The sequence below is a fragment of the Amia ocellicauda genome, unplaced genomic scaffold (genome assembly GCF_036373705.1).
Source record: "Amia ocellicauda isolate fAmiCal2 unplaced genomic scaffold, fAmiCal2.hap1 HAP1_SCAFFOLD_56, whole genome shotgun sequence".
NCBI classification, from domain to species: domain Eukaryota; kingdom Metazoa; phylum Chordata; class Actinopteri; order Amiiformes; family Amiidae; genus Amia; species Amia ocellicauda.
In genome coordinates this window covers 599,160-662,459 of record NW_027102986.1, presented here as the reverse complement: position 1 = coordinate 662,459, position 63,300 = coordinate 599,160, and the positions used below count along the sequence as shown (strand labels likewise).

General features: G+C 43.7%; 6 non-coding genes and 45 pseudogenes across 6 annotated transcripts; all 51 read left to right on the top strand.

Moving 5' to 3' along the window:
• Nucleotides 1-19,814: 19,814 nt before the first annotated feature.
• On the top strand, nucleotides 19,815-19,933 carry LOC136738529 (uncharacterized; annotated as a pseudogene).
• Nucleotides 19,934-20,147: 214 nt separating this feature from the next.
• Nucleotides 20,148-20,266, top strand: LOC136738389 (uncharacterized; annotated as a pseudogene).
• Nucleotides 20,267-20,482: 216 nt separating this feature from the next.
• Nucleotides 20,483-20,601, top strand: LOC136738407 (uncharacterized; annotated as a pseudogene).
• A 219-nt stretch (nucleotides 20,602-20,820) lies between these two features.
• LOC136738461 (uncharacterized) lies at nucleotides 20,821-20,938 on the top strand (annotated as a pseudogene).
• Nucleotides 20,939-21,154: 216 nt separating this feature from the next.
• On the top strand, nucleotides 21,155-21,273 carry LOC136738301 (5S ribosomal RNA). The gene has a single exon (XR_010812603.1). It is a non-coding gene; the product is annotated as a 5S ribosomal RNA (ribosomal RNA).
• Nucleotides 21,274-21,483: 210 nt separating this feature from the next.
• Nucleotides 21,484-21,602, top strand: LOC136738400 (uncharacterized; annotated as a pseudogene).
• A 545-nt stretch (nucleotides 21,603-22,147) lies between these two features.
• Nucleotides 22,148-22,266, top strand: LOC136738402 (uncharacterized; annotated as a pseudogene).
• A 221-nt stretch (nucleotides 22,267-22,487) lies between these two features.
• On the top strand, nucleotides 22,488-22,606 carry LOC136738312 (5S ribosomal RNA). The gene has a single exon (XR_010812614.1). It is a non-coding gene; the product is annotated as a 5S ribosomal RNA (ribosomal RNA).
• A 209-nt stretch (nucleotides 22,607-22,815) lies between these two features.
• On the top strand, nucleotides 22,816-22,934 carry LOC136738359 (uncharacterized; annotated as a pseudogene).
• A 212-nt stretch (nucleotides 22,935-23,146) lies between these two features.
• LOC136738411 (uncharacterized) lies at nucleotides 23,147-23,266 on the top strand (annotated as a pseudogene).
• Nucleotides 23,267-23,475: 209 nt separating this feature from the next.
• On the top strand, nucleotides 23,476-23,594 carry LOC136738325 (uncharacterized; annotated as a pseudogene).
• A 213-nt stretch (nucleotides 23,595-23,807) lies between these two features.
• Nucleotides 23,808-23,926, top strand: LOC136738519 (5S ribosomal RNA). The gene has a single exon (XR_010812641.1). It is a non-coding gene; the product is annotated as a 5S ribosomal RNA (ribosomal RNA).
• A 216-nt stretch (nucleotides 23,927-24,142) lies between these two features.
• Nucleotides 24,143-24,261, top strand: LOC136738447 (uncharacterized; annotated as a pseudogene).
• A 218-nt stretch (nucleotides 24,262-24,479) lies between these two features.
• LOC136738458 (uncharacterized) lies at nucleotides 24,480-24,598 on the top strand (annotated as a pseudogene).
• Nucleotides 24,599-24,806: 208 nt separating this feature from the next.
• On the top strand, nucleotides 24,807-24,925 carry LOC136738413 (uncharacterized; annotated as a pseudogene).
• A 216-nt stretch (nucleotides 24,926-25,141) lies between these two features.
• On the top strand, nucleotides 25,142-25,260 carry LOC136738561 (uncharacterized; annotated as a pseudogene).
• A 210-nt stretch (nucleotides 25,261-25,470) lies between these two features.
• Nucleotides 25,471-25,589, top strand: LOC136738456 (uncharacterized; annotated as a pseudogene).
• A 555-nt stretch (nucleotides 25,590-26,144) lies between these two features.
• Nucleotides 26,145-26,263, top strand: LOC136738419 (uncharacterized; annotated as a pseudogene).
• A 216-nt stretch (nucleotides 26,264-26,479) lies between these two features.
• Nucleotides 26,480-26,598, top strand: LOC136738446 (uncharacterized; annotated as a pseudogene).
• A 219-nt stretch (nucleotides 26,599-26,817) lies between these two features.
• LOC136738353 (uncharacterized) lies at nucleotides 26,818-26,936 on the top strand (annotated as a pseudogene).
• Nucleotides 26,937-27,146: 210 nt separating this feature from the next.
• Nucleotides 27,147-27,265, top strand: LOC136738336 (uncharacterized; annotated as a pseudogene).
• Nucleotides 27,266-27,473: 208 nt separating this feature from the next.
• On the top strand, nucleotides 27,474-27,592 carry LOC136738418 (uncharacterized; annotated as a pseudogene).
• Nucleotides 27,593-27,812: 220 nt separating this feature from the next.
• LOC136738391 (uncharacterized) lies at nucleotides 27,813-27,931 on the top strand (annotated as a pseudogene).
• A 224-nt stretch (nucleotides 27,932-28,155) lies between these two features.
• LOC136738441 (uncharacterized) lies at nucleotides 28,156-28,274 on the top strand (annotated as a pseudogene).
• A 218-nt stretch (nucleotides 28,275-28,492) lies between these two features.
• On the top strand, nucleotides 28,493-28,611 carry LOC136738543 (uncharacterized; annotated as a pseudogene).
• A 216-nt stretch (nucleotides 28,612-28,827) lies between these two features.
• LOC136738541 (uncharacterized) lies at nucleotides 28,828-28,946 on the top strand (annotated as a pseudogene).
• A 216-nt stretch (nucleotides 28,947-29,162) lies between these two features.
• On the top strand, nucleotides 29,163-29,281 carry LOC136738303 (5S ribosomal RNA). The gene has a single exon (XR_010812605.1). It is a non-coding gene; the product is annotated as a 5S ribosomal RNA (ribosomal RNA).
• A 216-nt stretch (nucleotides 29,282-29,497) lies between these two features.
• On the top strand, nucleotides 29,498-29,616 carry LOC136738552 (uncharacterized; annotated as a pseudogene).
• A 218-nt stretch (nucleotides 29,617-29,834) lies between these two features.
• Nucleotides 29,835-29,953, top strand: LOC136738363 (uncharacterized; annotated as a pseudogene).
• A 216-nt stretch (nucleotides 29,954-30,169) lies between these two features.
• Nucleotides 30,170-30,288, top strand: LOC136738444 (uncharacterized; annotated as a pseudogene).
• A 219-nt stretch (nucleotides 30,289-30,507) lies between these two features.
• On the top strand, nucleotides 30,508-30,626 carry LOC136738352 (uncharacterized; annotated as a pseudogene).
• A 210-nt stretch (nucleotides 30,627-30,836) lies between these two features.
• LOC136738334 (uncharacterized) lies at nucleotides 30,837-30,955 on the top strand (annotated as a pseudogene).
• A 208-nt stretch (nucleotides 30,956-31,163) lies between these two features.
• LOC136738417 (uncharacterized) lies at nucleotides 31,164-31,282 on the top strand (annotated as a pseudogene).
• Nucleotides 31,283-31,502: 220 nt separating this feature from the next.
• LOC136738386 (uncharacterized) lies at nucleotides 31,503-31,621 on the top strand (annotated as a pseudogene).
• Nucleotides 31,622-31,845: 224 nt separating this feature from the next.
• On the top strand, nucleotides 31,846-31,964 carry LOC136738440 (uncharacterized; annotated as a pseudogene).
• Nucleotides 31,965-32,182: 218 nt separating this feature from the next.
• Nucleotides 32,183-32,301, top strand: LOC136738540 (uncharacterized; annotated as a pseudogene).
• Nucleotides 32,302-32,517: 216 nt separating this feature from the next.
• On the top strand, nucleotides 32,518-32,636 carry LOC136738539 (uncharacterized; annotated as a pseudogene).
• A 216-nt stretch (nucleotides 32,637-32,852) lies between these two features.
• Nucleotides 32,853-32,971, top strand: LOC136738428 (uncharacterized; annotated as a pseudogene).
• Nucleotides 32,972-33,181: 210 nt separating this feature from the next.
• LOC136738333 (uncharacterized) lies at nucleotides 33,182-33,300 on the top strand (annotated as a pseudogene).
• Nucleotides 33,301-33,508: 208 nt separating this feature from the next.
• On the top strand, nucleotides 33,509-33,627 carry LOC136738416 (uncharacterized; annotated as a pseudogene).
• A 220-nt stretch (nucleotides 33,628-33,847) lies between these two features.
• Nucleotides 33,848-33,966, top strand: LOC136738385 (uncharacterized; annotated as a pseudogene).
• Nucleotides 33,967-34,190: 224 nt separating this feature from the next.
• Nucleotides 34,191-34,309, top strand: LOC136738439 (uncharacterized; annotated as a pseudogene).
• Nucleotides 34,310-34,527: 218 nt separating this feature from the next.
• LOC136738538 (uncharacterized) lies at nucleotides 34,528-34,646 on the top strand (annotated as a pseudogene).
• A 216-nt stretch (nucleotides 34,647-34,862) lies between these two features.
• LOC136738537 (uncharacterized) lies at nucleotides 34,863-34,981 on the top strand (annotated as a pseudogene).
• Nucleotides 34,982-35,197: 216 nt separating this feature from the next.
• On the top strand, nucleotides 35,198-35,316 carry LOC136738302 (5S ribosomal RNA). The gene has a single exon (XR_010812604.1). It is a non-coding gene; the product is annotated as a 5S ribosomal RNA (ribosomal RNA).
• A 216-nt stretch (nucleotides 35,317-35,532) lies between these two features.
• LOC136738551 (uncharacterized) lies at nucleotides 35,533-35,651 on the top strand (annotated as a pseudogene).
• Nucleotides 35,652-36,198: 547 nt separating this feature from the next.
• On the top strand, nucleotides 36,199-36,317 carry LOC136738462 (uncharacterized; annotated as a pseudogene).
• A 216-nt stretch (nucleotides 36,318-36,533) lies between these two features.
• LOC136738331 (uncharacterized) lies at nucleotides 36,534-36,652 on the top strand (annotated as a pseudogene).
• A 209-nt stretch (nucleotides 36,653-36,861) lies between these two features.
• Nucleotides 36,862-36,980, top strand: LOC136738498 (uncharacterized; annotated as a pseudogene).
• Nucleotides 36,981-37,201: 221 nt separating this feature from the next.
• Nucleotides 37,202-37,320, top strand: LOC136738376 (uncharacterized; annotated as a pseudogene).
• Nucleotides 37,321-43,507: 6,187 nt separating this feature from the next.
• Nucleotides 43,508-43,622, top strand: LOC136738577 (U5 spliceosomal RNA). The gene has a single exon (XR_010812657.1). It is a non-coding gene; the product is annotated as a U5 spliceosomal RNA (small nuclear RNA).
• Nucleotides 43,623-63,300: the final 19,678 nt, after the last annotated feature.

Sequence of the window (63,300 nt, the reverse complement as noted above, 5' to 3'; positions counted from 1 at the left end):
CTGCTCTAGCAGCGCCAGGTTCTGCTGAAGCCCCTGCTCTGTGGGCGACAGCAGCACCAGGTCGTCTGCGTAGAGCAGGAACTTGATCTCTGTGTCATGGAGAGTTAGGCTGCGGGCGTCAGACTGCTCCAACACTGTGGCCAACTCGATGATGTAGATGTTGAACAGTGTTGGACTCAGACTGCAGCCCTGTCTCACTCCCCGCCCCTGAGTGAAGAACTCTGTTCTTGAGTTGCCAATTTGAACTCCGCATTTGTTTTCAGAATACATTGATTTAATGATGTCATAAACTTTACCCCCTACACCACTCTGTAGAAGTTTATAAAATAATCCCTTGTGCCAGATTGAGTCAAATGCCTTTCTAAAGTCTACAAAACAGGCAAATATTTTTCCTTTATTGTTTTGGGTATATTTATTTATGAGGGTGTGTAGAGTGTAAATATGATCGGTTGTGCTGTGTTTTGGTAGGAAGCCAATCTGACTCTTATTCAGGACACTGTGCTTGGTAAGGAAGGCCAGTATCTGGGCGTTGATGATACTGCAGAACACCTTCCCCAGGTTACTGCTCACACAGCTGCCCCAGTAGTTATTGGGGTCTAATTTGTCTCCACTTTTAAAAATCGGGGTGATCAATCCTTGATTCCCGACCTCAGGGAAACACCCGGCTCTCAGCACCAGGTTAAAGAGTTTGAGCAGAGCCTCCTGCAGCTGCGGGCTGCTGTGCTTCAGCATCTCAGGGCTGATGCTGTCGGGGCCGCTGGCTTTCCTGGGTTTGAGGATTTTGAGTTGATGTTTTAGTTCCTGTATTGTAAATGGGTTATCTAAGGGATTTTGGTTATTCTTAATGATTTCTTCCAATTTATTTAGGTTTTTTAATATTTTAACCTGTTCTGGCTTTGGATTGTTTTCAACATTTTGGTAAAGTTTTTCCAAGTGTGTTTTCCAGATTTCTCCATTTTGAATTGGTATTTCATTTTTTGTTTTTGGGGTATTTATTCTGCCCATATAGTGGTCTTTTTTCTTACTGAGGAGTTGCTTGTAGTGCCGCAGGGCCTGGCAGTAGCTGAGGCGAGCCTCCTGGTTGTCGGGCTCTCTGTGTTTAGTGTTGGAGAGATGTCTCAGGTGTTTCCTAGAAGTTTCACACTCCTGGTCACACCACTGTTCTTTTTTTCTTTTAGACGATTTCATATTTTGGTTTTTAATTGTTTTAATGTTTGATTTTAAAGCCAGTCTCTCAAATATTTCATTCAGTGTTTTGGTGGCTGAGTTTATTCCGTTTTGGTTTATTTGATAGTGTGAGGATTGATATCTGTCTAACATGTTTTCAATCTCATCACTATTCAGGGATCTTGTGTAGTTCTCTGTGCTGGGCTCTGACCATCTCTAACTGGGTGGCAGGGAGACCAGTTTTGTGGGAAGTTTGGCTCTGACTTGTGGCTGCGCTGATCTTTTTAGGTAAAGTGTTATTTGGCTGTGGTCTGATAGTGGAGATTGTTGTCTGACTATAAACGCATTGTTGGCTTGTGGGTCCAGGTCAGTTATGGCGTAGTCCACCACACTGCTGCCCAGAGCCGAGCAGTATGTGAATCTCCCCAGAGAGTACCCCCTGGTCCTGCCATTGATGATATATAGACCCAGGCTTTTACATAGGCGCACTACCTGCTTCCTGCTCTTGTTTACCACGCTGTCGTGGCTGTGTCAGTGTGGAGGTGTGTGTGTGGCACAGCGGGGAGTCTCCGAACAGGTGTGTGTTCCCCTCTGTATTGATGTAGTCCATCTCTCTGCCAGTCCTGGCATTGAGATCGCCACACAGCAGTACAGAGCCCAGGGTCTGGAAGTGGCAGATTTCGTTTTGAAGCTCATGAAAGCCTTCCTCATTATAGTAGGGGGAGTCTGCGGGTGGCATATAAATTGCACATAGGTATATATCTGTGTTATTTTGTAGGGTGTCTTTTCTGATTTTCATCCACAGGTGTGTGTCTCCTCTCTGTACTGGGCATAGGGCTGCTCGGAGCTCCTCCCTGTACCACACGATAATCCCCCACGAGGCCCTGCCACACCTGACTTTGGGTTTTTTATAGGAGGGCACAATCAGCTCCCTGTATCCATTGTATCCATCCAGTGTATAGACATATCTGCACAGCACCAAGTCTCTACAAGAATGAAAACATCTGAACTATTTACAGTGTTGATCAGTTCAGGGCCTGTGCTCTTCATTCCAAAAGTTGAGGAGCGTAAACCCTGCATATTCCAACTGCTTATTTTAAAGGACATGTTAATATATTTTATTATACTTGTCTCTTCTACATAAGAAAGTTTAATTTGTGGTCTACAACTGAAATTATATTACTATTAATAATTATATATGGATATACATAATAATCACTCAAAGATTTTATCTTTGCATCAAAATATCAGAATAATTAAATCACATTTTTTCTTACTCTCCATCTCCACAACCATATATATGTGTGTTGAGGCTCAGTTAACTCAGCAGTGTGGAACAGATGACACTGAGGAGTTGCCTTATCTGGGCCAGCTGGGCAGCATCGGGCCTCCAGGCTCTGGAAGCCGCTGCTGCGTGGCTGTGTGGCTGTGCTGGTCCCCGGCTGTCCGCTCTGCTGTGCTGGACGGGCCCTCTGGGGATGGGGGGGTGGGGAATGGGGCCGCGGGGTCTCAGGGGCTGGGGCTGGGGTGGAGCCGGTGGCTGGGGATGTGGCCGGGGGCTGGGGGGTTTGCTCCTGGTCTCGAGGTGGGGGTGTGTGGGGTTTCGGCCCAGGGTTGTGTCCTTGAGGACCTTTGAGATGATCCTCACACCCGTCTTGTTGAGGTGGACGTGGTCATACAGGTGATGTGGCTGGATGTCTCAGTGGTGTGCCAGGTGGACGTTGGGGAGGAGGGCACATCTTCGGGACACTTCTGCGTTGATGGCCTGGATGATGTGCAGGGGCACGTCTGTGCGGGGCAGCAGTGTGGAGATGGAAATTTTGGCAGTTGGGAATTCCTCTGTGGCTTTCGTTGCTACCTGTCTCAGGGCTGAGGCCACATCGCCCCTGCGGGCACTCAGGTCGTTAGTGCCGGTGTGGATGAGGATGTGTTTGACTTGGCAAAGCCTCCTCTTGGAGAGCAGCTCCAGGGTTCTCTGTGCTGTGGAGCACCAAAGCTTTTTCACTTTTCGCCCAGGGAAGAGGCGCCTCTCAACCAGGAACTTCCCATTGGATTCGCTCAGAATGACCACCTCTGCGTTGACCTGCCACTCCGGGTTTGCGTCGGGAGTGGTGGGGGCAGCGGGTGTGTTTTGGGGGAGTGGCGTTTCAGGGGGTTGTGTATTAGTGGCAGGTCTGGTGATAGTGGGTGTGTCAGGAGTGGTGGGGAGTGTGGGTGGATCAGTGGGTGCGTCAGGGGTTGGAGGTGTTGTGGGGTCAGTGCAGTGCAGTCTCTGTGCTCCAGTGATGTGTAGCTCCTCTCTTAGCTCCTCCAGCTGGCTCTGCAGGCTCCTCAGCTAGCTGTGCTGGGGTGTCCAGGTCAGCTCCTCCCTCGCTCTGCGCAGCTCCGTCCTCAGGGTTTGGCTCTGCTCCTCCAGGTCTCTCACTGCTGCTCTCAGCTCATGCATCTCATCCCGGAGCTGATCACACAAGGAGGTCTGGGCCAGGGTGCTCAAGGTCTGCTCCCTGAACTCCGCAAACTCCAGCTCCAGCACTGATAGGCATTCCTTTAGTGTTTTAATGTTGCTGGAGAGTTTTGGGGAGACAGGGGGGCAGTCTGTGGGAGATGGGGCACTGTCTGGCTCCGTGTGGCTGGGGGCAGACTGCAGGGTGGCCGGCTCTGGCTCTTGTTTCTCTACCTCAGTCTGCTGCTTTGAGGTGTGGAAGCCGAGAGCTAATTGGTCCAAGCTGCTCTCGCTGCCCTGCACCATGATGGTCCCGTTGTGGTATACATTAAAAGTGAGCATCACACTGTCTGTGTCTTTCTCTACCAGCACTGAGATCTGCCTGCCTCTGCTAATGCCCCTCTTGTTGTTATTGGGGTATGTCTGGCACAGGGTTTTGTGAAAGGCGGTGTAGAACAGTAGATTGTTCTTGACCCTGTTTTCTCCTTTACCGGTGTAGTCTAGGATGAGGGTCTCAGGAGATGCTCTCATCACAGCTTGTTTGTAGTCCTTCTTAGCCTGTGCAGAGCGAATGTCTTCAGGGTATCGGATTTCAAAAGGCAGCTCTGCAGTCAGACTGCTGTTCGATAGATTTCTATCAGTCTCAGTGGCAGTTGGGCTCTCTCCTACTGTCACTCTATTCAAATCGGAGCTCTGCATTTTCATTGGCTGAGTCAACTACTGAGAATGCTTATTTATTTTATTAATACATATTTTTATGTTTAATTATTTGTCTCTTACCTCCAATTCTTGTCTTCAGCTTTTCTTTTCTGACTTTTCTTCCTGAACTGTCTCTCTGCTTTCTTCTTTTTGTGTTTCTCTTAAAATTATTATTTTTTGAATACTTTTTCTTCTGAATTTCTATTCCATGTCTTCTGTGTATGTTTATAGTGCTATATATTCATTTGTAAATGACAAATTAAATCCGCTTATGTATAAAAACAAATGTTTTTTAGGAGCTCATATTCCTCTCTCTCTCTCTCTCTCTCTCTCTCTCTCTCTCTCTTTCTCTCTCTCCCTCTCAATTCAATTCATTTGTATTGTCAAAGCAATTGGACATACATACATATACATACATACATACATACATACATACATCTACACGGAAAATAAATAATAGAATTATGAATCACAATAAGATGTAATGAAGTACAGAAAATGAAAATGTAAAAAAATGTGATCTTTAATACATACAAATAAAGAAAATAGGATTACTATTTCCAGATTCCTTTTTTGAAATACAATGACATGCATAACAAACAAGTATTTACATTATATTTACAGCCGGTGCTCGTGTGTCACTGTGTCCCTCAGGCTGTGGTAGGCGCTGACATATTGGGCAGCCAGGGTGGCTGTGTGTCCCTCCCCCAGGAGGACTGGCGTTTTTCTTTTTTCTCAGTTTTGTCACAGGTTGGGTGGGCATCCATTATGTTGTTACAGAATTTGTCCCTTATTTTGGGCTAAAGCTTTCCGTGGAGGGGAACGTGGATCAGTTTGTACCATTTTTGGGAGAATCTGCCTTGTTGGGGCGGAGCTGTGACCAGGTGAACAGTAGATCGGGCATAGGTGGGCATGTGGGCAGAGGAGTTGGAAGGCCGGTCAAGCAAATAAGCTTGCTAAGCTACGCAGCAGCAGCAAGCATCCCCCACATCCAGCCAGCCAGCCAGTCTGGCTGGCAGTGACTGAGTGGTTGTAAGACGGCAAGCAACGGAATGTACGTGCTCTGTGATGTCATAGCAGTCAGCTGAGAGAGGCTCGTGATGTCATCGCTGAGCTGGCTGGCTGGCTGGCTCTGTGTGTGTGTGTGTATGTCTGTGTGTGTGTGTGTGTGTGTCTGTTTGTCTGTTTTTCAGTCTGTCTGTCTCTCTCTCTCTCTCTCTCTCTCTCTCTCTCTCTCTCTCTCTCTCTCTCAATTCAATTCATTTGTATTGTCAAAGCAATTGGACATACATACATTCATACATATATATATATATATATATATATATATATATATACATACATACATACATGCATACATGCTAGAAAGTCATTACTATGTTATCTTAAAGGCTAACTAAGCAGAACATATATCATTATAGAACAGAGTCCATAGGTCTACACATGGTTTTAGGGAACAGGCACGTAGGTCATACCGTTTGACATTGTTTCCAAGGTTCTCATCGTAAATAACAAACAGAAATCAAACTAGCTTCTGGCCTGACCTTCTAGCTTGACTCTATCTTTCCGCCTTATATACTTGGTGAATAATTGAGGAAGTAGCACCAAGTGACCACATTAGGCTGCCTGAGGGTTTCTGGGGAGTGTAGTTGTCTAGGGTCGGTTTTCTTCCCTAGAGTGCAGACCTTGCAGCAGACCTGGCCTGACATGTCTGCCATGTATGACCCTGCCCCTTGGTTTGTCCCACATCCTCCCCCCCAGCTGCGACCCCATAGGTCGAGCGACAGCCGCAAAAAAGCATGCACCCGGGACAGCCCATCAACATTCCCCATGGCCTTCCCTGGCCTGTGCTGCAGGGTGAAATGAAAATGTTGGAGACTCAAAAACCACCTCATCACACGGGCATTCCTGTCTTTCGAACGATGCATCCAAGTGAGGGGGGCATGGTCAGTGATCAGGGTGAAGTGCCTGCCCAACAAATAGTATCGAAGACTGTCCAAAGCCCACTTCACTGCCAAACATTCTTCTTCAACTACCAAATAATTTATTTCATTGGATTCCAACTTTCTGCTAAGGAACAACACCGGGTGTTCGTGATCACCCATTCTTTGGGACAAAACCACTCCGATCCCCACCTCAGAGGCGTCCGTCTGGACTATAAATTCTTTCTGAAAGTCTGGTACCATTAAAACGGGGTTGCGGCAGAGCGCCTCCTGTAGGCTCCGGAAAGCCGGTTTGCTGTATCACCCCATCTAACCATATTGGGTTCTGTAGCCTTAGTCATATCAGTCAGAGGTGCCGCTAAGGTAGCATAGTTGGGAATAAACCTCCGGTAATACCCAGTTAACCCTAAAAATGCCCTAACCTGCTTTTTATTGACAGGCCTAGGCCAAGAGTTTATGGCTTCAACCTTGGATATTTGGGGTTTCACCATACCCCTCCCTACTGTATAGCCCAAGTATTTGGCCTCTTCCAACCCCAAATTGCATTTGGTTGGATTAGTCATCAGGCCTGCTGCATGTATTGAATCCAATACCGCTTGGAGCTGAGACAAATGTGATTCCCAATCTGGACTGTGAATGACCACATCATCTAAATATGCTGCCGCATACGTCCTGTGTGGTCTAAGTATGTGGTCCATCAACCTTTGAAAGGTGGCAGGAGCACCATGCAGGCCAAAGGGCATCACTGTGTAGTGAAACAGACCATCTGGGGTTGCAAAGGCTGTTTTTTCTTTGGCACCCGGGGTCAAGGGAATCTGCCAGTAGCCCTTGGCTAAGTCAATAGTTGAAATATAGTGAGCATTCCCAATATTCTCTAACAATTCATCTACTCGGGGCATTGGGTATGCATCAAACTTTGAAATTTCATTAACCTTTCTAAAATCATTACAGAATCTCCAGGAGCCATCAGGTTTGGAAACCATGACTATAGGGCTGGACCACTCACTGTGGGATTCTTCAATAACCCCTGCCTCCAGCATTTCCTTAACCTCATTTCTAATAGTGTTCCTGCGAGCTTCTGGTACCCTGTAAGGCCTCATATTTACCTTCTTTCCTGGGAGAGACACAATGTTGTGAGAGACTAAATGGGTACGCCCCGGTATGCCTGAGAAAACTTCCCTATTACGTATTATCAAGTCGTTCACCTCCTTCAACTGGTCAGGTGACAAGGCAGCTGCAATATTCGCCTTCGGTGTCCCTAGTGGCTGAGGGGGGTAAGTCAACATCAACACTTCCCTGTCCTTCCAGGCTTTTATTAAGTTGACATGATATATTTGTTCTGGGGGTCGGCGGCCGGGTTGCTGAACCTTATAGTTCACTTCCCGTATTCGCTCTATAATCTCATAAGGTCCCATCCACGTAGCCAGAAATTTACATTCTACAGTGGGAACCAACACCAACACCCTATCACCAGGCTGGAACACCCTCAGTGTAGCCTGACGATTATAGGCGAATTGTTGGTGTTCCTGTGCCTGCCTTAGGTGCTCTCTCACAATGGGAGTGACTGTGGCTATTCTCTCTTGCATAGCATTGATGTGCTCGACTACACTCCGGAAAGGAGTGGACTCGTGTTCCCACATTTCACGGGCTATGTCTAATATCCCCCTGGGGTGCCTCCCATATAACAGTTCAAAAGGCGAAAAGCCCAGGGAAGCCTGTGGGACTTCCCTAATGGCAGACATCAAGTAGGGCAGCATGAATTCCCAATTTTTCCCATCCTTATCGATTACCTTTCTTAGCATGGACTTCAGGGTCCTATTAAATCCCTCAACCAACCCATCTGTTTGTGGGTGGTAGACTGATGTTCTCAACTGCTTAACCTGCAACAATTTACACAGATCGGTCATAACCTTAGACATAAAGGGTGTGCCCTGATCTGTTAATATCTCCCTCGGTATCCCCACCCTACTACACATCAACATTAGCTCTTTTGCAATACCTTTTGAAGCCATGGTCCGCAGTGGAATGGCTTCTGGGTACCTGGTGGCATAATCCAAAATAACCAGTATATACTGATGCCCTCTGGCTGATTTCGGGAGAGGTCCCACCACATCCATAGCTATCCTAGCAAAGGGGGTCTCTATGATGGGCAAAGCTGTTGGCGGGTCTGCAGTAGTCATAGGGGTCCCATTTACTACCTTCACATTTTCTTTAGCATAGTGTAGAGTGAGATCTCGCACCTGTGCGCTGCCAAAATCAGTGGGGAGTCCCTCTAACACTGACACTTCTACATTGTCAGCTTCAGGGGTCTCTATGAATGGATTCTCACCCACCCTGCTAGTGCTGGGTTCCTCACCCTCCATAGGGTCATCTACGTCACTACATTCCACCCCTATGTTTTCAGTTTAATTTTCCCCAACCAAAACCTTCACTGTCGACTCAACTGGAACCAGGTCTACTTTTAGCTCTAGTTGTGGGATCGAGGCAACTTCTGGCTTACAGTTTTCAGTGTGCATTTCCAATTTACTATGTTTTCTATCTAGTTTTCCAAAATTAGGAAAATATCGTCCCAGTATCACATCATATGGCATGTTGGGTACCACACCGACTTCGTAATCTAGTTTCCCGGCCTCTGTTGTATGTTTACAAGGGCTGTGGGATAGGGGCGTGTGTCACCATGTGTGCATGTGATACTGAGCTCCTGATGTCTATCCAGCTTGTTGGTCGCTACTAATTTTTCTGTGACCAGTGTAACCATACTGCCAGAGTCGAGTAGAGCAGCCACTTCTTTCTCATCGACTATCACTGTACACATGTGTTTTGGATTAGGTACTCCGCCTATGAAAACATCCGTCCCAACAGGGCAGGCATAAAATACCGGTTTCTCTTTCCCCATATCACACACATTACATTGCATTGGTTCCTCTCTACTTGGGCAGTGGGCCGCAATATGTCCTACTTTGTCACAATTGTAGCAGACAATTGGTTGTGATGGTGACCCCCTATAACCCTTAGTCTCGGCTTTAGGCCCCACCTTTGCCCCCCCCAGTCTTGCTCTTTTCTTCCAATCCAGCGCGTCATGTTTCCCAGAGTACTTTGGAACCATCTTACCCGGTCCGCTGGTTCGTCATGGCCTGGGGAACGAGTTTTTAACCTCCGGTACATGCTCTGCTGCTCCGGCTGTATAGAACCGCTCTACAATGGCCACCAAGGTGTCAGCGGACAGCACCTCATTCTGGCCAACCCAGCGTCGAACGTCCTTGGGCAAACAGCGTTGGTAGTTGTCAAGGACTATGGCCTCCACCACCTCGGCTGATGAATGGACCTCTGGCTGTAGCCATTTCCTGGCCAGATGGATCAGATCAAACATCTGCGTTCGGATTGGTTGTCCTGGTTGGTAGGCCCACTGCTGAAACCGATGTGCCCTCACTGCGGTGGTCACGCCCAATCGGGTCATTATCTCCGCTTTCAATTTATCATAGTCCTGGGCGTCCTTCAGCTCCAGATCAAAGTACGCTTTCTGTGCATCCCCTGCCAGATAAGGTGCCACAAGCCCTGCCCAGGAATCTTTTGGCCATCCCTCTCTCCGCTGTCCTCTCAAAGGTCATAAGGAAGGCCTCAACATCGTCCTGTTTTGTCATTTTCTGCAGAAAGTGATTGGTGCGGGGAGTGGAATGGGTTGCAGCCCCCTGTGGCCCAATCCTGGTTGCAAGTGCTTCAACACTCTCTTTCAGCTCTTTAGTCACCTTTTCCTGCTCTTCTCTAAACATTTTATTTGTATCATGCTGGACCTGCAGTGCTTCCTGATGCATCCGCATAGCATCCTGGTGAGCCACCTGCTGCACCCTGGTCGCTTCCTGTTGGGCTATTACAGCCTGTAGTTTTTTTTTTTTTGGATAAAAAAATTCACTCAGCCAGTCTGGGTTTCATGAGGTGCTGCCCGCATTCTACACCAAATGTGACAAAACGCCTTGGCTGTACACATGTGTGGGTCTTCTCTGTGATCTTCTTAGGAGTAAAAACCAGTCATGACCCAGGGAGGAGGTTGCAAATACAGGGCTGTGCCTGTATGTTTACTTCAAACAAAACAAATCTGAAAACAAAACCTAACTCACACTGGAGTTGTAACTAATCTTACATAATCATTCTATTTTAAACAAAGTCTGGAATAAATAAGTCTTGGCTTTCTCCTTATGAGCTACCTCTGTTTTCCAGATAACTCACCCTATTGTCTCTCACTTCTCTCTCTCTCAGGCCCGCCTTATATACCTGGTGAATAATTGAGGAAGTAACACCAAGTGACCACATTAGGTGCTAGAATGGCTGCCTGAGGGTTTCTGGGGAGTGTAGTTGCCTAGGGTCGGTATTCTACCCTAGAGTACACACCTTGCAGCAGACCTGGCCTGACATATCTGCCATGTATGACCCTGCCCCTTGGTTTGTCACAATACATACATACATACATATACACGGAAAATAAATAATAGAATTATGAATCACAATAAGATGTAATGAAGTACAGAAAAAGAAAATGTAATAAAATGTGATCTTTAATACATACAAATAAAGAAAATAGGTATACCATTTCCAGATTCCTTTTTTGAAATACAATGACATGCATTACAAACGAGTATTTACATTATATTTACAGCCGGTGCTCGTGTGTCACTGTGTCCCTCAGGCTGTGGTTGGCGCTGACATATTGGGCAGAATGTGTCCCTTATTTTGGGCTAAAGCTTTCTGTGGAGGGGAACGTGGATCAGTTTGTACCATTTTTGGGAGGATCTGCCTTGTTGGGGCGGAGCTGTGATCCAGGTGAACAGCAGATCGGGCATAGGTGGGCATGTGGGCAGAGGAGTAGGAAGGCCGGTCAAGCAAATAAGCTTGCTAAGGTACACAGCAGCAGCAAGCAGCCCCCCCATCCAGCCAGCCAGCCAGTCTGGCTGGCAGTGACTGAGTGGTTGACAGACGGCAAGCAACGGAATGTTCATGCTCTGTGATGTCATAGCAGTCAGCTGAGAGAGGCTTGTGATGTAATCGCTGAGCTGGCTGGCTGGCTGGCTGGCTGGCTGTGTGTGTGTCTGTGTGTGTGTGTCTGTTTGTGTTTGTCAGTCTGTCTGTCTGTCTGTCTCTCTCTCTCTCTCTCTCTCTCTCTCTCTCTCTCTCTCTCTCTCCCTCTCAATTCAATTCATTTGTATTGTCAAAGCAATTGGACATACATACATACATACATACATGCTAGAAAATCATTACTATGTTATCTTAAAGGCTAGCTAAGCAGAACATATTTCATTATAGAACAGAGTTCATAGATCTACACATGGTTTTAAGGAACAGGCACGTAGGTCATACCGTTTGACATTGTCTCCAAGGTTCTCATCGTAAATAACAAACAGAAATCAAACTACCTTATGGCCTCCTGACCTTCTAGCTTGACCTTATCTTTCTTAAGTATACAAGAGAGAAAAACAGGTTTGAGAAAATAATTTCTAACTTTCCTTCCATACAATAATACATACATACATACAAACGGAAAATAGATAATAGAATTATGAATCTCAATATAATGTAATGAAGTACAGAAAAAGAAAATGTAATAAAATGTGATCTTTAATACATTCAAATAAAGAAAATAGGTTTACTATTTCCAGATTCCTTTTTGAAATACAATGACATGCATTACAAACGAGTATTTACATTATATTTACAGCCGGTGCTCGTGTGTCACTGTGTCCCTCAGGCTGTTGTAGGCGCTGACATATTGGGCAGCCAGGGTGGCTGTGTGTCCCTCCCCCAGGAGGACTGAGCGTTTTTCTTTTTTCTCAGTTTTGTCACAGGTTGGGTGGGCATTCGTTATGTTGTTACAGAATGTGTCCCTTATTTTGGGCTAAAGCTTTCCGTGGAGGGGAACGTGGATCAGTTTGTACCATTTTTGGGAGGATCTGCCTTGTTGGGGCGGAGCTGTGATCCAGGTGCACAGCAGATCGGGCTTAGGTGGGCATTTGGGCATAGGAGTAGGAAGGCCGGTCAGGCAAATTAGCTTGCTAAGATACGCAGCAGCAGCAAGCAGCCCCCCCATCCAGCCAGCCAGCCAGTCTGGCTGGCAGTGACTGAGTGGTTGACAGACGGCAAGCAACGGAATGTACGTGCTCTGTGATGTCATAGCAGTCAGCTGAGAGAGGCTCGTGATGTCATGGCTGAGCTGGCTGGCTGTCTGGCTGGCTGGCTCTGTGTGTGTGTGTGTGTGTGTGCGTGTGTCTGTCTGTCTGTCAATTCATTTCAATTCAATTCAAAGGTGCTTTATTGGCATGATCTATCACAATATTGCCAAAGCAGATACAAATGTTCTATCAATCAAGACAAAACATTGCAATACAAGATTCAGTGGAACAAATATAGTACACATTGAAATAAAATTAAGTAGGATATAAACCATATTTGTTGTTTGTATCAAAATTTGTGTCATGACATCAGAAAAATCACTGTTTTTATTTTGTTTTGCAAATGGAGTGCCACAGGCTGGTGTCTACACACTGTCTCGCAGGCTGTGGCAGGTGGATACATATTGCGCTGCTAAGAAGGCAGTGCGCTCCTCCTCTCCCAGCAGGACGGGGAGTTTGCAGCAATCGGGGATCATGCTGAACTCAGGGATATGCATTTTTAATATTTTAAAGTATGTCTCCCTGATTTTTGTGTATTTAGGGCAGGACAGCAGGAAATGCGCCTGTGTTTCGACCTCCCCTAGGTCACACTGGCTGCACAGCCGCTCTTCTCTGGCAACCCAGAATTTTCTGTAGCGGCCTTTTTCAATGGCGAGGCTGTGGTCACTGAGCCTGTATTTAGTTAGATTTTGTCTCTCTTTTATATTTTGGATTTTTAAGTATTCAGCCAATGTAATGTTTCTATTCAGGGCCCGGTAGCATTCCAATTTGTTTTGTAATTCTAATTCGTGTCTCTAATCTTTTGTGTATTTGCTTTTCAGGTACATGTCAATTTTCCCAATTGTTGTTGTTTTGGTCATTGTGTGTTCGGGCTCTGTGAGCCTCAGAGCCGTGGGGGCGTTTCTGTGTACGTGTAAGATGTTTTTATTAAATTCTAGGTGGAATATTTCCATGGGGCTTTTGTCCCAATTGTTGTTATTGAGGTTCATGAGGGGACCCCACACTTCGCTCCCATATAGCAGGATTGGTTGGATGATGGAGTTTAATATTTTAATCCAAATAGTTATTGGTATTGTTGTTTTCCCAAATTGTGTCTTTATGGCATAAAATGCCCGGCGTGCCTTGTCTTTTAATGCGTTTATAGCCAGGCTGAAGCTCCCTGACGCACTGATGGTCAGGCCAAGGTAGTTGTATCTGGTGCAGTGCTCTAATCCAGTGCTGCCCAGAGTGAAGCGGTACCTGTTTCCCTGAGATGGGGCTTTTTTCTGGAAAACCATAACTCTGGTCTTGTCCAGATTGACTGCCAGGGCCCATTTCTGACAGTACTGCTCTAGCAGCGCCAGGTTCTGCTGAAGCCCCTGCTCTGTGGGCGACAGCAGCACCAGGTCGTCTGCGTAGAGCAGGAACTTGATCTCTGTGTCATGGAGAGTTAGGCTGCGGGCGTCAGACTGCTCCAACACTGTGGCCAACTCGATGATGTAGATGTTGAACAGTGTTGGACTCAGACTGCAGCCCTGTCTCACTCCCCGCCCCTGAGTGAAGAACTCTGTTCTTGAGTTGCCAATTTGAACTCCGCATTTGTTTTCAGAATACATTGATTTAATGATGTCATAAACTTTACCCCCTACACCACTCTGTAGAAGTTTATAAAATAATCCCTTGTGCCAGATTGAGTCAAATGCCTTTCTAAAGTCTACAAAACAGGCAAATATTTTTCCTTTATTGTTTTGGGTATATTTATTTATGAGGGTGTGTAGAGTGTAAATATGATCGGTTGTGCGGTGTTTTGGTAGGAAGCCAATCTGACTCTTATTCAGGACACTGTGCTTGGTAAGGAAGGCCAGTATCTGGGCGTTGATGATACTGCAGAACACCTTCCCCAGGTTACTGCTCACACAGCTGCCCCAGTAGTTATTGGGGTCTAATTTGTCTCCACTTTTAAAAATCGGGGTGATCAATCCTTGATTCCCGACCTCAGGGAAACACCCGGCTCTCAGCACCAGGTTAAAGAGTTTGAGCAGAGCCTCCTGCAGCTGCGGGCTGCTGTGCTTCAGCATCTCAGGGCTGATGCTGTCGGGGCCGCTGGCTTTCCTGGGTTTGAGGATTTTGAGTTGATGTTTTAGTTCCTGTATTGTAAATGGGTTATCTAAGGGATTTTGGTTATTCTTAATGATTTCTTCCAATTTATTTAGGTTTTTTAATATTTTAACCTGTTCTGGCTTTGGATTGTTTTCAACATTTTGGTAAAGTTTTTCAAAGTGTGTTTTCCAGATTTCTCCATTTTGAATTGGTATTTCATTTTTTGTTTTTGGGGTATTTATTCTGCCCATATAGTGGTCTTTTTTCTTACTGAGGAGTTGCTTGTAGTGCCGCAGGGCCTGGCAGTAGCTGAGGCGAGCCTCCTGGTTGTCGGGCTCTCTGTGTTTAGTGTTGGAGAGATGTCTCAGGTGTTTCCTAGAAGTTTCACACTCCTGGTCACACCACTGTTCTTTTTTTCTTTTAGACGATTTCATATTTTGGTTTTTAATTGTTTTAATGTTTGATTTTAAAGCCAGTCTCTCAAATATTTCATTCAGTGTTTTGGTGGCTGAGTTTATTCCGTTTTGGTTTATTTGATAGTGTGAGGATTGATATCTGTCTAACATGTTTTCAATCTCATCACTATTCAGGGCTCTTGTGTAGTTCTCTGTGCTGGGCTCTGACCATCTCTAACTGGGTGGCAGGGAGACCAGTTTTGTGGGAAGTTTGGCTCTGACTTGTGGCTGCGCTGATCTTTTTAGGTAAAGTGTTATTTGGCTGTGGTCTGATAGTGGAGATTGTTGTCTGACTATAAACGCATTGTTGGCTTGTGGGTCCAGGTCAGTTATGGCGTAGTCCACCACACTGCTGCCCAGAGCCGAGCAGTATGTGAATCTCCCCAGAGAGTACCCCCTGGTCCTGCCATTGATGATATATAGACCCAGGCTTTTACATAGGCGCACTACCTGCTTCCTGCTCTTGTTTACCACGCTGTCGTGGCTGTGTCAGTGTGGAGGTGTGTGTGTGGCACAGCGGGGAGTCTCCGAACAGGTGTGTGTTCCCCTCTGTATTGATGTAGTCCATCTCTCTGCCAGTCCTGGCATTGAGATCGCCACACAGCAGTACAGAGCCCAGGGTCTGGAAGTGGCAGATTTCGTTTTGAAGCTCATGAAAGCCTTCCTCATTATAGTAGGGGGAGTCTGCGGGTGGCATATAAATTGCACATAGGTATATATCTGTGTTATTTTGTAGGGTGTCTTTTCTGATTTTCATCCACAGGTGTGTGTCTCCTCTCTGTACTGGGCATAGGGCTGCTCGGAGCTCCTCCCTGTACCACACGATAATCCCCCACGAGGCCCTGCCACACCTGACTTTGGGTTTTTTATAGGAGGGCACAATCAGCTCCCTGTATCCATTGTATCCATCCAGTGTATAGACATATCTGCACAGCACCAAGTCTCTACAAGAATGAAAACATCTGAACTATTTACAGTGTTGATCAGTTCAGGGCCTGTGCTCTTCATTCCAAAAGTTGAGGAGCGTAAACCCTGCATATTCCAACTGCTTATTTTAAAGGACATGTTAATATATTTTATTATACTTGTCTCTTCTACATAAGAAAGTTTAATTTGTGGTCTACAACTGATATTATATTACTATTAATAATTATATATGGATATACATAATAATCACTCAAAGATTTTATCTTTGCATCAAAATATCAGAATAATTAAATCACATTTTTTCTTACTCTCCATCTCCACAACCATATATATGTGTGTTGAGGCTCAGTTAACTCAGCAGTGTGGAACAGATGACACTGAGGAGTTGCCTTATCTGGGCCAGCTGGGCAGCATCGGGCCTCCAGGCTCTGGAAGCCGCTGCTGCGTGGCTGTGTGGCTGTGCTGGTCCCCGGCTGTCCGCTCTGCTGTGCTGGACGGGCCCTCTGGGGATGGGGGGGTGGGGAATGGGGCCGCGGGGTCTCAGGGGCTGGGGCTGGGGTGGAGCCGGTGGCTGGGGATGTGGCCGGGGGCTGGGGGGTTTGCTCCTGGTCTCGAGGTGGGGGTGTGTGGGGTTTCGGCCCAGGGTTGTGTCCTTGAGGACCTTTGAGATGATCCTCACACCCGTCTTGTTGAGGTGGACGTGGTCATACAGGTGATGTGGCTGGATGTCTCAGTGGTGTGCCAGGTGGACGTTGGGGAGGAGGGCACATCTTCGGGACACTTCTGCGTTGATGGCCTGGATGATGTGCAGGGGCACGTCTGTGCGGGGCAGCAGTGTGGAGATGGAAATTTTGGCAGTTGGGAATTCCTCTGTGGCTTTCGTTGCTACCTGTCTCAGGGCTGAGGCCACATCGCCCCTGCGGGCACTCAGGTCGTTAGTGCCGGTGTGGATGAGGATGTGTTTGACTTGGCAAAGCCTCCTCTTGGAGAGCAGCTCCAGGGCTCTCTGTGCTGTGGAGCACCAAAGCTTTTTCACTTTTCGCCCAGGGAAGAGGCGCCTCTCAACCAGGATCTTCCCATTGGATTCGCTCAGAATGACCACCTCTGCGTTGACCTGCCACTCCGGGTTTGCGTCGGGAGTGGTGGGGGCAGCGGGTGTGTTTTGGGGGAGTGGCGTTTCAGGGGGTTGTGTATTAGTGGCAGGTCTGGTGATAGTGGGTGTGTCAGGAGTGGTGGGGAGTGTGGGTGGATCAGTGGGTGCGTCAGGGGTTGGAGGTGTTGTGGGGTCAGTGCAGTGCAGTCTCTGTGCTCCAGTGATGTGTAGCTCCTCTCTTAGCTCCTCCAGCTGGCTCTGCAGGCTCCTCAGCTAGCTGTGCTGGGGTGTCCAGGTCAGCTCCTCCCTCGCTCTGCGCAGCTCCGTCCTCAGGGTTTGGCTCTGCTCCTCCAGGTCTCTCACTGCTGCTCTCAGCTCATGGATCTCAGCCTTGTGCTGCATCTTTAGTCTGTGCATCTCATCCCGGAGCTGATCACACAAGGAGGTCTGGGCCAGGGTGCTCAAGGTCTGCTCCCTGAACTCCGCAAACTCCAGCTCCAGCACTGATAGGCATTCCTTTAGTGTTTTAATGTTGCTGGAGAGTTTTGGGGAGACAGGGGGGCAGTCTGTGGGAGATGGGGCACTGTCTGGCTCCGTGTGGCTGGGGGCAGACTGCAGGGTGGCCGGCTCTGGCTCTTGTTTCTCTACCTCAGTCTGCTGCTTTGAGGTGTGGAAGCCGAGAGCTAATTGGTCCAGGCTGCTCTCGCTGCCCTGCACCATGATGGTCCCGTTGTGGTATACATTAAAAGTGAGCATCACACTGTCTGTGTCTTTCTCTACCAGCACTGAGATCTGCCTGCCTCTGCTAATGCCCCTCTTGTTGTTATTGGGGTATGTCTGGCACAGGGTTTTGTGAAAGGCGGTGTAGAACAGTAGATTGTTCTTGACCCTGTTTTCTCCTTTACCGGTGTAGTCTAGGATGAGGGTCTCAGGAGATGCTCTCATCACAGCTTGTTTGTAGTCCTTCTTAGCCTGTGCAGAGCGAATGTCTTCAGGGTATCGGATTTCAAAAGGCAGCTCTGCAGTCAGACTGCTGTTCGATAGATTTCTATCAGTCTCAGTGGCAGTTGGGCTCTCTCCTACTGTCACTCTATTCAAATCGGAGCTCTGCATTTTCATTGGCTGAGTCAACTACTGAGAATGCTTATTTATTTTATTAATACATATTTTTTTGTTTATTTATTTGTCTCTTACCTCCAATTCTTGTCTTCAGCTTTTCTTTTCTGACTTTTCTTCCTGAACTGTCTCTCTGCTTTCTTCTTTTTGTGTTTCTCTTAAAATTATTATTTTTTGAATACTTTTTCTTCTGAATTTCTATTCCATGTCTTCTGTGTATGTTTATAGTGCTATATATTCATTTGTAAATCACAAATTAAATCCGCTTATGTATAAAAACAAATGTTTTTTAGGAGCTCATATTCCTCTCTCTCTCTCTCTCTCTCTCTCTCTCTCTCTCAATTCATTTCATTTGTATTGTCAAAGCAATTGGACATACATACACATACATACATATACACTCACCTAAAGGATTATTAGGAACACCTGTTCAATTTCTCATTAATGCAATTATCTAATCAACCAATCACATGGCAGTTGCTTCAATGCATTTAGGGGTGTGGTCCTGGTCAAGACAATCTCCTGAACTCCAAACTGAATGTCTGAATGGGAATGAAAGGTGATTTAAGCAATTTTGAGCGTGGCATGGTTGTTGGTGCCAGACGGGCCGGTCTGAGTATTTCACAATCTGCTCAGTTACTGGGATTTTCACGCACAACCATTTCTAGGGTTTACAAAGAATGGTGTGAAAAGGGAAAAACATCCAGTATGCGGCAGTCCTGTGGGCGAAAATGCCTTGTTGATGCTAGAGGTCAGAGGAGAATGGGCCGACTGATTCAAGCTGATAGAAGAGCAACTTTGACTGAAATAACCACTCGTTACAAACGAGGTATGCAGCAAAGCATTTGTGAAGCCACAACACGTACAACCTTGAGGCGGATGGGCTACAACAGCAGAAGACCCCACCGGGTACCACTCATCTCCACTACAAATAGGAAAAAGAGGTGAGACATTCAGATGGTAGAGTCAGAATTTGGCGTAAACAGAATGAGAACATGGATCCATCATGTCTTGTTACCACTGTGCAGGCTGGTGGTGGTGGTGTAATGGTGTGGGGGATGTCTTCTTGGCACACTTTAGGCCCCTTAGTACCAATTGGGCATCGTTTAAATGCTACGGCCTACCTGAGCATTGTTTCTGACCATGTCCATCCCTTTTTGACCACCATGTACCCATCCTCTGATGGCTACTTCCAGCAGGATAATGCACCATGTCACAAAGGTCGAATCATTTCAAATTGGTTTCATGAACATGACAATGAGTTCACTGTACTAAACTGGCCCCCACAGTCACCAGATCTCAACCTAATAGAGCATCTTTGGGATGTGGTGGAACGGGAGCTTCGTGCCCTGGATGTGCATCCCTCAAATCTCCATCAACTGCAAGATGCTATCCTATCAATATGGGCCAACATTTCTAAAGAATGCTTTCAGCACCTTGTTGAAGCAATGCCACGTAGAATTAAAGCAGTTCTGAAGGCAAAAGGGGGTCAAACACAGTATTAGTATGGTGTTCCTAATAATCCTTTAGGTGAGTTCATCGTAGCTCTTAATACTCTCTTTCTGTCTGGAGGAGATATAATTGAAGTATTGTACACGTACCCGGCTACTTTCAACACCCATTGCTGCACTGATATTTTTCCCTCCATTTTTCTTTATCCATTTTTTTTTTGCTGGAAGTTCCGTCAATACCCGTCAGCCTTTAAGAGACATCATGCAGCCAGGCCTCTTGGCTTGCGGCCACACCGTCCTGAACGCGCCCAATCTCATCAGATCTCGGAAGCTAAACGGGGCAAGGGCTCGTCAGTACTTGGATGGGTGACCTCCTGGAGATATCAGGTGCTGCAAGTTATTTCGTCTCCTGGGTAACTTTATCGTAGCTCTAAATACTCTCTTTCAGTCTGGAGGAGATATTATTGAAGAATTCTCACGTACCCGGCTACTTTCAACACCCTTTGCTGCACTGATATTTTTCCCTCCATTTTTCTTTTTTCTTTTTTATTTTGCTGGAAGTTCCGTCAATACCCTCCAGCCTTTAAGAGACATCATGCAGCCAGGCCTCTTGGCTTGAGGCCACACCGTCCTGAACGCGCCCGATCTCGTCAGATCTCGGAAGCAAAACGGGGCAGGGCCTGGTCAGTACTTGGATGGGAGACCTCCGAGAAATACCAGGTGCTGCAAGCTTTTTACGTCTCCTGGGTAACTTCATCGTAGCTCTTAATACTCTCTTTATGTCTCCAGGAGATATAATTGAAGAATTGTACACGTACCCGGCTACCTTCAACACGCTTTGCTGCACTGATATTTTTCCCTCCATTTTTCTTTTTTCTTTTGTTTCTTGCTGGAAGTTCCATCAATACCCTCCAGCCTTTAAGAGACATCATGCAGCCAGGCCTCTTGGCTTGAGGCCACACCGTCCTGAAGACGCCCGATCTCGTCAGATCTCGGAAGCTAAACGGGGCAGGGCCTCGTCAGTACTTGGATGGGAGACCTCCTGGAAATACCTGGTGCTGCAAGCTTTTTACGTCTCCTGGGAAACTTCATCGTAGCTCTTAATACTCTCTATCTGTCTGGAGGAGATATAATTGAAGTATTGTACACGTACCCGGCTACTTTCAACAGCCTTTGCTGCACTGATATTTTTCCCTCCATTTTCCATTTTTTTTTTTTTTTTTTTTGCTGGAAGTTCCGTCAATACCCGCCAGCCTTTAAGAGACATCATGCAGCCAGGCCTCTTGGCTTGCGGCCTCACCGTCCTGAACGCGCCCTATCTCATCAGATTTCGGAAGCTAACGGGGCAGGGCCTGGTCAGTACTTGGATGGGTGACCTCCTGGAAATACCAGGTGCTGCAAGCTTTTTACGTCTCCTGGGTAACTTCATCGTAGCTCTTAATACTCTCTTTCTGTCTGTAGGAGATATTATTGAAGAATTGTACACGTACCCGGCTACTTTCAAAACCCTTTGCTGCACTGATATTTTTCCCTCCATTTTTCTTTTTTTTTTTTTTTTTTGCTGGAAGTTCCGTCAATACCCGCCAACCTTTAAGAGACATCATGCAGCAAGGCCTTTCGGCTTGTGGCCACACCGTCCTGAATGCGCCCGATCTCGTCAGATCTCGGAAGCTAAACGGGGCAGGGCCTGGTCAGTACTTGGATGGGAGACCTCCTAGAAATACCAGGTGCTGCAAACTTTTTACGTCTCCTGGGTAACTTCATCGTAGCTCTTAATACCCTCTTTCTGTCTCCAGGAGATATAATTGAAGAATTGTACACGTACTAGGCTACTTTCAACACCCTTTGCTGCACTGGTATATTTCCCTCTATTTTTCTTTTTTTTTTTTGCTGGCAGTTCCGTCAATACCCGCCAGCCTTTAAGAGACATCATGCAGCCAGGCGTCTCGGCTTGCGGCCACACCATCCTGAACGCGCCCGATCTCGTCAGATCTCGGAAGCTAAACGGGGCAGGACCTGGTCAGTACATGAATGTGAGACCTCCTGGAAATACCTGGTGCTGCAAGCTTTTACGTCTCCTGGGTAACTTTATCGTAGCTCTTAATACTCTCTATCTGTCTGGAGGAGATATAATTGAAGTATTGTACACGTACCCAGCTACTGTCAACATCCTTTGCTGCACTGATATTTTTCCATCCATTTTTCTTTTTTTTTTTTTGCTGGAAGTTCCGTCAAAACCCGCCAGCCTTTAAGAGACATCATGCAACCAGGCCTCTCAGTTTGCGGACACACAGTCCTGAACGCGCCCGATCTCGGAAGATCTCGGAAACTAAATGGGGCAGGACCTGGTCAGTACTTGGATGGGAGATCTTCTGGAAATACCAGGTGCTGCCAGCTTTTTACGTCTCCTGGGGAACTTCATCGTAGCTCTTAATACTCTCTTTCTGTCTGGAGAATATATAATTGAAGAATTGTACACGTACCCGGCTACTTTCAACACCCTTTGCTGCACTGATATTTTTCCCTCCATTTTTCTTTTTTTTTTTTTTTTTTGCTGGAAATTCCGTCAATACTTGCCAGCCTTTAAGAGACGTCATGCAGCCAGGTCTCTTGGCTTGCGGCCACACCGTCCTGAACGCGCCTGATCTCATCATATCTCGGAAGCTAAACGGGGCAGGGTCTGGTCAGTACTTCGTTGGGTGACCTCCTGGAAATACCAGGTGCTGCAAGCTTTTTACGTCTCCTGGGTAACTTCATCGTAGCTCTTAATACTCTCTTTCAGTCTGGAGGAGATATTATTGAAGAATTGTACACGTACCCGGCTACTTTCAACAGCCTTTGCTGCACTGATATTTTTCCCTCCATTTTTCTTTTTTTTTTTTTTTTTTTTTTTGCTGGAAGTTCCGTCAATACCCGCCAACCTTTAAGACACATTATGCAGCCAGGCCTCTCGGCTTGTGGCCACACCGTCCTGAATGCGCCCGATCTCGTAAGATCTCGGAAGCTAAACGGGGCAGGGCCTGGTCAGTACTTGGATGGGAGACCTCCTAGAAATATCAGGTGCTGCAAGCTTTTTACGTCTCCTGGGTAACTTCATCGTAGCTCTTAATACTCTCTTTCTGTCTGCAAGAGATATAATTGAAGAATTGTACACGTACCTGGCTACTTTCAACACCCTTTGCTGCACTGGTATTTCTCCCTCCATTTCTCTTTTTTTTTTTGCTGGATGTTCCGTCAAAACCCGCCAACCATTAAGAGACATCATGCAGCCAGGCCTCTCGGCTTCCGGCCACACCGTCCTGAACGCGCCCGATCTCGTCAGATCTCGGAAGCCAAACGGGGCAGGGCCTGGTCAGTACTTGGATGGGTTTCCTCCTGGAAATACCTGGTGCTGCAAGCTTTTCACGTCTCCTGGGTAACTTCATCGTAGCTCTTAATACTCTCTTTCTGTCTCCAGGAGATATAATTGAAGAATTGTACACGTACCCGGCTACTTTCAACACCCTGTGCTGCACTGGTATATTTCCCTCCATTTTTCTATTTTTTTTTTTTGCTGGAAATTCCGTCAATACCCGCCAGCCTTTAAGAGACATCATGCAGCCAGGCCTCTTGGCTTGCGGCCACACCGTCCTGAACGCGCCCGATCTCGTCAGATCTCGGAAGGTAAAAAGGGGCAGGGCCTGGTCAGTACTTGGATGGGTGACCTCCTAGAAATATCAGGTGCTGCAAGCTTTTTACGTCTCCTGGGTAACTTCATCGTAGCTCTTAATACTCTCTTTCTGTCTGCAGGAGATATAATTGAAGAATTGTACACGTACCTGGCTACTTTCAACACCCTTTGCTGCACTGGTATTTCTCCCTCCATTTCTCTTTTTTTTTTTGCTGGATGTTCCGTCAAAACCCGCCAACCATTAAGAGACATCATGCAGCCCGGCCTCTTGGCTTGCAGCCACACCGTCCTGAACGCCCCCGATCTCATCAGATCTTGGAATTTAAACGGGGCAGGGCCTGGTCAGTACTTGGATGGGTGACCTCCTGGAAATGCCAGGTGCTGCAAGCTTTTTACGTCTCCTGGGTAACTTCATCGTAGCTCATAGTACTCTCTATCTGTCTGGAGGAGATATAATTGAAGAATTGTACACGTACCCGGCTACTGTCAACACCCTTTGCTGCACTGATATTTTTCCATCCATTTTTCTTTTTTTTTTTTTTTGCTGGAAGTTCCGTCAATACCCGCCAACCTTTAAGAGACATCATGCAGCCAGGCCTCTCGGCTTGTGGCCACACCGTCCTGAATGCGCCCGATCTCGTCAGATCTCGGAAGCTAAACGGGGCAGGGCCTGGTCAGTACTTGGATGGGAGACCTCCTAGAAATACCAGGTGCTGCAAGCTTTTTACGTCTGCTGGGTAAGTTTATCGTAGCTCTTAATACTCTCTTTCTGTCTGGAGGAGATATAATTGAAGTATTGTACACGTACCCGGCTACTTTCAACACCCATTGCTGCACTGATATTTTTCCCTCCATTTTTCTTTTTCTTTATTAATTTTTCTGGAAGTTCCGTCAATATCCGCCAGCCTTTAAGAGACATCATGCAGCAAGGCCTCTTGGCTTGCGGCCACACCGTCCTGAACGCGCCCGATCTCGTCAGATCTCGGAATTTAAACGGGGCAGGGCCTGGTCAGTACTTTTATGGGTGACCTTCTGGAAATACGAGGTGCTGCAAACTTTTAACGTCTCCTGGGTATCTTCATCGTAGCTCTTAATTCTCTCTTTCTGTCTGGAGGAGATATAATTGAAGAATTGTACACGTACCCGGCTACTTTCAACAGCCTTTGCTGCACTGATATTTTTCCCTCCATTTTTCTTTTTTTTTTTTTTTTTTTTGATGGAAGTTCCATCAATACCCGCCAGCCTTTAAGAGACATCATGCAGCCAGGCCTCTTGGCTTGCGGCCACACAATCCTGAACGCGCCCGATCTCGTCAGATCTCGGAAGCTAAACGGGGCAGGACCTGGTCAGTACTTGACTGTGAGACCTCCTGGAAATACCTGGTGCTGCAAGCTTTTACGTCTCCTGGGTAACTTTATCGTAGCTCTTAATACTCTCTTTCTGTCTGGAGGAGATATAATTGAAGTATTGTACACGTACCCGGCTACTTTCAACACCCTTTGCTGCACTGGTATTTCTCCCTCCATTTCTCTTTTTTTTTTTTGCTGGCAGTTCCGTCAATACCCGCCAGCCTTTAAGAGACATCATGCAGCCAGGATCTCGGCTTGCGGCCACACCATCCTGAACGCGCCCGATCTCGTCAGATCTCGGAAACTGAATGGGGCAGGGCCTGGTCAGTACTTGCATGGGAGACCTCCTGGAAATACCAGGTGCTGCAAGCTTTTTACGTCTGCTGGGTAAGTTTATCGTAGCTCTTAATACTCTCTTTCTGTCTGGAGGAGATGTAATTGAAGTATTGTACACATACCCGGTTACTTTCAACACCCATTGCTGCACTGATATTTTTCCCTCCATTTTTCTTTTTCTTTATTATTATTTCTGGAAGTTCCGTCAATATCCGCCAGCCTTTAAGAGACATCATGCAACCAGGCCTCTCGGCTTGCGGACACACAGTCCTGAACGCGCCCGATCTCGGAAGATCTCGGAAACTAAACGGGACAGGACCTGGTCAGTACTTGGATGGGAGATCGTCTGGAAATACCAGGTGCTGCCAGCTTTTTACGTGTCCTGGGGAACTTCATCGTAGCTCTTAATACTCTCTTTCTGTCTCCAGGAGATATAATTGAAGAATTGTACACGTACCCGGCTACTTACAACACCCTTTGCTGCACTGGTATTTTTCCCTTTATTTTTCTTTTTTTTTTTTGCTGGCAGTTCCGTCAATACCCGCCAGCCTTTAAGAGACATCATGCAGCCAGGCATCTCGGCTTGCGGCCACACCATCCTGAACGCGCCCGATCTCGTCAGATCTCGGAAGCTAAACGGGGCAGGACCTGGTCAGTACTTGATTGCGAGACCTCCTGGAAATACCTAGTGCTGCAAGCATTTACGTCTCCTGGGTAACTTTATCGTTGCTCTTTATACTCTCTATCTGTCTGGAGGAGATATAATTGAAGTATTGTACACGTACCCGTCTACTTTCAACACCCTTTGCTGCACTGATATTTTTCCCTCCATTTTTCTTTTTCATTTTATTTTTTTATTTTTTTTTGCTGGAAGTTCCGTCAATACCCGCCAGCCATTAAGAGACATCATGCAGCCAGGCCTCTTGGCTTGCGAGCACACAGTCCTGAACGCGCCCGATCTCGGAAGATCTCAGAAACTAAACGGGGCAGGACCTGGTCAGTACTTGGATGGGAGATCTTCTGGAAATACCAGGTGCTGCCAGCTTTTTACGTCTCCTGGGGAACTTCATCGTAGCTCTTAATACTCTCTTTCTGTCTGGAGAATATATAATTGAAGAATTGTACACGTACCCAGCTACTTTCTACACCCTTTGCTGCACTGGTATTTTTCCCTCTATTTTTCTTTTTTTTTTTTGCTGGCAGTTCCGTCGATACCCGCCAGCCTTTAAGAGACATCATGCAGCCAGGCATCTCGGCATGCGGCCACACCATCCTGAACGCGCCCGATCTCGTCAGATCTCGGAAACTGAATGGGGCAGGGCCTGGTCAGTACTTGGATGGGAGACCTCCTGGAAATACCAGGTGCTGCAAGCTTTTTACGTCTGCTGGGTAAGTTTATCGTAGCTCTTAATACTCTCTTTCTGTCTGGAGGAGATATAATTGAAGTATTGTACACGTACCCGGCTACTTTCAACACCCATTGCTGCACTGATATTTTTCCCTCCATTTTTCTTTTTCTTTATAAATTTTTCTGGAAGTTCCGTCAATATCCGCCAGCCTTTAAGAGACATCATGCAGCAAGGCCTCTTGGCTTGCGGCCACACCGTCCTGAACGCGCCCGATCTCGTCAGATCTCGGAATTTAAACGGGGCAGGGCCTGGTCAGTACTTTTATGGGTGACCTTCTGGAAATACGAGGTGCTGCAAACTTTTAACGTCTCCTGGGTATCTTCATCGTAGCTCTTAATTCTCTCTTTCTGTCTGGAGGAGATATAATTGAAGAATTGTACACGTACCCGGCTACTTTCAACAGCCTTTGCTGCACTGATATTTTTCCCTCCATTTTTCTTTTTTTTTTTTTTTTTTTTTGATGGAAGTTCCATCAATACCCGCCAGCCTTTAAGAGACATCATGCAGCCAGGCCTCTTGGCTTGCGGCCACATTGTCCTGAACGCGCCTGATCTCGTCAGATCTCGGAAGCTAAACGGGGCAGGGCCTGATCAGTACTTGGATGGGAGACCTCCAGGAAATACCTGGTGCTGCAAGCTTTTTACGTCTCCTGGGTAACTTCATCGTAGCTCTTAATACTCTCTATCTGTCTGGAGGTGTTATAATTGAGGAATTGTACACGTACCCGGCTACATTCAACAGCCTTTGCTGCACTGGTATTTTTCCCTCTATTTTTCTTTTATTTATTTGCTGGCAGTTCCGTCAATACCCGCCAGCCTTTAAGAGACATCATGCAGCCAGGCGTCTTGGCTTGCGGCCACACCATCCTGAACGCGCCCGATCTCGTCAGATCTCGGAAGCTAAACGGGGCAGGACCTGGTCAGTACTTGAATGTGAGACCTCCTGGAAATACCTGGTGCTGCAAGCTTTTACGTCTCCTGGGTAACTTTATAGTAGCTCTTAATACTCTCTTTCTGTCTGGAGGAGATATAATTGAAGTATTGTACACGTACCCGGCTACTTTCAACACCCTTTGCTGCACTGGTATTTCTCCCTCCATTTCTCTTTTTTTTTTTTGCTGGCAGTTCCGTCAATACCCGACAGCCTTTAAGAGACATCATGCAGCCAGGATCTCGGCTTGCGGCCACACCATCCTGAACGCGCCCGATCTCGTCAGATCTCGGAAACTGAATGGGGCAGGGCCTGGTCAGTACTTGGATGGAAGACCTCCTGGAAATACCAGGTGCTGCAAGCTTTTTACGTCTGCTGGGTAAGTTTATCGTAGCTCTTAATACTCTCTCTCTGTCTGGAGGAGATATAATTGAAGAATTGTACATGTACCCGGCTACTTTCAACACCCTTTGCTGCACTGATATTTTTCCCTCCCTTTTTCTATTTTTTTTTTTTTTTTTTTTGCTGGAAGTTCCGTCAATACTTGCCAGCCTTTAAGAGACATCATGCAGCCAGGTCTCTTGGCTTGCGGCCACACCGTCCTGAACGCGCCTGATCTCATCATATCTCGGAAGCAAAACGGGGCAGGGCCTGGTCAGTACTTGGTTGGGTGACCTCCTGGAAATGCCAGGTGCTGCAAGCTTTTTACGTCTCCTGGGTAACTTCATCGTAGCTCTTAATACTCTCTTTCTGTCTGGAGGAGATATAATTGAAGAATTGTACACGTATCCGGCTACTTTCAAAACCCATTACTGCACTGATATTTTTCCCTCCATTTTTCTTTTTCTTTTTTTTTTTTTTTTTTTTGCTGGAAGTTCCGTCAATACCCGCCAGCCATTAAGAGACATCATGCAGCCAGGCCTCTCGGCTTGCGGCCACACCATCCTGAACGCGCCCGATCTCGTCAGATCTCGGAATTTAAACGGGGCAGGGCCTGGTCAGTACTTTTATGGGTGACCTTCTGGAAATACGAGGTGCTGCAAACTTTTTACGTCTCCTGGGTAACTTCATCGTAGCTCTTAATACTCGCTTTCTGTCTGGAGGAGATATAATTGAAGTATTGTACACGTACCCGGCTACATTCAACACCCTTTCCTGCACTGATATTTTTCCCTCCATTTTTCTATTTTTTTTTTTTTTTTTTGCTGGAAGTTCCGTCAATACCCTCCAGCCTTTTAGAGACATTATGCAGCCAGGCCTCTTGGCTTGCGGCCACACCGTCCTGAACGCGCCCGATCTCGTCAGACCTTGGAAACTAAACGAGCCAGGGCCTGGTTGGTACTTGGATGGGTGACCTCCTGGAAATACCATGTAATGCAAGCTTTTTACGTATCCTGTGTAACTTCATCGTAGCTCTTAATACTCTCTTTCAGTCTGGAGGAGATATAATTGAAGAATTGTACACGTACCCGGCTACTTTCAACACCCTTTGCTGCACTGATATTTTTCCCTCCATTTTTCTTTTTTCTATTGATTTTTGCAGGAAGTTCCATCAATACCCTCCAGCCTTTAAGAGACATCATGCAGCCAGGCATCTTGGCTTGCGGCCACACCGTCCTGAACGCGCCCGATCTCGTCAGACCTTGGAAACTAAACGAGCCAGGGCCTGGTTGGTACTTGGATGGGTGACCTCCTGGAAATACCATGTAATGCAAGCTTTTTACGTATCCTGTGTAACTTCATCGTAGCTCTTAATACTCTCTTTCAGTCTGGAGGAGATATAATTGAAGAATTGTACACGTACCCGGCTACTTTCAACACCCTTTGCTGCACTGATATTTTTCCCTCCATTTTTCTTTTTTCTATTGATTTTTGCAGGAAGTTCCATCAATACCCTCCAGCCTTTAAGAGACATCATGCAGCCAGGCCTCTTGGCTTGCGGCCACACCGTCCTGAACGCACCTGATCTCGTCAGATCTTGGAAGCTAAATGGGGCAGGGCCTGGTCAGTACTTGGATGGGAGACCTCCTGGAAATACCAGGTGCTGCAAGCTTTTTTCGTCTGCTGGGTAACTTTATCTTAGCTCTTAATACACTCTTTCTGTCTGGAGGAGATATAATTGAAATATTGTCCACGTACCCGGCTACTTTTAACACCCTTTGCTGCACTGATATTTTTCCCTCCATTTTTCTTTTTCTTTTTTCTTTTTTCTGGAAGTTCCGTCAATATCCGCCAGCCTTTAAGAGACATCATGCAGCAGGGCCTCTTGGCTTGCGGCCACACCGTCCTGAACGCGCCCCATCTCGTCAGCTCTCGGAAGCTAAACTGGGCAGGGCCTGGTCATTACTTGAATGTGAGACCTTCTGGAAATTCCAGGCGCTGCAAGCTTTTTTCGTCACCTGGGGAACTTCGTCGTAGCTTTTAATACTCTCTTTCTGTCTGGAGGAGATTTAATTGAAGAATTGTACACGTACCTGGCTACTTTCAACACCCTTTGCGGCAGTGATATTTTTCCCTCCATTTTTCTATTTTTTTTTTTTTTTTTTGCTGGAAGTTCCGTCAATACCCGCCAGCCTTTAAGAGACATCATGCAGCCAGGCATCTCGGCTTGCGGCCACACCATCCTGAACGCGCCCGATCTCGTCAGATCTCGGAAACTGAATGGGGCAGGGCCTGGTCAGTACTTGGATGGGAGACCTCCTGGAAATACCAGGTGCTGCAAGCTTTTTACGTCTGCTGGGTAAGTTTATCGTAGCTCTTAATACTCTCTTTCTGTCTGGAGGAGATATAATTGAAGTATTGTACACGTACCCGGCTACTTTCAACACCCATTGCTGCACTGATATTTTTCCCTCCATTTTTCTTTTTCTTTATAAATTTTTCTGGAAGTTCCGTCAATATCCGCCAGCCTTTAAGAGACATCATGCAGCAAGGCCTCTTGGCTTGCGGCCACACCGTCCTGAACGCGCCCGATCTCGTCAGATCTCGGAATTTAAACGGGGCAGGGCCTGGTCAGTACTTTTATGGGTGACCTTCTGGAAATACGAGGTGCTGCAAACTTTTAACGTCTCCTGGGTATCTTCATCGTAGCTCTTAATTCTCTCTTTCTGTCTGGAGGAGATATAATTGAAGAATTGTACACGTACCCGGCTACTTTCAACAGCCTTTGCTGCACTGATATTTTTCCCTCCATTTTTCTTTTTTTTTTTTTTTTTTTTTGATGGAAGTTCCATCAATACCCGCCAGCCTTTAAGAGACATCATGCAGCCAGGCCTCTTGGCTTGCGGCCACATTGTCCTGAACGCGCCTGATCTCGTCAGATCTCGGAAGCTAAACGGGGCAGGGCCTGATCAGTACTTGGATGGGAGACCTCCAGGAAATACCTGGTGCTGCAAGCTTTTTACGTCTCCTGGGTAACTTCATCGTAGCTCTTAATACTCTCTATCTGTCTGGAGGTGTTATAATTGAGGAATTGTACACGTACCCGGCTACATTCAACAGCCTTTGCTGCACTGGTATTTTTCCCTCTATTTTTCTTTTATTTATTTGCTGGCAGTTCCGTCAATACCCGCCAGCCTTTAAGAGACATCATGCAGCCAGGCGTCTTGGCTTGCGGCCACACCATCCTGAACGCGCCCGATCTCGTCAGATCTCGGAAGCTAAACGGGGCAGGACCTGGTCAGTACTTGAATGTGAGACCTCCTGGAAATACCTGGTGCTGCAAGCTTTTACGTCTCCTGGGTAACTTTATAGTAGCTCTTAATACTCTCTTTCTGTCTGGAGGAGATATAATTGAAGTATTGTACACGTACCCGGCTACTTTCAACACCCTTTGCTGCACTGGTATTTCTCCCTCCATTTCTCTTTTTTTTTTTTGCTGGCAGTTCCGTCAATACCCGACAGCCTTTAAGAGACATCATGCAGCCAGGATCTCGGCTTGCGGCCACACCATCCTGAACGCGCCCGATCTCGTCAGATCTCGGAAACTGAATGGGGCAGGGCCTGGTCAGTACTTGGATGGAAGACCTCCTGGAAATACCAGGTGCTGCAAGCTTTTTACGTCTGCTGGGTAAGTTTATCGTAGCTCTTAATACTCTCTCTCTGTCTGGAGGAGATATAATTGAAGAATTGTACATGTACCCGGCTACTTTCAACACCCTTTGCTGCACTGATATTTTTCCCTCCCTTTTTCTATTTTTTTTTTTTTTTTTTTTGCTGGAAGTTCCGTCAATACTTGCCAGCCTTTAAGAGACATCATGCAGCCAGGTCTCTTGGCTTGCGGCCACACCGTCCTGAACGCGCCTGATTTCATCATATCTCGGAAGCAAAACGGGGCAGGGCCTGGTCAGTACTTGGTTGGGTGACCTCCTGGAAATGCCAGGTGCTGCAAGCTTTTTACGTCTCCTGGGTAACTTCATCGTAGCTCTTAATACTCTCTTTCTGTCTGGAGGAGATATAATTGAAGAATTGTACACGTATCCGGCTACTTTCAAAACCCATTACTGCACTGATATTTTTCCCTCCATTTTTCTTTTTCTTTTTTTTTTTTTTTTTTTTGCTGGAAGTTCCGTCAATACCCGCCAGCCATTAAGAGACATCATGCAGCCAGGCCTCTCGGCTTGCGGCCACACCATCCTGAACGCGCCCGATCTCGTCAGATCTCGGAATTTAAACGGGGCAGGGCCTGGTCAGTACTTTTATGGGTGACCTTCTGGAAATACGAGGTGCTGCAAACTTTTTACGTCTCCTGGGTAACTTCATCGTAGCTCTTAATACTCGCTTTCTGTCTGGAGGAGATATAATTGAAGTATTGTACACGTACCCGGCTACATTCAACACCCTTTCCTGCACTGATATTTTTCCCTCCATTTTTCTATTTTTTTTTTTTTTTTTTGCTGGAAGTTCCGTCAATACCCTCCAGCCTTTTAGAGACATTATGCAGCCAGGCCTCTTGGCTTGCGGCCACACCGTCCTGAACGCGCCCGATCTCGTCAGACCTTGGAAACTAAACGAGCCAGGGCCTGGTTGGTACTTGGATGGGTGACCTCCTGGAAATACCATGTAATGCAAGCTTTTTACGTATCCTGTGTAACTTCATCGTAGCTCTTAATACTCTCTTTCAGTCTGGAGGAGATATAATTGAAGAATTGTACACGTACCCGGCTACTTTCAACACCCTTTGCTGCACTGATATTTTTCCCTCCATTTTTCTTTTTTCTATTGATTTTTGCAGGAAGTTCCATCAATACCCTCCAGCCTTTAAGAGACATCATGCAGCCAGGCATCTTGGCTTGCGGCCACACCGTCCTGAACGCGCCCGATCTCGTCAGACCTTGGAAACTAAACGAGCCAGGGCCTGGTTGGTACTTGGATGGGTGACCTCCTGGAAATACCATGTAATGCAAGCTTTTTACGTATCCTGTGTAACTTCATCGTAGCTCTTAATACTCTCTTTCAGTCTGGAGGAGATATAATTGAAGAATTGTACACGTACCCGGCTACTTTCAACACCCTTTGCTGCACTGATATTTTTCCCTCCATTTTTCTTTTTTCTATTGATTTTTGCAGGAAGTTCCATCAATACCCTCCAGCCTTTAAGAGACATCATGCAGCCAGGCCTCTTGGCTTGCGGCCACATTGTCCTGAACGCGCCTGATCTCGTCAGATCTCGGAAGCTAAACGGGGCAGGGCCTGATCACTACTTGGATGGGAGACCTCCAGGAAATACCTGGTGCTGCAAGCTTTTTACGTCTCCTGGGTAACTTCATCGTAGCTCTTAATACTCTCTATCTGTCTGGAGGTGTTATAATTGAGGAATTGTACACGTACCCGGCTACATTCAACAGCCTTTGCTGCACTGGTATTTTTCCCTCTATTTTTCTTTTATTTATTTGCTGGCAGTTCCGTCAATACCCGCCAGCCTTTAAGAGACATCATGCAGCCAGGCGTCTTGGCTTGCGGCCACACCATCCTGAACGCGCCCGATCTCGTCAGATCTCGGAAGCTAAACGGGGCAGGACCTGGTCAGTACTTGAATGTGAGACCTCCTGGAAATACCTGGTGCTGCAAGCTTTTACGTCTCCTGGGTAACTTTATAGTAGCTCTTAATACTCTCTTTCTGTCTGGAGGAGATATAATTGAAGTATTGTACACGTACCCGGCTACTTTCAACACCCTTTGCTGCACTGGTATTTCTCCCTCCATTTCTCTTTTTTTTTTTTGCTGGCAGTTCCGTCAATACCCGACAGCCTTTAAGAGACATCATGCAGCCAGGATCTCGGCTTGCGGCCACACCATCCTGAACGCGCCCGATCTCGTCAGATCTCGGAAACTGAATGGGGCAGGGCCTGGTCAGTACTTGGATGGAAGACCTCCTGGAAATACCAGGTGCTGCAAGCTTTTTACGTCTGCTGGGTAAGTTTATCGTAGCTCTTAATACTCTCTCTCTGTCTGGAGGAGATATAATTGAAGAATTGTACATGTACCCGGCTACTTTCAACACCCTTTGCTGCACTGATATTTTTCCCTCCCTTTTTCTATTTTTTTTTTTTTTTTTTTTGCTGGAAGTTCCGTCAATACTTGCCAGCCTTTAAGAGACATCATGCAGCCAGGTCTCTTGGCTTGCGGCCACACCGTCCTGAACGCGCCTGATTTCATCATATCTCGGAAGCAAAACGGGGCAGGGCCTGGTCAGTACTTGGTTGGGTGACCTCCTGGAAATGCCAGGTGCTGCAAGCTTTTTACGTCTCCTGGGTAACTTCATCGTAGCTCTTAATACTCTCTTTCTGTCTGGAGGAGATATAATTGAAGAATTGTACACGTATCCGGCTACTTTCAAAACCCATTACTGCACTGATATTTTTCCCTCCATTTTTCTTTTTCTTTTTTTTTTTTTTTTTTTTGCTGGAAGTTCCGTCAATACCCGCCAGCCATTAAGAGACATCATGCAGCCAGGCCTCTCGGCTTGCGGCCACACCATCCTGAACGCGCCCGATCTCGTCAGATCTCGGAATTTAAACGGGGCAGGGCCTGGTCAGTACTTTTATGGGTGACCTTCTGGAAATACGAGGTGCTGCAAACTTTTTACGTCTCCTGGGTAACTTCATCGTAGCTCTTAATACTCGCTTTCTGTCTGGAGGAGATATAATTGAAGTATTGTACACGTACCCGGCTACATTCAACACCCTTTCCTGCACTGATATTTTTCCCTCCATTTTTCTATTTTTTTTTTTTTTTTTTGCTGGAAGTTCCGTCAATACCCTCCAGCCTTTTAGAGACATTATGCAGCCAGGCCTCTTGGCTTGCGGCCACACCGTCCTGAACGCGCCCGATCTCGTCAGACCTTGGAAACTAAACGAGCCAGGGCCTGGTTGGTACTTGGATGGGTGACCTCCTGGAAATACCATGTAATGCAAGCTTTTTACGTATCCTGTGTAACTTCATCGTAGCTCTTAATACTCTCTTTCAGTCTGGAGGAGATATAATTGAAGAATTGTACACGTACCCGGCTACTTTCAACACCCTTTGCTGCACTGATATTTTTCCCTCCATTTTTCTTTTTTCTATTGATTTTTGCAGGAAGTTCCATCAATACCCTCCAGCCTTTAAGAGACATCATGCAGCCAGGCATCTTGGCTTGCGGCCACACCGTCCTGAACGCGCCCGATCTCGTCAGACCTTGGAAACTAAACGAGCCAGGGCCTGGTTGGTACTTGGATGGGTGACCTCCTGGAAATACCATGTAATGCAAGCTTTTTACGTATCCTGTGTAACTTCATCGTAGCTCTTAATACTCTCTTTCAGTCTGGAGGAGATATAATTGAAGAATTGTACACGTACCCGGCTACTTTCAACACCCTTTGCTGCACTGATATTTTTCCCTCCATTTTTCTTTTTTCTATTGATTTTTGCAGGAAGTTCCATCAATACCCTCCAGCCTTTAAGAGACATCATGCAGCCAGGCCTCTTGGCTTGCGGCCACACCGTCCTGAACGCACCTGATCTCGTCAGATCTTGGAAGCTAAATGGGGCAGGGCCTGGTCAGTACTTGGATGGGAGACCTCCTGGAAATACCAGGTGCTGCAAGCTTTTTTCGTCTGCTGGGTAACTTTATCTTAGCTCTTAATACACTCTTTCTGTCTGGAGGAGATATAATTGAAATATTGTCCACGTACCCGGCTACTTTTAACACCCTTTGCTGCACTGATATTTTTCCCTCCATTTTTCTTTTTCTTTTTTCTTTTTTCTGGAAGTTCCGTCAATATCCGCCAGCCTTTAAGAGACATCATGCAGCAGGGCCTCTTGGCTTGCGGCCACACCGTCCTGAACGCGCCCCATCTCGTCAGCTCTCGGAAGCTAAACTGGGCAGGGCCTGGTCATTACTTGAATGTGAGACCTTCTGGAAATTCCAGGCGCTGCAAGCTTTTTTCGTGACCTGGGGAACTTCGTCGTAGCTTTTAATACTCTCTTTCTGTCTGGAGGAGATTTAATTGAAGAATTGTACACGTACCTGGCTACTTTCAACACCCTTTGCGGCAGTGATATTTTTCCCTCCATTTTTCTTATTTCTTTTTTTTTTTTTATTTGCTGGAAGTTCCGTCAATACCCGCCAGCCTTTAAAAGACATCATGCAGCCAGGTCTCTCGACTTGCGGCCACACCGTCCTGAACGCGTCAGATCTCGGAAGCTGAACGGGGCAGGGTCCTGGTCAGTACTTGGATGGGTGACCTCCTGGAAATACCAGGTGCTGCAAGCTTTTATCGTCACTTGGGTAACTTCATCGTAGCTCTTAATACTCTCTTTCTGTCTGAAGGAGATATAATTGAAGTATTGTAAACGTACCCGGCTACTTTCAACACCCTTTGCTGCACTGATATTTTTCCCTCCATTTTTCTTTTTTCATTTTTTTTTGCTGGAAGTTCCGTCAATACCCTCCAGCCATTTAGAGACATCATGGAGCCAGGCCTCTTGGCTTGCGGCCACACTGTCCTGAACGTGCCCGATCTCGTCAGACCTTGGAAAGTAAACGGGCCAGGGCCTGGTTAGTACTTGGATGGGTGACCTCCTAGAAATACCAGGTGATGCAAGCTTTTTACTTATCCTGTGTAACTTCATCGTAGCTCTTAATACTCTCTTTCAGTCTGGAGGAGATATAATTGAAGAATTGTACACGTACCCGGCTACTTTCAACATCCTTTGCTGCACTGATATTTTTCCCTCCATTTTTCTTTTTTCTTTTTTTTTTTGCTGGAAGGTCCGTCAAAACCCGCCCGCCTTTAAGAGACATCATGCTGCCAGGCCTCTCGGCTTGCGGCCACGCCGTCCTGAACGCGACCGATCTCATCAGATCTCAGAAGCTAACCAGGGCAGGGCCTGGTCAGTACTTGGATGGGTGACCTCCTGGAAATACCAGGTGCTGCAAGCTTTATACGTCTCCTGGGTAACATCATCGTAGATCTTAATACTCTCTTTCTGTCTGGAGGAGATATAATTGAAGAAATGTACACGTACCCGGCTACTTTCAACACCCTTTGCTGAACTGATATTTTTCCCTCCATTTTTCTTTTTTTATTTGCTGGAAGTTCCGTCAACACCCGTCAGCCTTTAAGAGACATCATGCAGCCAGGCCTCTCGGCTTGCGGCTACACCGTCCTGGACGCACCCCGTCTCGTCAGATCTCGGAAGCTAAACGGGGCATGGCCTGGTCAGTACTTGGATGGGAGATCTCCTAGAAATACCAGGTGCTGCAAGCTTCTTACGTCTCCTGGGTAACTTCATCGTAGCTCTTAGTACTCTCTTTCTGTCTGGAGGAGATATAATTGAAGAATTGTACACGTTCCCGGCTACTTTCAACACCCTTTCCTGCACTGTTATTTTTCCCTCCATTTTTTTATTTTTTTATTTTTTATTTTTTGCTGGAAATTCCGTCAATACCCGCCAGCCTTTAAGAGACATCATGCAGCCAGGCATCTCGGCTTGCGGCCACACCGTCCTGAACGTGCCCGATCTCGTCAGACCTTGGAAACTAAACGGGCCAGGGCCTGGTTAGTACTTGGATGGGTGACCTCCAGGAAATACCAGGTGATGCAAGCTTTTTACGTCTCCTGGGTAACTTCATCGTAGCTCTTAATACTCTTTATCTGTCTGGAGGAGATATAATTGAAGTATTGTACACTTTGTCTTAGGGACAGTCTGGCTAGCAGTGACTGAGTGGTTGACAGACGACAAGCAACGGAATGTACATGCTCTGTGATGTCATAACAGTCAGCTGAGAGAGGCTCGTGATGTCATCGCTGAGCTGTCTGTCTGTCTGTCTGTCTCTCTCTCTCTCTTTCTCTCTCTCTCTCTCTCTCTCTTCCTCTCAATTCAATTCATTTGTATTGTCAAAGCAATTGGACATACATACATACATATATATATATATATATATATACATACATACATACATCCATACATGCTAGAAAGTCATTACTATGTTATCTTAAAGGCTAACTAAGCAGAACATATATCATTATAGAACAGAGTTCATAGGTCAACACATGGTTTTAGGGAACAGGCACGTAGGTCATACCGTTTGACAATGTCTCCAAGGTTCTCATCGTAAATAACAAACAGAAATCAAACTATCTTCTGGGCTGACCTTCTAGCTTGACCGTATCTTTCTTAAGTATACAAGAGAGAAAAACAGGTGTAAGAAAATAATTTCTAATTTTCCTTCTACACATATATACATACATACATACATATGTAGCGTTATGTTGGGTGTATTTGGATAAGAGCATTTGGGCTCTGAGCTGAAGCACTGATCTAAAGAAGACCTCTCCCCCCCCAAAGTTATCAGATTTCCTTAGCTCATCAGCTTGGAACTGGTTTGCATCAAAGTGACAGTTTTGGGGAGGATGGCACCGAGAAGAGGCCAAATAGTTTGGAATTCTGCTATGAGATGTCTGGAGAAAGGGGCCTGTAGGTGATAAAAACTCTTTGAAGTGGATGAGAGCCGAAATCCCGACATAGAGCTACGAACCCGGGCCAACCGGCATTTCCAAAAGATGGCATGGATTGACATCAGTCATAAATCAAGCCCCCCTCCAATAGGACACTGGGGGCTGAAACCGAAATCCAATCTCAAGAACTCAGGGACCAATCACCTACTGATCTGACAGACTTTAAGGAACAGCGGACAGTCTTTCTCTCTCTCTTTCTCTCACCTGAACCAGAAACTCGCTGCCACAGCTCAACCTGTAGCTCTGTTGCCAGAACCGGAATCAGAAACCAACCAAGTCTTAGCCGGCAACAGAAGAGTTAAACTGGGAGAAGGAGATTGAGCGAAGAATTATTTTAAAGGACTTTATTAAATAAATAACTTTACAGACCCACCTGATCAGTGGAGTTTTACAGCTGGACAATTGACTAAGTCGACTGAATACGAAAGTGTCAGTCACTTAAATAGCTATTTGAGTCTTAAGAAACTTGACCCTTGGAACAAACAGGGCCCTGCTTTCCTCAAAGACTTTGTCTTCAAGTAACTACGGTGGAACCCTGCTTACAAAGAAGATTTTGTGCACAACCTTGGAGCCTTCAAACCAATGGAAAATCTGTTTGGAAAAGACTCTACATTCGCGAAACCCCAACTTCCAGGTGCATCGACTGAGTGGAAGTTCTTGGACAAAGCCGAACCGGACTGCCTTTGTTCCAAACCACACGGACCTCGTGCCGTGTGCTGTTATCTGAGCCCGAAGCCAGAGAGGCCTCTCTGCGACGAAGTTCACATAAGTTTAACAGTTTGGAGTTTGTGATTCATGACATTTGAGAAATCAATTAGAAATGTTAATCTGTGATTCATAACTCTAGAATGTGTAATATCATTTAGTTTTCTTAAATATAAATGTGAGTTGCATTAAACTGTTTTGTTGATAATTTTAGAAATAAAATCTGTCAACGCCGAGAAATATCTTCTCATTCCTGTTTAACTGTTTAGTCTGAAATTGACACAAGTTAATAGACATTAGATTATTGGTGGCCCTGCCTATCCTTAATCATTGAATAATAATCAGTTAAGGGAAATTGTGGTAACAAATAGGATCTTTCTCGGCACCTAAACGTAAATGAGACTGATATATATATAACGAGAAGTTACCTGACATAAATACTAACCTGCGTAGTTATTTAATGTCTTACTAATAATACTAACGAGAGACTCACCTTCGTCTTACTAACCGGTATTGTAGTCAATGTGTTTATAACCTTTTTTGTTTAACGATTTGTTAAACGGAATGTACGTGCTCTGTGATGTCATAGCAGTAAGCTGAGAGAGGCTCGTCATGTCATCGCTGAGCTGGCTGGCTGGCTCTCTGTGTGTGTGTGTGTGTGTGTGTGTGTGTCTCTCTGTCTGTCTGTCTGTCTGTCTCTCTCTCTCTCTCTTACTCTCTCTCTCTCCCTCTCAATTCAATTCATTTGTATTGTCAAAGCAATTGGACATGCATACATACATACATACATATATATGGAAAATAAACAATATGTGTACATCTCTTTCTGCATTAGTGGTGCCCTCACAGATGTGCAAGTTACATGACAGACAGACAGACAGACACTCACACACACTTTCACACACACACACACACACACACTTTCACAGACAGACAGACAGACAGACACACACACACACACACACACACACTTGTATACCTGACACGTATAGAAGACTGGATAGGGAGATATAAATAGCAATGGGGAGACTCTTGTACTTGGTGTGGCTCTATCCATATAGTGGGGCCAGCAGCCACTTAGCAGGTGCAGAAATAGAAGCTCAGCCTGGGGAGACTGGATTTAGCATTTCCTCTCCATTTTGATAACTATCCATAATCATTTCTGCAAAATACTTCTATGATACCTATGTATGTTTTTTACTTGTACTATATTATACTATCAAGTATCAGTGTACACATACAATGTGACCTGTTACATTAATACAGAGGCCACGGAAGGCCAGATCACTAATAGCCACTGTCCCCTGATATTACACTTTTTTACAATCACTTTGGCACTCATTTCAGAACCTTGATGTCATTTTTCAAAACTCTAGACACCCGATGATCAAAATGCACATTTTTCAAAACTCTAACACTTTTTTACAATTGATTGGATACAATACACATCAACCTCAGATCATTTGTTCATTGAACTAAAATGACACAACTTAACATCAAAGTATTACCATTTCAAAATGCAATTCACACATTACATCTGAGATCACTGTCTATTCATTTCATTACAAAGATCTAACTATCAATTGATACAGCTGCTCAAAATGATAAGTGACTGTTGCATTACTCTTAATGCATAATTTTATGGAAACTGACAAACAATATTCCATGTTTCGATCATGAAAGTTTCAGGATAATGAGATCCATTGACATCAATAAACGAGGAGCATGAACCAGTTGGACTACATTATCTATGGATGTAATATTTCATCATCATTCATCATCATGTAGCACTTTTCCACACCATGTTTGCAGTGTGGAAGGAAAGTTAGAATTTTTTTCTCTAATACCTGTTTTTCTCTCTTGTATACTTAAGAAAGATAAGGTCAAGCTAGAAGGTCAGGCCAGAAGGTAGTTTGATTTCTGTTTGTTATTTACGATGAGAATCTTGGAGACAATGTCAAACAGTATGATTGAAGTGCCTGCTCCCTAATCCATGTGTTGATCTATGAACTCTGTCCTATAATGATATAAATTCTGCTTAGCTAACTTTTAAGATAACATAGTAATGACTTTCTGATTATAACCAGCTCTTTGATTTTTGTGTATAAAAGCTCTGACTGTTAAAATGAAGGCAGAGCGACTTTGGGATCTACTTGAGTCACTGTTCCTCTCCACGCTGCGTGTATTAAAGGCATTGCAACTAACGCTCCAACCTGGTTGAAGATGATTGTTCTTCCACATCAGATTTGACATTACTGTATGTATGCAGGCCCTTGTAATTGCTTTTCCAATACTGCCAACTGGTTATTGATGATTGATTTCACATTGTGGTACGAGTATCGAGTGAAATGAGTGCTATCCACCCCAGCAACACAGTGATAACATGGAGCCGGCAAGTCATCCAGGTCACAATAGAGGTCAAGCAGTGGGAGGAGGAAGACGTGGTGGTCAAAGGAATGGAAGGGGACATGCACCCCTTCTGAGAGGTGGTCGTGGGCCTCGTCATAGAGGAGGGCTTAGGCCTCACCAGAGAGGCAGCCATGGGCCTCATTTGAGAGGTGTTGGGGGAACGTGGTAGAGGACAAGGCCACGGACCAGACAGCGGCAGCAACAGCAAATAGTGTCCAGTGAAATCCGAGAAATAGTTGTAGAGCATGTTGTAAATCATGGCATGACCATGACTGAGGCAGCTACAATGATTCAATCAAACCTCAGAATCAACTCAGGATCAACTGTGGCCTCAATCATCAGAAATGTCCGTACTGAGAAGCGTCAAGTCTTCAGCATGCACTAAACATTAGGCTACTCTCAATTGTCAAATGACTGTATACTGCATACCAATGTGTAGCACAGAGTATAGTGTGCCTTTTGAAAGAAATGCAGACAGAGTGAAGCAGCTGATGACTGAGTATGTTCAGGTATGTTCAGTTTCAAGATGCCTCTTGTGAAAAATGGTTGTGAGAACCTGAACCTGAACACAGGGCTGATGGAAATTCAGAAGTACAGTAATCAATCCTTTGTTTTACACTAAGCCAGGTGAGGAACACTGCAGTTGACATTTTACTGTAGTTTTGTTCTTTTTTGTAGCTAATTATTGTTGCATGGCTTCAAAGAAACCTATGGTGTGATTTGATTGTATTGCATCAATACATTTCAGATTTTGTTCAATGATTCCACTGTGTCTGTAGTATTCTCTCTACTAGTCCTTTTACAGTGATGTATTTATGTGTAGTACCATAATGAAACATGTATCACATATTTTGTACTACAATATTTAATGATTGTACGAACAACTACACAGTGAAACTATCGGTATCTTCTGTGTGGGTGATCTAAATAAATGTTACTATGGTATTTCATGATAAATGAATTATTTGAACCAACAAGTCTGCAAGTGCAAGGTTTCTTTAAAGATATGAATGCACAATGCAATGTTTTGAACATTGGACAGCCTGTGTTACAAGTGATGACCGTTTTGAGTTTTGTGTCTAGAGTTTTGAAAAATGACATCAAGGTTCTGAAATTAGTGACAAAGTGATTGTAAAAAACTGTATATTCATCCTATTTAATGTGCTCTTTTAAAATGTACTTTTCTTTTTTATGTTGCCATTTTTGTTCTACCAATGTTTCAGTTGTTAGCCAAAGATTGACAGAGTACATCTCATACACACAGGCCAGACAGCAAGGATTTCTTTTTGAAATTCAATTACAAATGCTGCATGAACTCATCAATACGATTAGAGCTCCTGAAAGCAATATAACTAACTCACTCTACAGCATCTCATTAGCAGTGAAAAGAAACCAAGAAAGTTGGGACAGTCGACTGTTTACCACTATGTAACATCACCTTTTCTTTTAATAACACTTATTAAGCACTTGGGCACTGAAGACACCACTTGGTTAAGTTTAGCAAGTGGGATTTCCCCCCATTCATCCATTATGCATTTCCTCAGCTGCGCAACTGCACAGGGCCTTCGTTGTCTTAATTTGCACTTCATAGTGCGCCACACATTCTCAATTCGGAGACAGGTCAGGACTGCAGGCAGGCCATGCTAGCACCCGCACTCTCTGCCTACGCAACCATGCGCTTGTAATCTGGGCAGAATGTGGTTTGGCGTTATCCTGCTGAAAAATGCAGGGATGTCCCTGGAAAAGACGATGTCTGGATGGCAGCATATGTTGCTCCAAAATGTGTACATCTCTTTCTGCAAAAATGGTGCCCTCACAGATGTGCGAGTTACATGACAGACAGACACTCATACACACTGTCACACCCACACACACACACACACTTTCACAGACAGACACACGCACACACACTCACTTTCACACAGAGACAGACACACAAACACAGAGACAGACACACACACACTCACTTTCACACAGAGACACACAAACACATACACTTTCACACAGACACACACACACATACATACATACATACATATATAAGGAAAAGAAACAATACATTTAAAAATCACAAAAAGATGTAATAAAGTACAGAAAATCTAAATGTAATAAAATGTGATCTTTAATACACACAAATATGTATGGCTGGTCGGATGCGTCTTGGACTCGGGTTCCTCTTCATTACGTATAATGCTTTTGCCTTTTGCTATAGCTTTCCGTGGAGGGGATCGTGGGTGAGTTTGTACCATTCTTGGGAGGCTCTGCCTTGTTGGGGCGGAGCTGTGATCCAGGTGAACAGCAGATCGGACATAGGTGGGCATGTGGGCGGAGGAGGAAGGCCGGTCAAGCAAATAAGCTTGCTAAGGTACGCAGCAGCAGCAAGCAGCCCCACCATCCAGTCAGCCAGCCAGTCTGGCTGGCAGTGACTGAGTGGTTGACAGACGGCAAGCAACGGAATGTACGTGCTCTGTGATGTCATAGGAGTCACCTGAGAGAGATGTTTGTGATGTCATCGCTGAGCTGGCTGGCTCTGTGTGTCTTGCTGGCTGTGTGTGTGTGTGTGAGAGAGAGAGAGACTTTTTGACTTTTATCAGACTTCATTGCCTGTTTGCAACACGCAATAATTCATACAAAAGAAAATAAATAAATAAATAAAAAATAGTGTTCCCCTTTGTTTGTCTCCCCCCAACAAGCATTAACTCCGCCACTGATCTGTACACTTTTAAAGAAAGCAACCCAATACACACAACAAAACAACCATCAAATACTAAACCCTATAAATGAATTACATAATAAAAACCAACTCCCCGTCATACAATTCACAAAGGGCATCATTAATACACCAGACCTGTTCAAAACTCTCCAAATCATTCATCAGCCTGTAATAGTTAAACTCTAGTCTGACTCTGCACTTGACCAGCATGGCAAACACTCTCACTGCATCCTCACTGCCCTCCCCACACACTCTGTTCTTCCTAGTCTTATAGACGGCCATTTTAGCCTGGCCCAGCAAGAAGTTTACCAGCTGGTCCACATGTTTGGTCTTTCTGGTGTATCGCGCCCCTAAAATAAAAACCTTTGTGTTAAAAATCAGGTTAAGATCAGTAAAAAGACGAGTTAAAAGACTAAAAATGGGTGACAACCGAGAGCAAGTGCTGAAACAGTGAAACACGGTCTCTCTCTGAGCACAGAATGGGCAGGCGTCGGACACAGCAGGGTTAAGAACAGTAATAAAAGAATTGACAGCAATAATGGTGTGTAACACCCTCCACTGCAGATTGCCAGCTCTCTTATTGAGGGGGGCTTGTACAGGCTTCTCCAGGCGGGCGCAGTGTCTTCCCCCAGCCCCAGCCTGTAAAGTAATTTTAGGAATCACAAAGAAACAGTTGAAAGTGCTAAATAAGTATTTTGATGCACCATATTAATTTAGGAAATTTACATGTTGTTTTTCATCAGCTTCTGTATCTGATGGCTCCACATCACTGGCTGGATTGACAGCAACGACACTCTAAAAAAAGAAGTGTTAAGTTTGAGCATTCAGGACTTGTTTTGAAGATCCTGAATATCACTGGTCCACAATTTATCTGTGAAACTATGGGTTAATCTCCATATACAAAATACTTTTCACACACACTTTAAATTTACAACTAAATTTACATGTTGATGTCTTTCGTCAGCTTCTGTATTTGATGGCTCAATATAACTGGTTGCATTAACAGCAACGGCACACTACAAGAAAATAACATTATATTTAAACATTCAGGACTGGTTTAGCATCACCTCGAATATCCCTAGCCCTTGAGGTCGATTGTTATTGTGGTCTTCAAGACCAGTGCTTCTCAACCTTAGTCCTGGAGGAGGCCCACTGTCTGCTGATTTTCATTACAACAACATTGTAGGTTATATCAGTGACTGTGGTCCTAAAGTACCCCTATGCCTGCTGTTTTTTTTCCAGTTGAGCTCTTAATTACCTAATTGGCTTAACTGAAGCCATTTAACCCTTTTCCCAGGTCTTTGGTTGTTGATGAGTTACAAAGAGCTGGATTGTGGCCCGCCATGACTGGAAGTGAAGAACACTCACTCTAGGCCTTTAACTTAATGTTCATATGTAGGGGCCTATCCATCTGATTTGTTTTTGCACATTTATTAACAGAAAAATTGATGGTACGTGAAATCATCTGAGCTGAAAAATATAATGTTCCACCAATAATAAAATAAATGTATTAATTAAAATTATAGAGATAATAGAATGTTCACAGATTATTAGTTCAGAAAACAAAATATTTTTTTATATCTTAAATAGAATTAACACTCAAATCAGTTGTAGGGTAAACAAGGTCTATTTTTTGGATTGATTTTATAATTATACATGTATGGCTGCATGAAGCTTACCTGAGAATCTGATATTTTAGTAACTTTGTTGCTTCTTGTTGGGTAGTCCACATTTGCCGCCGTTCTTTTTCTGTAAATGTAAATCAAAAGGCAATAATTACATACTGTAATTAAAATACAAAAAGTATAAACATTGTATTATTATTTTTGTATCCTGTTTCTCCATCTCGATGCTGTTCTTTTTGGAATTGCATATCTAGGTTTACTTAAATACTGTTTATAAGATTGTAAACTCATCATCCAAATTTCTTCATTTGCCAAACTTTATGTAGTGCGCTTGCAGTTTCAGAAGAAGAAAAAAAACTGTAACAGATGGGATATGTAGTACTTTATACTCGAGTGGTCTATGCGATTACACCCTGTTGGTGTTATTAAGAACGCCAAGTACCAGAATGCAGAGCGGGACTGTTTTTTGTGCCGTGACTTGTCGGGGGAAAAAGGCGCAGAAAAAACGGACGAGAAGGTGAAGGTAGTATGGCGGTGATGCACGCGTTGGTGAAGTGGGAAAGCGGGGTCGACAAAGACTCTTACAGCGTGATTCCCACTGCTTGCTTTCGCAATTTTGATTTATTCAGCATTGCTGATGATGACGAAGAGACGACTCGAAACTTCAGAGCAGAGTGGAGAGACACGAACAAACCTCCAAAAGGTGGATGGCCTGTCCATGAAGCGCAGATCATTATGACTGGTAACAATGTTTATTTAAAAAAAAAAAACATTAAAGTCTTTACATGCTATTTGATATATACAATCACAGTATATTTGAAATGAATGTTTAAGTTATTAATGTGTTGTACTTCTAACATACTCTTATAACATGGTAGGTGGTGGTGAGGGCGCTAAAAACTCGTCATACTTGACTGGCATTTGTAAGAACGATTTATTGTGTGTTGTGCTTTACAATAAAATCCCCCAAATCACAAAATAAATTAAACCAGATATAATTTAACTTCAGTTTTGATTCAGTGTTGGCTGTTCATCTTAATTTGTGTGGTCAAAGCACAGTATTTTTATGACAAATAAATATAATCCCCAAATATCTGTGGACATAATGCAGGGTTTTATTTATTTTATTTTTATTTTAGGAAAAGAAGGCGAACTAAGAAGAAAACTTAATGACCTAACAAAAATGCCCTGTCCTAAAATGAAGAGAGTACCTAAACCAAACAAAAAACTTCAAATTTCAGATGATAGTGACCTTGATGAACCACAGTTACCGGTGAGATAATTACTGCAAATATTAAATAAATGTATTGCAGGATTGTTTTTTTTTAATCATATTCATATATATATATATATATATATATTCATTTTAAACTCTTTTCCTCTCTGAATACAGCACAAAATAAGAAAGAAAACCGATGGAGCTTCAAGAATTAGATCCCGTCATATTCTAAAGACATTTAAAGAGTCCAGTGAAGTTGAGCTACAGCAAAACGTTAAGCAGCTCGAAAAGGAAAACACAAGACTTAAAAATGAAAACCAATGTCTTCGAAACCGTATGATTGATGGTAAGTTTTTTTATTTATAGCAAATAATTCCTTACCTTGATAAATGTTATTCTTCAGTAATTTAGATTCCAGAGTAATGTATTATAGTTGATCATACTGAAGTAATCTAGAACCACAATACAGACTCTTAATGTGCACTGTCTAATAGTTTAATAATACTGATTATTAAATAAAGTTTTTCAACATAACTTCATAATCCTACATTAATGACTATATGCATTACATTAGACCTGGTAATTCTTGTATTTTATCTTTTTTATTTTTTTCGTAGCTAATGTTAATGACCCACAAAAAGGTCAGTTTGCCAATAACATAGAGCAAGTCTCTCAAGTATAATTGCAGGCATTGATGGTTTTGTTTTCACTTTGTATTAAATATATTACTAGAAATGATTATCATTTAATACTAAGGTTTTTTTCTCCAGAGATTCCAGACCTTTTGGACAATCTGAAAAAAATTGTAACAAAAGCCACATTTATCAGCAATGAAGACAAAAGTGTGTCACCATCAAGTGGTTCTGACAGCCCCACAGCAAATTGTTCTGAATCTGACAAAGAATCACCAAAACAGGTATAACACTCTTGGTCTACAATATTACAAAGACAAGGTAAAAATATATATATTGAAAACAAATATTGGTTGTAAACAATCTAATGATGCTACATTATCAGTTATATTCATAGTTATAGTTGATAATAAGAATGTAATTGAATTATGGGTGACACAGATTCACTGACTTAATTATGTCTGTAAATTAATAAACTTAGAATTGAGACATACTGTGGTCTTTAATAACACATTTCTGTAACAAAATCACAGCCTTACTGATAATGTATTCCACTTAACATAATATAAGAATAGTTTGGGGATAAACTTGTTTTTTATTTACCATTGTCTTTTAGGTGGAAATATTCCCAGGCACTGGAGTTTACATTGACAAACTGTCCTGGATCCTTGCAGAGAGGTGCAGCACGAATACGTCATATGCAAGAACCCTGACGGTTGCTGTCTTTGACTTTCCAACATTACTAAAGAGCAATCTTCGTGGTGGTGGCAGCAAGAGAGATCCAACTTCGGAGACATTAAGATCCTCATTGATGTTATTGAGGATCATATACAGCTGCCTTCGGAAGGACACGACGTGTTTCAGTTGCGGGGCTTTGCAGCCCAGCGGGACCCTCTTAATGCCGGACATCAGCTGCCCGAGCCGGTGCGGATGAACGGAGGGACGTTAGACAGCGTTACCTTCCGGGCAGGAGCAGCGAGCGGCAACACCGGGGTGAAAGTGTCGTCTAACACTGTGCCATTAGCCACTAGCTGATTGAGCAGATCAGTGGTTTTTAAGAAGATAACAATGGCAGCAGACTTGATATTTTCACACCCTGCTACCTCCCCAACCGCTAACACACACTGCTCTAGGGGGCAGAACTGCACCGGAGCGATCTTGACTCCATGGCGTCGGGTCAGTTTTTCAAAAGACGCATTCAGGGGGTCCGACCCCCCGACCCGGGAAGAACTACCGGTACTCCCCCCTCCCCTCCCCTGTTCCCCCACAATAAGAAAAGCACTGAAAACAGAAGACAAAATAAACAAACTGAAAAAAGTAAAGCAACAAAAAAACGCAGCCAAAGGACAGAGCTCTCAGCAGCACTCCCGCTCACTGCAGACCCCTCCCACACACTCCCAGCTGAGAGAGAGAGAGAGAGTTAGTGTCTGTCTGTCTCTCTCTCTCTGTAGATGCATCATAGGGAACATATGTAACAATCTCTCTTTTTGTTTACCAAAAATGAGAATGAACGTATTTCAAGTGGGTGTTGCCTTGGTTGGAAACGTTTTAAGATTATTTATGAAGTGTAAAGTGGATTTGTCTCAGTTCTCCGTAGTTTTCAATGTATGTGCCATTCAGTAGCGTTCATGTTACAGATGTGCCCTATGCAGTGGTAGGGTCAATAAAATGTCAGTAAAACTTTATTTTAGCAATTATGGAGGGGAAGAACTGCAAATAGCGGGTCCCCACTAATTATCTAACTTACCAACAACGTTTCAAATTAGGTCTTGCGAAGCTGCCAAATAATGCTGTATAATCGTATGTGTCTTCATACACCGGCTGCTATAGTCTGATAGCTTTGATTATATATACATATTTTCTCGTGAACCACAAATGCTATTTGCTTGATTTTTACAGAGTATGTTATAAATACCATTGTTATGAAGCCTGACAAATTGTATGCTGTAATTATGAATATTTTCAAATCATTTGTTTGTTTTTCCTAACATGTTACAAATGTTCCCTATGTGAAAGATGCATTATATCTTAATAACGTCTAAACAATTAAAGATATACAGATTTTTATTTTTGGTAAAGTTATAACACATTGCTATTAACTATGTGTGTCAGTAAAAGTTTAAAAAATCCTAATAATTTTTTATTGATCCTGCAAAATAGGTGTTTAGGGAACATTTGTAACATTAGGGTTACGATTTGCCATAGACGCGGAATGAGTTTGATTGTGATGTTAAATGGGGTTTAAAGACGCAGTCGCCTCGGTGCTGATTACTATTGCTGTGTTTCTCCACTTCTACTCCATGCTTGGGAACGCCCACATCCAGTGACGTCAAAACCGGTGGAAAAGCGGGCCGGTTCAAAAAAGATCAGCTGGATCCCAGGCCGAGCAGCAGCTCCGGCTCCAGCAATGGCACCATGTCGCTGGAAAAGCGCTAAGTGAGCTCACAGTGAGCTCAGTGTAATGTCTGCTCTGGTGAGCTCACAGTGTGACCTAGTCGTGAGTTCACGTCTTCACTGGGTAGTCCATGACAACTTAATTGACTCAATTCTTGGGCTTAATTGGTCAAAATGACCATTGGTTGAAGGTACTCAGGGACTGATGTGTAGAGAGACTTATTAAACCTGCAGGATTGTGGTTTTCCCAGAACAGAATTAACCAGTGTAGCGTTATGTTGGTGTATTCTGATAAGAGCATTTTAGCTCTGAGCTGAAGCACTGATCTAAAGAAGACCTCTCCCCCCCAAATTTATCAGATTTCCTTAACTCATCAGCATGTGAACTGGTTTACATCAAAGTGACAGTCTTGGGAGGATGGCACCGAGAATGGGCCAAATAGCTTGGAATCCCTGCTGTGAGATGTCTGGGGAAGGGGGCCTGTAGGAAATAAAAACTCTTTGAAATGGACGAGAGCCGAAATCCCGACACAGAGCTACGAACCCGTGCCAACCGGCATTTCCAAAAGATGGCATGGATTGACATCAGTCATAAATCAAGCCCCCCTCCAATAGGACACTGGGGGCTGAAGCCGAAATCCAATCTCACAAACTAAAGAACCAATCACCTATTGATCTGACAGGCGTATAAAGGGTAACGCACGGCATCTCTCTCTCTCTCTCACCTAAACCAGTAACTCGCTGCCACAGCTCAACTTGTATCTCTGTTGCCAGAACCGGAACCAGAAACCAACTAAGTCTTTACCAGCAACAGAAGGGTTAAACTGGGAGAAGGAGATTGAGCCGTACGAAGAATTCTTTTAAAGGACTTTATTAAATAAAGAACTTTACAGACTGCGCTGCCCGCCTGTGCCCAGCCATCCAGCTGGACAATTGACTAAGTCGACTGAATACGAAAGTCATTTAAATAGCTATTTGAGTCTTAAGAAACTTGACCCTTGGAACGAACAGGGCCCTGCTTTCCTCAAAGACTTTGTCTTCAAGTAACTACGGTGGAACCCTGCTTACAAAGAAGATTTTGTGCACAACCTTGGAGCCTTCAAACCAGTGGAAAATCTGTTTGGAAAAGACTCTACATTCGCGAAACCCCAACTTCCAGGTGCATCGACTGAGTGGAAGTTCTTGGACAAAGCCGAACCGGACTGCCTTTGTTCCAAACCACACGGACCTCGTGCCGTGTGCTGTTATCTGAGCCCGAAGCCAGAGAGGCCTCTCTGTGACGAAGTTCACATAAGTTTAACAGTTTGGAGTTTGTGATTCATGACATTTGAGAAATCAATTAGAAATGTTAATCTGTGATTCATAACTCTAGAATGTGTTATATCATTTAGTTTTCTTAAATATAAATGTGTGTTGCATTCAACTGTTTTGTTGATAATTTTAGAAATAAAATCTGTCAACGCCGAGAAATATCTTCTCATTCCTGTTTAACTGTTTAGTCTGAAATTGACACAAGTTAATAGACACCAGATTATAGGTGGCCCTGCCTATCCTTAATCATTGAATAATAATCAGTTAAGGGAAATTGTGGTAACAAGTAATGATAGGATCTTTCTCTCCACCTAAACGTTAATGAGACTGATATATATATAACGAGAAGTTACCTGACATAAATACTAACCTGCATAGTTATTGAATGTCTGACTAACAATACTAATGAGAGACTCACCTTCGTCTTACTAACCGGTATTGTAGTCAATGTGTTTATAACCTTTTTTGTTTAATGATTTGTGTGTTATCATATGCGATCCCATGGTCTTTGATTTGGTCACGGAAGTGATTTGTCTTTGATTTGTTGATCTAGAGTTGAATTTTAATTAGTTTTTCCCTTTTGTATAATTAGTGTAGTGCTACATTTAGTCTTTGTTTTTGAATAAATTTGACAATTTATATCTTTGGAATTGGTGTCTGCGTCCAATTATTACAGAAATTGAGTTCTACAAGATTCCAGGATTCGTGATATGGTGATACTATAAATTCACTTCTTTAATTGAATTTTATAAGTGTACCTTACGCTACACCTTTGACCACCACGTCTTCCTCCTCCCACTGCTTGACCTCTATTGTGACCTGGATCACCTGCCGGCTCCATGTTATCGCTGTGTTGTTGAGGTGGATAGCACTCATTTCACTCGATACTCGTACCACAATGTGAAATCAATCATCAATAACCAGTTGGCAGTATTGGAAAAGCAATTACAAGGGCCTGCATACATACAGTAATGTCAAATCTGATGTGGAAGAACAATTCCTTTATCCCTCTGTTCTCCACCAGGGTTGTGCTGATCGCCTCGATTGGCAAGTTTGCAGTGTGAGGAGTGGATCCATGTCGTCGTTCCTAGGCACTTCACAGCTGTGTGGGTGGTCAGGAGCACCTGGTAGGGCCCTGTCCACCTGGGCTGTTGGGAGGACTTTCTCTTGTGTGCTTTGATATACACAGTCACCTTGCTGGAAGGGGTGGTAAACCTGCTGGGATGGTTCAGTCTGGGCGGCTTTCATCTGTGAATGGACAGCTTCGAAAGCACGTGTTAGTCCCATACAAAAAGACAACATAGCATCATCCATCAAGTGGATGTCCATTTCCCTTACAGACAATGGAGGAGTGATGGAGAGTCTCATAAGTCATCCCATAATAATCTCACACGGAGAAAGACCTGTTTTTCTCAATTTGCTGACGATTTCATTGTCATTAGGACTATAGGAAGGGGATCTGGACGTTTGAGTCCTGTTTGTTTGCATATATTAGACAGCTTATTCTTTAATATCCCATTTTGTTTCTCCACTGCTCCAGCTGACTGAGCCTGATGGGGCAGTGAAAATGTTGTTTACCTCGCAGGGCTTTGCATAGTTCCTGCACTATTGTCCCAGTGAAGTGAGTGTTCCTATCACTGGAAATTTCCCTGGAATGCGAAATCTACATATAACATCCCTTAACTGTATTTTTGCTACTTTTACTACTTCAGCCTTCCTACGGGATAGGCTTCAACCCATTTAGAACACCTATATATTATTACAAGTCTATATTCATATCCACAACATTTAAGCTTTTGAACACAATCTATTTGCATATTGCAGGATTATGAGCTTGACAAATGTGGCAAGTTCTACAATATTGCTAAGCTGTTACTATAAAACCTGGGGCAAACCAATTTAAAAGACTGATGCACACATCCCCCCTTTGCCCGTGTGGCCAACACCATGCGCCACATGGGCAAACCAGGGAAAGAGTGCCTGTGAGGCAACCAATGCATTAGCAAATGTTTGAGCTCTCTTATGGAAGGTGCAGTGGCCAGTTGCAATTTCCTGGAGCTTTTACAGTGCATCTCAAATTAAATTTCATCCAGCCCCAGGTCATAAAAGTCAAACCCTAGTTACGACATACATAACACATACATTTTGTTGCTTCAAAGAGAATACAAAAGTCAGCAAAACATTCTTTTTTACAAATTCAGTTTGTAAACTGTATTGTACATATATTTGTTGCGTTTTGATTTATAAACATTATACATTGTACAAATCTTAAGTGAAGGGCAATGGACTGATTCTGACTTCATGGCTGTCATTCTATTCATTTGAATAATGTGACATCTCCACTAATAGTACATTATAAATTAAACTATCAATAGAAGAATATGTGCTACTGCGGACGTCATCTGAGCAGTTTCACAATATATTGTAGATTCCTATAATCTGGAAAACCTTTAATTATAGTATTTTAACTTATTTCTCCACTGAGTCAAGCATCACTTCAGCGTAGTGGACCTCAGCATTGGTCTGTTCAAGTTGCTGTGAGGCTGTCTTTAAAGCCGCGCCCTCGGCCTACTGTGTCTCAACAAGAACACCAGCATCTTCTCCATATGGGTCAGACATCGGTTCCTTCAGGACACGATTCATAATATGCATATCTGCCATGTGGAATAAATCAGTCTGAAGACACAATGTGTGGTTCACACAACATCAGAGATCGTCCTTATAAAAGGCATCTCTATCACATTAGTTGACATTCGCACAATCTATAAGGTTTCTAGTAAAGGGACAATTCAAAATAATAATAATCTTGATTCCAATTTATCTCATTTATCAAATTATTTCAGTACAGCACTCAGCTGTCGTCAGCAGCATCATATCTCCTGTGTTTATTGAATCAGCTTTACTTCCTAGTGTAGATACTCTTTTTGTGTGGAGTTGTCAAAGTTTCAAAACAATGTGCTTATCTTTGTCCTTTTATCTAACTTAAATACCTGAGAACATTACAATAACTATTACAGCAGCTCCTTCAACACCATAGTTAATAGTAGTTGGGTAAATGATGGCAGTTATTAATCTTTGTTTCTCAATTCATTTTTTACCAATAAACCATAATTTGAAATTATTTCCATACTCCTATTATTCCTATTTTCATTATTATTAGTTTTATGCGGTTGTCATCTAGTATGTGATGTATTCGTCTGTATCAACATCAATATTATTATCATTATTAATACAAGCAGTGTAAATTACCATTCATTACACTCTTGCTCTGTTTGTAATAAGTTATGAACCCTTACACGTACTTACAGTCTCTGCCTTGTCTCTGACTTCTCTCTCTCTCTCTCTCTCTCATCTCAGGCTGCTTGTCTGCTCAGGCGAACAGGGGGAGCAGAGGAGCACATACGGCCCTTGCCCCCTGCCCCCCTCTTCCTAATTGATAGGGTATTTCTGTTTGTGAAAGGACTATTTCCAAACAGTTTTATAACTTGCCATGACTATGTTTCATTAAATTAGTTATGTTACACCTTTAGTTATACCTGTAGTAACTTCATTATTTTCCCTCATATTCCAGTCAATCACCATCAGAGTCTCTCGTGGCAGTACATTTGTCTCACACAGAACAAACTCTCCTTTCTCAACCGCTTTCAATTTTGGATAACATCGCACTGCATCCCAACAGCTGTTCTTTCTCCTATTCCTAATTTCTTACAAGAAAATGCAAGTTATATTTGATCGATTTGTATTATTACTATTTATATACATTTCACTACATTATTGTAGTTAATGAATGTATTTAATCTTTGGAAAATAAGCCTTTTCATTGATCTGAATAATGATGTCCAGGTACTTCAGGAAAGCACATTTTCAAAAAATGTGTCCAGTCAATGATTTCCCCAACTAAGAACCTGCGTGGGCACTAAGACTGTCCTCCTGCGCGGCTCATGTCTTTATTGTGTCACTTCCTCCTATTGAAGTCCAATCTACACCAGTACAGGTTCAGAAGAACTGTTCCCGAATCCAGATTGAACTGATCAATAGTTAATTTCTTACCTACACATTGTATTTAGGGATCTATTTCTAGGGATTTAAAAACTCTTCATTGTGGAACTCATAGCTTCCAAATGAGCACATCGTTAATTTCCTGGAGTATCTGGTTATCTATTTATCAATATGTAAGAAACCTTCACCGAATGTTTGTGGTTGCCTCGGATTCCTATTTCTAAATTTGGCTCTAATTCCATTTCTAACATGTTACTTTTAACTTCTGTATTCGTAAGACCTATTTAAATAACTTAATTTTGTATTATTATTTCTGTTTGCAATAGCATTCTGTGTACAGTTAAATGCTGACTTTCTTGTAGGTCTGTTATTACAACATATTTAACTGGCGTTTTTTAGCTATCATTCTGTAACTATTTGTGACTTATGACTCTCTTAGTCATATTCTGGACTATACAGTACATGAAAAAGTCAAAATATGGACATTTACCTTGCGCAAACTGAAAACGTACAAACATACAAAGAGACACATATTAATTTATATCCATAGTAAATTCAGATACCATGGTTTTGGTTGGCATGTTATATTGACCTGCAGTGTCTCAAACTACCCTTATTTATTACTTATCTAGTAATTTTCCTTCAGTATCTTGAGGACTATCATTTATACTGAAAAACATATATATATATTTTTAATTTGTCTTCGGGGCATTCAGATTGAATTATGCCTGTTGTCTTTTCTTTCTTTTCTCTAACAAATGTTTTAAGATAGCTAGCTTTGGTTTCTCATTTCTTAATGCTTTGTATTCCTATTTTGCAAAACCGTTTTTAGGTGCTCAAGTCTATCTGAATCAAAAGTCCCATCTTCTGGAAACCTTAATTTTCTGTCACCTATTGTCCAGTCAAACGCACCGCTTCACTCCATAGTTATCATACATGTACCTTACATGTGTACCTTTAAGTGGCGGGTCGCCCGTCTTACTAGAGCTGTTCCCACACAGTAACACGTTTTCCCATTTTCTATGTATCGTTTTGTACACAACAACCAAGGCGTGCAAGCCCGCAAAATAACAATAAACGACAGGGGAGAAAACATAGCAAAAAACAAGAAAACACAAATAATACTAAATCCTATATAGGAATAACAACAAACATGCTTTTCAATGTTTGCATTTATAGAACTTGTATATAACTTAATGACTTTTCTTCATTTACCATAAACACTATAAACTTCTATAAACTATAAACACGTTATTTTATATTATCACCGGCGTATCAGATATTTAACAATTAATTAGCGCTCCTTTTTTTTTTTTTTTCTAATAGTAGGTCAAACCCACTTAAGCCTGCGGGAACCCAGACAGGAAAACACAGTCCTGTTCCTTCACAAACAAGAAGACACAGTCAAGTCTATGGTAACCCTAAGAAACCATGCTCCTCGGTTATTGGTGTCAATGGATCTCATTATCCTGAAACTTTCATGATCGAAACATGGAATACTGTTTGTCAGTTTCCATAAAACTATGCATTAAGAGTAATGCAACAGTCACTTATCATTTTGAGCAGCTGTATCAATTGATAGTTAGATCTTTGTAATGAAATGAATAGACAGTGATCTCAGATGTAATGTGTGAATTGCATTTTGAAATGGTAATACTTTGATGTTAAGTTGTGTCATTTTAGTTCAATGAACAAATGATCTGAGGTTGAAGTGTATTGTATCCAAGCAATTGAAAAATGTGCATTTTGATCATCGGGTGTGAGTTTAGTGTCTAGAGTTTTGAAAAATGACATCAAGGTTCTGAAATGAGTGCCAAAGTGATTGTAAAAAAGTGTAATATCAGGGGACAGTGGCTATTAGTGATCTGGCCTTCCGTGGCCTCTGTATTAATGTAACAGGTCACATTGTATGTGTACACTGATACTTGATAGTATAATATAGTACAAGTAAAAAACATACATAGGTATCATAGAAGTATTTTGCAGAAATGATTATGAATAGTTATCAAAATGGAGAGGAAATGCTAAATCCAGTCTCCCCAGGCTGAGCTTCTATTGCTGCACCTGCTGGCCCCACTATATGGATAGAGCCACACCAAGTACAAGAGTCTCCCCATTGCTATTTATATCTCCCTATCCAGTCTTCTATAGGTGTCAGGGTGGGGTGCCTATTCCCCTGCATGCTTTGAAACCTATAGCACCTGGGACGCACACTTGGGATCCGGTTCCTCTGCCCCTCACATACACATGAGGAATCCCAGGTGCTCAATACGTCATACTGTCTCTTTCATCTCATGTGTAAACTATGGACAAATACATGACTAAACGTGTTTATTTGCTTTTCCCAGAACGATATGCAAATAACGGGGACTATGATTGGCTCCCTGACATTACCCACACTGCGACTGATGCTACCCATTTCACTACCCAACAAAGACCCATAATATGCGTGTGTCTGTCTGTCTGTCTGTCAAAGTATGTGTGTGTGTGTCTGTGTGTGTCTGTGTCTGTCTGTCTGTCTGTGTGTGAAAGTGTGTGTGTGTGTGTGTGTCTGTCTGTCTGTCATGTAACTTGCACATCTGTGAGGGCACCACTAATGCCGAAAGAGATGTACACATATTGTTTATTTTCCATATATATGTATGTATGTATGTATGCATGTCCAATTGCTTTGACAATACAAATGAATTGAATTGAGAGGGGGAGAGAGAGAGAGAGAGACAGACAGACAGACAGACAGAGAGACACACATACACACACACACACACACACACACACACACACACAGAGAGCCAGCCAGCCAGCTCAGCGATGACATGACGAGCCTCTCTCAGCTTACTGCTATGACATCACAGAGCACATACATTCCGTTTAACAAATCGTTAAACAAAAAATGTTATAAACACATTGACTACAATACCGGTTAGTAAGATGAAGGTGAGTCTCTCGTTAGTATTATTAGTCAGAAATTAAATAACTACGCAGGTTAGTATTTATGTCAGGTAACTTCTCGTTATATATATATCAGTCTCATTTACGTTTAGGTGCCGAGAAAGATCCTATTTGTTACCACAATTTCCCTTAACTGATTATTATTCAATGATTAAGGATAGGCAGGGCCACCAATAATCTAATGTCTATTAACTTGTGTCAATTTCAGACTAAACAGTTAAACAGGAATGAGAAGATATTTCTCGGCGTTGACAGATTTTATTTCTAAAATTATCAACAAAACAGTTTAATGCAACACACATTTATATTTAAGAAAACTAAATGATATTACACATTCTAGAGTTATGAATCACAGATTAACATTTCTAATTGATTTCTCAAATGTCATGAATCACAAACTCCAAACTGTTAAACTTATGTGAACTTCGTCGCAGAGAGGCCTCTCTGGCTTCGGGCTCAGATAACAGCACTCGGCACGAGGTCCGTGTGGTTTGGAACAAAGGCAGTCCGGTTCGGCTTTGTCCAAGAACTTCCACTCAGTCGATGCACCTGGAAGTTGGGGTTTCGGGAATGTAGAGTCTTTTCCAAACAGATTTTCCACTGGTTTGAAGGCTCCAAGGTTGTGCACAAAATCTTCTTTGTAAGCAGGGTTCCACCGTAGTTACTTGAAGACGAAGTCTTTGAGGAAAGCAGGGCCCTGTTTGTTCCAAGGGTCAAGTTTCTTAAGACTCAAATAGCTATTTAAGTGACTGACACTTTCGTATTCAGTCGACTTAGTCAATTGTCCAGCTGTAAAACTCCACTGATCAGGTGGGTCTGTAAAGTTATTTATTTAATAAAGTCCTTTAAAAGAATTCTTCGTACGGCTCAATCTCCTTCTCCCAGTTTAACTCTTCTGTTGCCGGCAAAGACTTGGTTGGTTTCTGATTCCGGTTCTGGCAACAGAGCTACAGGTTGAGCTGTGGCAGCGAGTTTCTGGTTCAGGTGAGAGAAAGAGAGAGAGAAAGACTGTCCGCTGTTCCTTAAAGTCTGTCAGATCAGTAGGTGATTGGTCCCTGAGTTCTTGAGATTGGATTTCGGTTTCAGCCCCCAGTGTCCTATTGGAGGGGGGCTTGATTTATGACTGATGTCAATCCATGCCATCTTTTGGAAATGCCGGTTGGCCCGGGTTCGTAGCTCTATGTCGGGATTTCGGCTCTCATCCACTTCAAAGAGTTTTTATCACCTACAGGCCCCTTTCTCCAGACATCTCATAGCAGAATTCCAAACTATTTGGCCTCTTCTCGGTGCCATCCTCCCCAAAACTGTCACTTTGATGCAAACCAGTTCCAAGCTGATGAGCTAAGGAAATCTGATAACTTTGGGGGGGGAGAGGTCTTCTTTAGATCCGTGCTTCAGCTCAGAGCCCAAATGCTCTTATCCAAATACACCCAACATAACGCTACATATGTATGTATGTATGTATATATGTGTAGAAGGAAAATTAGAAATTATTTTCTTACACCTGTTTTTCTCTCTTGTATACTTAAGAAAGATACGGTCAAACTAGAAGGTCAGCCCAGAAGATAGTTTGATTTCTGTTTGTTATTTACGATGAGAACCTTGGAGACAATGTCAAACGGTTTGACCTACGAGCCTGTTCCCTAAAACCATGTGTTGACCTATGAACTCTGTTCTATAATGATATATGTTCTGCTTAGTTAGCCTTTAAGATAACATAGTAATGACTTTCTAGCATGTATGGATGTATGTATGTATGTCCAATTGCTTTGACAATACAAATGAATTGAATTGAGAGGAAGAGAGAGAGAGAGAGAGAGAGAGAGAGAGAGACAGACAGACAGACAGACAGACAGCTCAGCGATGACATCACGAGCCTCTCTCAGCTGACTGCTATGACATCACAGAGCACGTACATTCCGTTGCTTGCCGTCTGTCAACCACTCAGTCACTGCTAGCCAGACTGGCTGGCTGGCTGGATGGGGGGGCTGCTTGCTGCTGCTGCGTACCTTAGCAAGCTTATTTGCTTGACCGGCCTTCCTACTCCTCTGCCCACATGCCCACCTATGCCCGATCTGCTGTTCACCTGGATCACAGCTCCGCCCCAACAAGGCAGATCTTCCCAAAAATGGTACAAACTGATCCACGTTCCCCTCCACGGAAAGCTTTAGCCCAAAATAAGGGACACATTCTGTAACAACATAATGGATGCCCACCCAACCTGTGACAAAACTTAGAAAAAAGAAAAACGGTCAGTCCTCCTGGGGGAGGGACACACAGCCACCCTGGCTGCCCAATATTTCAGCGCCTACCACAGCCTGAGGGACACAGTGACACACGAGCACCGGCTGTAAATATAATGTAAATACTCATTTGTAATGCATGTCATTGTATTTCAAAAAAGGAATCTGGAAATAGTAAACCAATTTTCTTTATTTGTATGTATTTAAGATCACATTTTATTACATTTTCTTTTTCTGTACTTGATAACATCTTATTGTGATTCAAAATTCTATTATTTATTTTCCGTATGTATGTATGTATGTATGTATGTATGTATGTATGTATGTATGTGTGGAAGGAAAGTTAGAAATTCTTTTCTCACACCTGTTAATCTCTCTTGTATACTTAAGAAAGATAAGGTCAAGCTAGAAGGTCAGGCCAGAAGGTAGTTTGATTTCTGTTTGTTATTTACGATGAGAACCTTGGAGACTGTCACGGTCTCCCCTGCTTCTACCTTAGTTCACCAGCAGAGGTCTCCCTCTCCCAAATACTAGTTTAGTGCTTCTCTTTTCCTTTGTCCAGTCAAACCAGTCTTTCCACATTCTTCCCTACCAGGTGCACCTGTTCTGTCCTCCTCTCCTATCATTGGTCAATCCTTCATTCACCTCGTTCAATCCCTCTCTCCTTCACAGTACACAGTACCCCTCTGTTTCCTAGATTCATCGCGAAGTCTTGCATTCTCTCCTGAATCAATTCTAAGCCTTGTTTCTTGATTGCCTTCCCGTGTATTTTTGACCTCTTGCTTCCTTCTCTCGTTTACCCCTTTCGGATCTCTCTACTAGCCTGTTCGCTTGATCGTTTGACCTGGACTGTCCCTGTTTATGCTCTCTCGTTTTGCCCTTATTGGATTATCTGCTTCAACTCTAAAGCCTGCACTTGGATCCTTTCCTTTTCCTAAAAAAACCTGTGATTCTTATATGTTCAAACCGAATATTGTAAGGGACATATATGCTGCAAAAAACACATATATAAATTGCATAATATTAATGTATTTTTAATCATATATGTCCTACATACAACTAAAGGCATATAGTTTTTGATGAAGTAAAAACATAGGAAAATAGTGCAAATTTAATATGAATGTCCAGCATATGAAGACATGTATAAAACACAGTGCAGTTTAGCAGTATAAGGCTGTACTTAACTCATGCTCTTGCCTTGTCCTAAGTGGAGCCCTATGCCTATAATCAAACATGGTCATATACTGTATAATCAACCTTAGATCAACTGCTCTTTCAAATCCTGTAGGAAAATGAACAGTCCGCATAAAGGTCAGTGATATTTTGACAGCAGATCCTCGAACCAGTTTCTGCACTGTACAATTTCCAAATTTGCCAACTGCATATAAGTGATATTGGTCATCACTGACACAGAGAAAGTGTGAAACCGTGAAAATACTGCCATCTTTCAATATCACAACCGAGTTGTTCCTTTTCTTTGTCTTTGTGTATGTTTGGCTTTGAATGACCTCTCCGTTGATAACTATTCTGTTGTAGTACCTGCCAATAGAGGTCCCAGGTACATCTAGCAATGCATGCAATGCATTCATATTATTTTCAGACACTGGCCTAATCTTTGGCACTCCAAGTGCAAGTCATATCTAGTATAATTCTTTACATGACGTTTACCAGAGGTCATTTCTGTGTAGAATGATTTAATTTCAGGTGAAACATCATTGGATGAGCAGGCCTTAGCTATGCGTGGCAATGCCCGAGACCATGCTACTCTTTTGCAAAGCTGCTGAGGCACTGCATTACTGCTTTTGACTTGCTTGAGCAAGTAGCCATTATAGCTCTCAAACATGAAAGCAGACTGGGCCCAGAGAGGACCCAAATTCTCAACACTCTTAGTCAAATGCAGAAGTGAATGCATATTGTAGGTCACCTGATCTTCGCCATACAAAGACTGAACTGATTTAACATAAAGCTCAAGAGCCTCATGAGCATGGTCAATATCCTCTTGGCTAATGTCTGAACCTAGCAAAATGCTCACACCCTCCACAAGTAGAGCCCAGTGGCAAAGATACCTGTTTGAAAGTATCCCCTCCAGGACTGGCAAACTGTAATATAAAAGCCAGTTCTGTCATTCGTGAGCTTTCCAAAACCTTAGCTCAACAATAGACCGTGGGATTCTGGAAAAAATGCTTAGAGGCTTGATTGCTAAAAGATTTACATCCACTGTTACAGTGTTCAAACCAACATACCATGGTTTACTATAGCTTTTGGAATCAAACCATAAAGTGGCTATTTGCCGGCAAACCCCCAGCAACACACAATGCATGTAATCAGGGACCATGCCATTGATCAGGTCAAAATCTGGCAAGTCCACAATTGGAGATGGCCCTTTTATGCCCAAAATGCTCTGTTCATTATTTTTGGCAATCTCACCTATTTGCACAGTTGTGTCATGATCTCTAAGGAACACCTGGATGAAGACAGTGCCCACACCCATACTCTCCATTAAACTGCTTGAAATTTTGCAGTAAAGGTCGTGCAACAGCATCACATATGGCACATAATGCATAGACCTTTGTCGTTTTGATTGAGTGATCTACTGGATCCTGCCACTGAAGACCTGTTTGTCCAAGACTTTTGCATTCCTCCACAAAAGGTTTGAGGAAGCTAGTCATTTGTGGTTTTGATGACCCAAACCACAAGGCACATAGTATGACATTTGTATCTCTTTCCTCTGGGGGTAATTCATTAACAGAGCATAGTAAGGGCCATATGCTGTATTTAGATGACTGGAACACTGGCACTCCATCACAATTGAAAGACAGGGAAAAGAATGAATCACTAACTGATTTCAGATATTTGTACAACTTCCCA